Source organism: Cornus florida, unplaced genomic scaffold, assembly GCF_030987335.1.
Source record: "Cornus florida cultivar Cherokee Brave unplaced genomic scaffold, ASM3098733v1 CherokeeBrave_3.0.0_Hap2_Chr06, whole genome shotgun sequence".
NCBI classification, from domain to species: domain Eukaryota; kingdom Viridiplantae; phylum Streptophyta; class Magnoliopsida; order Cornales; family Cornaceae; genus Cornus; species Cornus florida.
In genome coordinates this window covers 34,578,216-34,650,304 of record NW_026775576.1, presented here as the reverse complement: position 1 = coordinate 34,650,304, position 72,089 = coordinate 34,578,216, and the positions used below count along the sequence as shown (strand labels likewise).

At 37.5% G+C, this 72,089-nt stretch overlaps 1 pseudogene; it reads left to right on the top strand.

Moving 5' to 3' along the window:
- Positions 1-20,731: 20,731 nt before the first annotated feature.
- LOC132313938 (G-type lectin S-receptor-like serine/threonine-protein kinase LECRK2) lies at positions 20,732-67,447 on the top strand (annotated as a pseudogene).
- Positions 67,448-72,089: the final 4,642 nt, after the last annotated feature.

Here is a 72,089-nt window from a genome sequence, read left to right as displayed (position 1 = left end):
TCAACGGTGCAACAAGGTAGAATTTAATTACATCATGATAATTAAATCTCTCAATTCTAAAACAACTCTAAATGGTCCCAAATTAACATATGCTAGTACATAAGTCATAGTTATCACAAATATCAAGTTAAACACTTAATTAGGCCAATGGAATCCTTAATTAGATTTTAATTAATCATTTTAATTAAAATCTCTAGATTTTCATACTTGTCCAAATGCTCTCAAATTAAAGTATGTTAAACAACATTCCAAGACATAATTTAAAAGCAATTTCATGCAAGGTACGACCATGGGATTTAATCTTTCACAAAAGATAAATATTAAATAAAATATGCAATTTTTATTCAATCAATACTAATTTAATATATGTTAACAAACATATTAAAATATGATTTTCTAGTATGCCACAATTCAAATCAAAGTTATATGTCATCATGAATTTTAAATCTTATAAAAAGAAATAAAAATTACCAACTTTCTAAATTTAATACAAGGCATACATATAAGATGTATAATCATGAGAAACACTCAATACAACACATATAAATCCTAAAACATTTCCTACCTCAATTTGAGATGAAAATCTCAAAAGCCATCAAAATGGGAACGGCTCCAAATCTGACGAAACTATTAGGTTTTGTCGGGGACAACGCCGTGAACATAACCCCCATGAAAGCCCCATCAAAATCATAACTTGACCTCAAAACCAAACTCAAGAAATGGTCAAAACTGAATTCTAATAAGGCGGAAAGGTAAAGCACGGCGAGGGGAATAACAAACGTTAAGGTCGAAGACTTTCCATCAAGGAAAAGTGAACCAAAAGAGGAGAGAGAAGATGGCAGCACCCCTTGGGCTGCCATGAGAGCTCCAGGTCGTCCATGAAGAGGGGAGAAGATGAAAAATGAAATATCTCACCCCCATTTTATAGAAATCTCAAAAAGTGCCCTGAACGGGCCCCGCCGGGTCCGTAAAAGTAAAATTTGAATAGACACGCTCAAATGGCAAAACTTTATGAATGAAAAAGATTTAAAATGATAAAATATGAATAACGGAAGAAACGGCGTCAAAAACTGAGTTCCGAGCAGAAAGTTATGCCCAAAACAAGTTTGGCACAAATTGGGGCCAGAAACCCTGAAACTGGAAAACATCGACCAGGAGGAAATTCCAACAGTACACAACTCGACGAACTATGAAAATGAATCCCGTACGAGGATTCAGGCTCAAAACAAGACATTTTGCGATAACTTTCATTAATTGCACAATGGCCTCTCCAAAAAGTGAAAACTGCACTTATGGGCCAAAATGAAAATATCTTCCAAAAATATTTTCTTAAAAACCCCTAAAATAAAATATCTTCAAAAGATATTTACGAAAACACCCCAAGAAAAGAAAATAATTTCAAAAAACTTTGCATCCATGCCCCTATGGACATTGGGAGCAACCAGAGTTCTTTCTTGCAAAAGTAAAGATGCATATTTCGTGGAAACCACTCAAGATGGAGATACATGAAGTCAAAAACCAACTCCAAACACAAGAAGTGTGGTTACGCCAACAAAGTGTCAAACGGGGAAAAGACAAAATAGGGAAAAGGACGAAATAGGGAAAATGACGAAAAGTGAATAGTGTCGAAAAATGAAAAATGCGAAAACGACTCGGTCCTCAAAGGAAGTTGTCAATCCACAGAAAAGAGTCTCGAAAATCACTCCAGAGCACTCGAGATGACACTAAGCCAAGAGGAAGTGAACTCAGAAAGGAAAGACAACGAAAAATATATATATATATCAGTGAAAATCTAGGTCATTACAAAATTAAACATTCTACCACATAAAAATGCATCAATTAATATTGGATGAAATGCAATGAACCCGTATTAAAATCCCCGTGCTTAACGACTCCAGTAACGGGTCCCACCTAGGACCTCCCGGCCCAAAAAAATGAAAAAATGCCAAAATAGCAACCAATGCATTTCCAAGAGTCCTAAACTCAAGGAAATGCCCCAACCAACTCTCAAGCACACCCGGCACACCCCACAGTGTCTGGCACACAAAACGAGACAAGATGGAAATCACTCCGAAAAATCAAAAAATCCTAGAAAATGGAAAATGAAAAAAATAGAAAAAATTTGAGATCATTACATTCTACCTTCCTTAACGAGATTTCATCCTCGAAATTACCCTCCTTAACGAAAAGGGCCCACAGCCACACACCTTTCCGAGAAACACGTCACAAAACTGCAAAACTAAGAGCTCAACAACCTTATTGCTTTTGACACCGGACGTCAATAGGCAATCACACACCACTACCACTAAAACATAATGCTCATCACCCTATGATGATACTCATCACTCACACAATCATAACACAAGACAGGTTAGTATGCCCTACACTATACCCGACTCAAAACGGACGTCGGTCCACTCTACACTACTACGCAAGACTTCGAAGCCCGAAAGGAAATCGGTCACTAGACCCCTGAACATGACAACATCCGATCTCCACTCATCCTTTAAAGGACACATAAAACCCTATACAAGGAATCCCGTCCATCACACCACCACGCTTAAACTCAAATCTACACATCTCTATCCGACCAACACTCGCCACTTAGCACACAGCTACACAACCACATATCGGCACAAGCGACCACCAATCACACCATTCGGCAATCACTATACTAATTAACCTCAAGATGACTAAACAACAAATCTTCCAACAACTATACAATCACGAGTCACCAAATCGATAAAATGAATTATCATGTGCCTAAAACCCAAATCCTCAAAATAAGATCTGCAATAATCAATGATCGAACCGCAACCCTTTATCAGACACCTGGTCCTACCTAACACACTTTGTCGCCCAAAACAAATCATCTGAATCCATATTGTCATACCGACACAACATGCAGTACCATTCTCCCACTATTCGTGACAACCCGAAACAATCATTGACCTTTGACCCAATATCATGCTAAAGAGGGATTGATTCAGTAGAAATGGTTGGCCAGGCCATTCTCATCCTCGATCCGGTCTCAACACAGATGTCGTTCCTATCCTCAGACCCAAACCTCAAACACAGTCTCACATAGTCCACAAAACAATCATGAAATCCATTCACTATCCATCCATCGCTACACGTAACCTCAATAACTATACAGTCACATACCTACTCTAAAAGTCCCAATCATTCCTCAATCATACAACTTGTAACAAGCAAAAAAATAACACGACACCAAACGTCACAATCATCGATCAACATAAAAGTTCTCTAATTTCCTCATAACACCCATACCAGGTAAACAACTCATAACATTACTCGAATCAATTCTTACCTCATTAAAACACACAATATGATCTTCTTATGCCTGAAATCTCAAAACCAAAGCCAATCATCTCCATTATTCCTTAATGGAATCCCACATTCACTTTCTAGCTGCTTAACATAGAAACAAAACCAATACTCGTCCTCAAGACACTGCTCAAATCAAATATCAATGAAAACACCCGAGTACATGACTCACATCACATCACCTAACTATCCTCAAGCTTATAATTCACGACACACCCCTAGCCATCACCGATAGAACCAGACACCAAAAACGCAATCCCTATTCGGTAACTCGTGCCTTACATACCACCGGTCAAAAACCCTCTTAGATAAGCACCACCAAGACCAAATACCCCACCTCCCTACGTGTTAATGAGTCGACCTAAACAACCAAACCTAAACTGGTGAACTCTAACAGCGTAACAAACCACACATAGGTCCATCCATCCGTGGACGCTCATAACTCCTAAATGGAGAATAAGACTTATGACAAACGATGTCCTTGTCAGGACTAGAACAAATGGAAAGGGTAACGAATCCCACTCTCACAAGAAACTAACAACTCGCACATGAATGCACCTGACACCTTGTCACACGCCACACAACAATCGTCCAACCATGGACACCCAATCTCACCTGAGACGAACAAAACTCCTCACATACAAGGAGTAGAACCAACTAGAAACATATACGGGACTTCGAACACAAATCTAGGCGACCTTGCCACTAACGGACCGTTATACACTATGAACACCAGAACCTCATATACGCTACATCGCGATACCCCTGCTAACTAAAACCAATCAAATAAGAGCACCAATTACTCACAACATACCAACACTAAAAATAGTCACAGCCCTTCGGACACCCATCTCGTTCTACCTAGAACTCGTCACTCCCAAATGACAACCTCTATGCCATAAAATGACACTTTACCACCCATTCCATCTCTACCTCCCCAGGCGATACTACCTCGATCACCATACATACAAAACTCATGACCTTAGTCACAATAACCCACTGACTCTTTGATAAGCACCGAATATTGCATATTCAAGCGCCCTAAATTGCATTAGTTAAGTCCATTATTTGATTTTATTATGCAGATTATCTTCATTTGTGCATTTTTGTTTATTTTCAGGTTCATTGTCTTAAAAGAAGCAAGAATGATGTTTTTGTTGAAATTTTGAATGCAAAGTGCTCAATCCTGAAGCTTGGCAGCAGTGGAACCTGACTTTTGTCACAATTTTTTACCTAGCAAACTCAAGAACTGGACTTCTATCATAACATGAAAGATTTAGAGCTCTGAATCAGCTTTCCAAATCTTCAAGCAGTTCATCATTAGGAGTTCAGAGCAGAGAGTTATGATCTTCTTATTAGAGGTGCTCAGAACTGCCTGGCAGCAATGAGTTTCTGCCTTGATCTTCAATTTCGACCAACCAGACTTGAGAATTGGATCTCCACCAAAACATAAAGTTTTTATAGCTCTAAATCAGCCTTCTAAATCTTCAAACGGTTTGTCATTCGGAGTTCAGAGCACAAAGTTATAGCCATTTTACCAAAGTAGGTCCGAGCGAAGCAAAGCAAGCATGGAGCAATCTGCTCCATTTTCGAGTGCTCGAGGCCCTATTTCGAGCACTCGAAATTCAGACAGAATGCAGCTCGGGACTCCTCATTTTCAGCCACTTGCTTCATTGGTTTCCTCAATTTGAATCTCCCTCTTTTATGAAGTGGTTGGGAATGTTTTTGGAGGAGAGAGAGGGCTTTGTTGGAGGAGAGAAGGCAACCAAAGGCCACATATATCCTATCCTTCATTTTTAGAAAGAGGGTGGAGAGAGAAGAGAGCAAAGAGGGTGGTGTTCTTGAGTGCTATAGTAGGAGCTCGAAAATGGAGATGGAGGCTTCTTCTTCTTCTTCTTCTTCATTCTTTGTAGTCATGGGTAACTAAACCACACCTAGGGAGGTGATGAAGCCTCCCCTTGTTGTTCATGTTTTATATTAGGCTATGTTGGGGATTATGATGTATACTTTTGGCATTTTCATAGTTAGAGCATATCATCCCATGTAATGAACTCTAACACTTTTAAATGATTAATGTGAGTTTCTTTTGCTTGTCTTAATGATCTTTGTATTAATCTTATTGCTTGCATTCTCATAGTGACAATGGGAATCAAACTATGATTTGTTTTCAAGGCATGTTGTTAGAAAAATGGATAGTCCATTGCTTAGGAATTTCCTTTGATGGGTTATGCTAGTTTCCTACCCCATGTGCTTTATCATTTGGTTATAAACTTGATAGTTCTTGCTTGAGTGAATATGTTGAGGGCTACACTTTAGTTTAGGTAGCTCAAATGTATGAGTTTTTGAGGGATTATTCTTGTTTAATGATTTAATGAACTTTTCCAAGAGTTTATGGTAACATAGTGTTGCTATATATTCCATGACCATTTTATACATTGTACCTCCCCAATTTAACCTTAGTGTAGCATGTACTTAGGATGTAGTGTGGATTCATCTTCCTAGTATTTTCTACTTGTATCTCACCTCCTTTAATTTAATTGCAATTTATTGTTTTATGCATTTCAATTTCTTAGTTTAGTGACAAACACACAAACCTTTTATAAACATCCCTCATCATTCTAGAATGATTCTAGACATTTAGGTTGTATTAGACTAGCGCAGTCCCAGTGGTTTGACTTACCCGACCAATAGCCCTATTTTATAATGATTCGTTGATCGGTTGATCAACTATACATCAACCTTCGCAATAGCACGAATCATTGTAAAATAGGGCTATTGGTCGGGTAAGTCGAACCACTGGGACTGCGCTAGTCTATGGCAACCTAAGTGTCTAGAATTGTTCTTAGAATGATAAGGGGTTTATAGAGGGTTTTGGTTGTTTGTCACTTAAACTTAGAACTTAGAATGCATAAAATAGAACTTGCAAGAATTTAAAAGAGATAAAATGTCGGTAAAAGAGACTAGGGAAGTAACTTCACCACCTACAATATAAACATGCTAGAATATGATTCATTCGGGGAAAAACAACATAAATATGTGGCTATGATAAGTAGTTACTCATGGTTACTACATTACCTTCAAAGGATTCATGGAATCAATAGGCAAGAACAATTTATCAAAGATTTTACATGCTCAATTACCTAAACTAAAGTGTAATTTAAGACATGTTCACTAAGCTAGAAATTGTCAAACCATCAATCACATGATAAGAGCACATGAAGTTAAGAATTAAGAATAAGCCATCAAAGGAAGAACCTAAGCTATGGCCTATCAAATCTCTGAACAACATGCCATTAAAACCATTCCAAAAATCTCATCTTCATTGTCACCATGAAAATGTAAACCATACAACCATGAAAACATACATTCTAAGACAAGAAAGTAGGTCCAACATGATCATTAAATCAAAATCAATTCATTACATCAAGTAAGAGTTCTAGATTATGGAATCACCACAAAAATACATTATTTTTCCCAAACTAGAATCAAAAGTAAAGCATGCTTACAATGAGGGGTTCCATTACCTCCCTAGAGGAGGAGTTAGTTACACATGGGAGCCTTAGAATGAATAAGAACCATGGATCCTCCTTCCATTTTCGAGCTCCCCTTTCTTGCTCCAAGAACTCCTTCCTTTGCTCTCTTCTATCTCCTCTAATCTTGTAGAATCAAGCTCCCTTCATTGTGTGGCTCTTATCCCTCTTATCTACCACCCAAAATGCCACCAACCAACATCTCCAACCACTTCATTAAAGAGGAAAGCAAAATGAAGAAACCAAGGTGCAAGTGGGCTGAAATGAGCCATTTCCGAAGGGCATTCTGCCCAAAATTCGAGCACTCTAAGCAAGGCCTCGACACTCGAATTTAGTGTAAAAATGCCCATGCTTCACTTGCTCCGCCCAGACCTACTTTGGTTAAACAGCCATAACTTTGCGCTCCGAACTCTGAATAATGAACCGTTTGAAGATTTAGAAAGCTAATTCAGAGCTCTAAATATTTCATGTTTTAGTGGAGATCCAATTCTCAAGGATGGTTGGTCGAAAATGAAGATCAAGGCAGAATTTCATTGCTGCCAGGCAGTCCTGCGTACCTCTGGTAACAAGGCCATAACTCTCTGCTCCGAGCTCCGAATGACAAACCGTTTGAAGATTTAGAAAGCTAATTCAGAGCTCTAAATCTTTCATGTTATGAGGGAAGTCCAGTTCTCGAGTTTGGAAGGTCAAAATGGCAAGCAAAGTCCAGGTTCTACTGCTGCCAGAATTCAGCATTGGCACCTTTTGTTGCTCAAGATTCCACAAGGCCTTATTCTTGTTCCATTTTGGCCAATGAACCTGAAAATGCATAAAAACATAGAAATGAAGATAATCTACATAAATTAACATACAACGGACTTTACTAATGCAATTTAGGGCGCTTGAATATATAATATTCGGCGCTTATCATTCGTGCTATTGCGAAGGTTAATGTTAATTGACCAACCGATCACTCTTCAAAAGAAAGAGATACCTATATGGCAACACCGCTCTCACTGGCTCTAAAGATTAAACTACCCACCATCACCTCGACTGATGCACAACCCCCATCACTTTTCTGATAACATACAACAAACAACTCATAATCCCCAAACCACATTCCGATAATACCTCAAATTGTTCCACTCATCAGCACTAAACATCACACCATTCCACTTTCACTGTCATTCATTCTAAACAGTAGTTCAAACCTATTATCGCACCGGACCATCAAGCCACTACTAATTGATTCTTCCTCAAACATCCTTAAGATAACACCATCATAACAAGAGAACAAGCATCACTCTCAATTCTCCTCACAATAACCACTACTTACTACCAGAAAAGGACCTCTATACGGAAATGCCATGCTGACAAATCCCAAAGGAAAAATGAGCACAAAATCCAAAATGCTCAACATCCAAATGTCTCCTCTAACCATCTACAACACAATCAGTCATTAATGCTTAATCGGCTACTTCAACCATTCTTCCCAAGACAATTTACGTGCCTAAGCAAGAAAACTTCACACCCTTGGTTCAACATCATTACCTCCCCTCTTCACCATTCCTCAAAATACTCTTGGCCCTGAAAAAGTCAAATGAGGCTACCAGCTAAGCCTACGGAATCACCCTCGTCCCAATCATTTCAAATTTGATAGTCTATCTCTTGCATCCTCAAACACCCAGTACTGTCACCTGATACTCCAAACACACCCAGAATACAACTCCAGCCCACAACTTCTAATTTCCAAAACACAATCTATTTAGTACACAATACCTATCATCTATCATTCCATCCGCAAATGACCAAGCACTTCCTTACTACCTACCTTATCATGCAATCCTGCACCACACAAGTAAAACTGACCACTATACACCACCTCGAGACTCTCTCGACAACCATGCCAACCCATAACCCCGCTCATCCACCGAGCCATGCAATCGACTCACTAAGAGTCAATTACCCGCAATACACTCCTATAGCTCTCTGAAATGGGGATCACACTTCAACTAACCAGTCTCTAAAACAAACTCTTACCACCCATGAACTGAATCACATCAAACAATCGATCACCCGGCACTGGCATGACTCTAGTCAATGCCTATACTATCCTGGACTTAAAGAGCTCAACATGTCCCCTTAGCAGACGTAACCAACACACTTCCTCGGACCATGCCAGAATACTCGAAATACACGTCTACAACCCATAGACTGCACTCATGACTCTAGCAACCTCTATCACACCCACCACAAATCGGTTCGAAGAGAACCCCTATACCAAACCGCGACCTAAGTCACAAACACTAACTTCTAAAAGTCATACATACCTCATGAAAACCTTACGTCGTAGACCTGACCTCCATGAACACAAGAACCCACGCGCTAACATATGAAACTCATACGTCTCACCCTGGACATCGCACTGTGTCATAGCAATCGTTCGAAGGTCGTGCCCCAAGCACTACACCCTAAAAATAACAAGAAAATTGAAGCAACCATGCACTAAATAGCTCAATCCACAAGCTAAAGACCTATGCCATTCGTTCGATAAGAACCAGCACCCAAACAACCTTGGAGCAACCTAGCTCCTCGCCTACTCAAGTCAAAACTTACACAACCATCCATGCCGTGACAAGTACTCTACCTATTAGCTACCATCCCAATGCTCAACCACATAAACGCATAAAAATATAGATATATATAAATATACGAAATGAATGAAACCTACAATACCATACGAAACATGCTTGTATATATTATGATCATTACTAGTCACATTATTATAAAAGAAAATTGTACCAACCGTGCCTACTACTTGCTATCATCATACATCTCATACTTTCCACCTTATCATATATAACATGCTTTCAATCATCGTCATGTTAACAATGTACATTATTTTAAACATATAAACAAATAGACAGATAAGCAAGCAAGCATGACTTTCAAATAATTAAACACATTAACACATAAGCACATAGTTATGCAATTCAACCATTCCATGCAATCCTAGGTAGGCCTCTACCTGTCATTCTAATGGTATTCAAACCATTGCTCTGATACCAAGTTAGTAACGACCTGGACCCGAGGGTCCAAATTACTAACCAGGTCCTTAGCCGAACCCGAGGTCAACTAAGGACACTACCGTCCTTTCCTATGTCAATCCATAATATACGTGTCATCTCGAGGTTTAAAAAAATAAATAATAATAATAATAATAGAATGAGATTATAGCTACAAAATATGTCGAAATAGTATACAAACCCATCAAAATTTGTGGAGTGTGTCGTCCACCACTTCCTTTTCGTATCCTGAAAAAAATGTTAAAATAATGGGGTGAGCATAAAGCTCAGTAGGAAGTGCCTAAGACACACCTCTTATGACCCCATGAATCCAAACAATGAATAGGAACAAGGTAAACAGGGTCATACCATGCCAAGGAGAACTTAGCAACGAAATCAACAACCACGGATTAAAGTCATAATGAACCACGCTATGCAATGAGATGTAATGTCATGCAATGTCGCTTCCCATTTCCAAAACATTCTCGTCATCATTTCCAAACCGTTAGTGAAACCCGTCCTATGGCGGCACGAGAGGAGGATTGACTAACTGTCCCTAACCTATGGCAACTCCATGGCGTCATTTGGGGCCAAGTAACTCAACCACGCTAAGACAATCCCTAGTCCCCTCTATGTCGCACTAACGCCACGAACCCTACGTAACTCCTAGGCGACCGGGTTTTTCACAAACCTTTCATTTCAAAATCCTTTCCCAAAATCATTTTCCATTGCTTTATAAAACAACTTTTTCCCACTCCATGCCCAATGATAAATGCATGAAATGTCACATGTTATCCAATGTCAATGTATAATTATACGCATTTCATTAACATCATGCTCGCAAGTTTAAAATAAATTCTCACACCAAGTCATATTTTCATTCTCATCAAATATAACTTTATAAATAAATGGAGCATGTAGATAATTCAACTAAACATTTATATTTCATCACAATTCATTTAAACATACAACTTATCATATAAAACACATAAAAAAAATAATAAAAAAATAAAAAATAAACCTCATCATGCTTCATTTACACATAGATTTCAAATAACCAAAATAATATTCATAATTTAGTGAACAATTCAATAATTTCTATAAAGAAAATTCACAAAGGGCAAAGAAATTGTAGCTTAGAAACCCCTACCTCCAAAAAATGCAAAAACTCCAATTTTATGCCTTAATTTCAAAAATACAATGTTGACCAAAAGTGTGATTTGCTCCCATCAAAATGTAGATCTCAACAAGCTCTCCAATTTTCCGCAAACGGCACCAACAAATTCCCCACGGTTGGAAAGAAATCAAAGCTTATAATAGTGGAGAAAATAAAAAGAAAAAGAAAACTAGTGGGAGAGAAAGGAAAGTGACAAGCTGAGAGATGAGATTGTGATTATGTAATGACTTAAAGTCATTTGATAATTGATGTAATAATGGTGGGTCCCCCTCACTTTAAAAAATATATTTTAGTATTATAACATATATATATATATATATATATATATATATATATATATATATATATATATATAAAAGAGCTAATCACATTACAACCACTAAATTAAACATGCTACCACATAAAAATGGATCGATTAATAATGGATGAAATGCAATGAACCCGTATTAAAATCCCCGTGCTCAACGACTCCGGTAACGGGTCCCACCTAGGACCTCCCGGCCCAAAAAAATGGAAATATGCCAAAATGGCAACCAATGCATTTCCAAGAGTCCTGAATTCAAGGAAATACCCTAACCAACTCTCAAACACACCCGACACACCCCACGGTGTCAGGCACTTAAATGAGACAAGATGGAAATCACTTCAAAAAATCAGAAATCCTAGAAAATGGAAAACGAAAAAAATAGAAAAAAAATTGAGATCATTACAAAGATGAAAATGGGAAGAAAAAAAAACTATGATTACATGATAACTTATACGAATTAGGATTTTATGATTTGTGTCCAATCACATTAAATTCCCCCATTAGTCGATTTAAAGGTCGAGTTTACTTAATTTTCACGTTTATCATTATGCTTTGTCATAGAGTAGTGCTACTCAGGTCCAAGAGAAAAGCAATATTTCTTGATTGAATACTTTTGATTGGTCAATTATGCAAAATATAAGGAAGTGGAAAGAACAAAAAAAAAAAAAAAAAAAAAAAAAAAAAAGAAAAAAAAAAAAGAAAAAGAAAAACCCACGAGGGTGCATACGTAAAAAAATAAAAATGTCAAGTTCTGTATTCCACCTCTCATCCACAATAAAAGTACTCTTCCACTCAAGAAAATTGATATCAAAGCAAAATTAAATTTCCTGCAATTTCCATGCTTCTATCACTCCTAGAATAATTCTAGTTTTGAATGATTCTAAATTTGCTCTTCTTTTTCCATAGATTCAAAATTGTCTTCATTTCCTATACATCTTAAAAGATATATATAGTGTCAGATATTATTTTGTAATTGGCAATTATCAAAAACAAAATGAGTCCTAGTCGAGTTGTAATTTCAAGTTACTATATCGGGATCAATAACGACTGCGGAATTGGAAAGTTGTTCAAAGTTACCACGACTAAGATCATTCAAAGAAAAAGGTAAAAATACACATTAGGAAGGATTCCAAAAAGGTTAGGACACATTCTATACTTGGTTATTTTTCAAACTTACCAAATACAGTGTTTTCAGCCTTATTGAACCAAATATTTCAAGTTTGCTAGACTTGAACCGGTTCAGCATCATTGAAATGGTTCAAGGCTTCAAGATTGGCCTTTGAATTTTATTTGCCAATCTTGAACCAGTTCAGCCCCCTTGAATTGGTTCAAGAAGTCCTGACTGCATGTTGATTTCAGTTTCTTATTTCAGAATTCATTTCTATTCGGTTTAGGTTTGTATCAAGTCCTATGCACAAAATTTTCTATATTTTCAAAGGGATTAGGACATTCTAAACTCTATATAAACCTTGTTAGTTATCTAGGTTTATTGGTGTCTTTTCCACTATCAAGTCATTATTTATAAAAGCCTTAGGAAGATTATTTTTGCTGAAAAACCAAGAGATTTATCTGTCAGTCTTTCTAGAACATACACATAAACACATAGTGAGTTTAGAGTTGTGTTGCTTAAATCCTAATTGTGATCATACAGTTATATCTACATCGATCAAAGAAAAGCATATCTACTTATACATCGAATTCAGATTTTAAAGAACAGAAGTAAAAGTGATCACACTTTGAAAGGGTCAAAACATTCGTAGAGTGTTGTTTGATCTACCTGCTACTCTTCTACAAAGATCAAGCGTAAGCCCGAGGTCAAGTTGCTGTTGGACGGGACGTTGTAAAGCTAGAAGATTGTCAGCTATTAGTGTTTAGTAGAACAATAAGGTATGAGTCAGAGTCAAAATTCAGTGTACTTTGTTTCAAACATAGTGAATCGGTTTACTTTGGACTACATAGTCCACGAGGTTTTTCTCGTAAACAGTTGAAGTATTTTATCAACTGGGGTTTCCTTGCTAAAAATCCTAGTGTCATCTCTAACTCTTTATTTTGCTTTATTTTATCTTGTATAAGATTAATTATTTAATTGCTAAAATAAGTAAATTTGGAAAGACACAAGATCTGTTTCTAAAAATACAAAACTTTCTAAATATTCCGCTGCGTACAACTCACAAATTGGTATCAGAGCCAACATTTATACATTGAGTTGATCCTTATGAAAGTTTTTGTTTTTGGAAAAATAAAAATATTTTTGTTTTTGAAAAAAAAAATTATTTTTGTTTTTCAAAAATTTATGTTGGAAAATCCTATGAATAAGGGTAAATTGGATTTTGCATGTGATGATGAAATAACTCTCATGTCTAAAAGTCTAAGTAGGGTCCTTAAAAATAGCAAGGATTTTAAGGACCAATCTAAGAAGTTGAGAGAAGTAGAAAAGAAAGGAGATGCCTTGAAGATGGAAAATGATTCCTTGAAGAAGGAGGATGAGCAAAAACAGAAATTACTTGAGGAAAACAAATCTAAAATTCAAAATCTTCATGACAAGGTAAAATTCCTTCATAGTGAGGTAAGTCAAGCTAATTCTGCTAGAGAATCTTTTATTGCCAATTTTAATTTTCTTGAAATTGAATTGAAAAAATCTCAAGAGAAATTAATTATTTTTACTTCTGGGCAGATTAAGCTTGATAAGATGATTAGTGTTGGTAAGTATGTAAGTGAAACTAGATTAGGTTTTAATAAGGCTTCATCTAGTAAAGAGGGTAAAACTATTTTTGTTAAACCCATGAACTTAAATGTGTCTATTGTTAAGCCTAAACTTTTTGTTAAGCCTATGCATGCTAAGAATGTGTCCAAGCTGCTTTATTGTTCTTATTGTGGTAGAACTGGACATAGTCAATACTATTGTTATAAAAAGAAAAAGGATAAATCTTGTTTTGATTCTCATGTTTTTAATTCCTTTGCACAAAATAGGTTTCATGCTAGAAAGCAAAATTGGAATAAACCTAGAAATTTTCATGCTAAAAGGAATACACACTAGAAAAAGAAAGATTTTTCTAAAATTCATTCTCATGATGTTCATGCCAAGAATAAGGTGAATTCTAAGAAGAAAAAGAATTTTGTGCCACCTAAGTCTTCTAGAGTTGAAAATTTACCTAAGAAAGAGGTAACTTATAAAATATACTTCCAAGAAGTGAGATTGAAAAAGGTGTGGATTAGAAAAGAAGATCTGATCAACTATGTGCCTGTTGAGTCCATGGAATTAAGTTCCAAAAGGACTTTATCTTCAAACTGTGTCCTAAGATTGTTAGTGATCATGGTTTGTGCTTTAATGAATATGTTGTTTCCATTAGATCACTTGTTAGGGTTTGGTTTAGGGTTGAGTTTCTGATCATATTCTTCATGATATACATGTGAAAATTCTTTCGATAAATTTATGATCTATATTTGAATACAAATTGAGACACATGATAATTTGATAAAAATAGATTCTTGGTTTGTAATCTATAAAATGAAAGATGATTTGAATTGATTAAGGGATTTTTAGATTTGAATCTCTTAAGTTCATAGACTTTTGTGCACTAGTCCATCTATGAAAATTTTGATTGAAAATCTTTTGATCTGTTGACTAGGGTTTATTGATCACAAAAGCTATAAAGGTTATTGTCTCAAATATTTATAAAAAAAAAAAAAAAATAGGAGCTTAAAAAAAATTTGAAAGAAAAATTCAGCTTGAAAAGAAAAAAGAAAATTTTGAAAAATTGCTGAATACTTTGCTAAGGAAAAGGCCACCTATTGAGATTTGATTGAAAGCTCCATTAGACTTTGAAGTGGAGCTAATTGAGTAAAAAAAAAGGTGGTGACAAGTTAAATTGAGGAATTGATGACTGCTCTTTAGACTGAAAACCACATTGCTTAGAAAAATTGCTCAAAACAATTTTATCTTGATGTTTTTCGATCAATAAGGTTTAGACAATGATTTGTTGAAAAAGAATTGAAGATTGATTAGATTGGATTTCACACACTCACATGAACTTGCTAGATTATTTTCTAAATTTTTTAGTAAAATTTGCAAGTTTGATTTCATGTTGTGATTACTTTCTGATATTTGAATTATTTGAAAAGTGTGTGGAGTTAAAAATTTTGTTCTCTAAGATACTTTTAAATTTCTCATTTTAAAGAAAATTTGAAAAATTCAAAAAGATTTTTGACGTTGAAGTTTTTAGATTTTTCTTTGTTGATTTTTTTAGTCACTGATGTGTTAAAACAATTTTCGGATTTAAAAAAAAAAAAAAAAAAAAAAGACGAAGTTTTTTTTTTAAAAAATTTGCACCATGTTTCAAGATTGCAAGTCTTGAACCGGTTTCACAGGGTTGAACCGGTTCACGGCCGTGGGTTTTGGGTATTAAGCCTGCTTGTTGCTTCATTCTTTTTGCAATTCTTTCTCTCTCTATTTGATATATTGTCATTTTCATTACATATTTCATTACATATATATATAAACATATACATCATCTATATATATCATATCATATCTTGTTCAGCACCTCATGGAATATAAATGGATCATTAAATGATAATTTTGAAGATTGAAGACAAGATTTGAAGAGAATTTGAAGAAGTTGAAGATTGAAAATTGCAAAAATGGGTTTGAATGAAATTGGATTTTGGGATTGAACAACTTAGTGGATTGATTAAGAATTTGAATTCTTGGGTTGTTGAAACTTCAATTGGTGCTTGGAAGCATATGCACTTGCATTATTTGTTGATTTTTGTGGAAATTGAAGATCAAAACAAGCTTCTTTATAAACACTTTTTGGGTTGCACACCAAGTGTTTGATAGAATTCCTAATAGAAGTTGAAGGCTTTAAAGTGAAAAATTTTGTGAAGCAAATGACACCTAAATTATCTAAGGAAGCTAAAGGCAAAGGTGTTGCATAACCAAAGCCTCCCAAAAGGACCCGAACTGGCGTAGTCATCCGAGAACCTCAAAGTGGTTCTAATGATTCAAGAGACACTCCGATTGATTATCCATCTGTTTCAAGCACCAGAAGAATTGAATTTGAAGAATCAAACTTCTACAATGAGCTTGTATGGCAAGCTTATGTCATTGTCTACAAGGATGGTCCTATCATGTGATGACCGTGTCATCTTTGTCCTTTTTTTTGGTATTCATTATTTTATTATTTTATTTTATTTATTTAATTATTCAATTATTTAATTCTTTTTCACGTTGCCTTAGGGTTTTGTTGAACCCGAGGTAGGGTTCGGTGTCCGAAACCAATTTTTGACACCACGCACATTGCATTATTTTATCTTTTACAGTCAATGCATGATTTAATTTCATTAAAAAACACGGCTCATTTAATTTTAAATTCTAGGGGTATGGATGCATAGTTTCCTCGGAAACATTTTCATTTTTTGGGGTTATTTGTGTAATTAAGTTTTTGAGATATTTTTGCTTAAGGACCTTTTTGTAATTATTTTTGCTAGATATTTAGAGGAAGTACCTTTTTGAAATTTTAGGAAAGTGTGACAAGTGTCACACTTCCATTGGATCACTTGTTGACTTTCCATTGGAACACTTGTTAGCCTAGGATTTTGACAAGTCTAAGGCTTAGATTAAGCCTTGTGAGGAGGCCTAGGATGGTGACAAGTGGAGGGTGGATGTGTGCATGTGTGAGAGAGGTAATGTTAGTGCAGTGTATTTGACTAACAAATGCATTTAGGTTAGTGGAAAAAGTGTAATACCCCTAATTTTAAGAGAATAGTCTCGGTATTTTATTAATTATTTTAATTGATTCTTGGCTTTTTGTTTAAATTGTTTATATGAATTATTGGATTATGTGTTTATTTGAAATACTTTTGAGTTGAATTATGTGTTAGTTAATGTGTATTTGTGTTCTTAAATGTTAGTTGCTTTCTTGTAATAAAATGGTTAGGAATTAAATGTCTAAAATGGTTGTTTTATTTTATTTTATTTCATTTTTAATTTTTATGCTTATGGATAATAGTCATGGGCCAACCAATTAGGTTTCATGGACTACTTGGATAAGGGGTTTCATGGGTACGGATAATTACCCATGGATAGTGTATATGTATATATATATATAATTAAATAATATATGTATATATTTAAGGAAAGTCCTTTGGAGATATTCTAATATATTTATTTTATTTAGATAAAAATAATATACATAGATTATACGTAACTTATATTCTTTAGTTACCATTTTACTGTTTTAATTTTATTTATTTTTTATTAATTGGATGTGGATTGGGAAAAGGAATAGGGTTAATATGTAGCTTATAAATATATAACTATAGGGTTGAAAAAAGGGGCTGGAATTATATCACATATAGTTTAGAGAGAGAGAGAAAGAAGGAGGAAAAGGAAGAAGGAGAAGGAGGCTAGGGTTTTATCAAATCCTAAAGGCAAGTTCTTTGTTATACACTTCTCTCTTAGATCTGCAATCTATATATCGCTATTATAACTTTAAGTATGTTTAAAGGATAATTAAAATTTGGAATTCATGTTTTAATTGATCTAGAACTAGATTTTATAAATTATATTTTTTTTCCATGGTTGTTCTTATGTATAGTTGATAAGTTTATGATTTCAATGGATTATATTATATTTTGTTACATGTTGTATGTAATGTTTTCATATCTGTATATTGATGGAGCGTAGAAACATGACTAGAATTTCTGAAACAAATAAAGAATGATTGCACAGTGAAATTCTGGGCTGATTCGCGTAACAGTGTTCGGACCACTGTTACAGTGCTCGAACCTTGGGGGCAGAGCTCGAGCCTTGGGATGAAAAACTCAAGCCTGTAGGGAAAAGCTCGAGCAATTGGATGTAAAGCTCGAGCCTAAGAAGGAAAGCTCGAGCAATTGGGATAAAAAACTCGAGCCTGAAGAAGGATGCTCGACCCTTGGACAGGGTGCTCGAGCAATTGGGACAAAAGCGCGAGCCTTACCTGGTGAAGTCTCGGAAACAGCGTTGTACTATTTTTATATTGGATTTGAGGAGTCCTAAACACCAAATATGGACTAGTAATAATTTAAATAAATTTTAAACAAATATATCAATGCGTGCTATTCAAATTCTTTGCGGAATGAATGGACTTAGTTTTTAATTTGTTGTAACAATTAAGATTAAATTTATGGCATGAATGGTATGGAGAATGCTTAAGTGATTGTATAGTAAAATATCAATCTGTTTAAGATTCAGTATATAGAGGATATGTGATATTGGAAGCTTAAATAAATTATAAGTTGTTCCTATTTTGTATTAGCATGATATAATATTATTATGTTTAACTTTGGATTATTTGATGTATTTCTGAAATTGTTACATCTATTGTTGGATTGTTTAGATTTGGTGCACCAGTATGGGATGGTGGAACTCTAGTGATGGATTAACTTATCAGTTAAGTCCTATATATTCTATAAGGGAACGGATTAACTAAAATGTTAAGTCCTACTTATATTTGTGTCAGGTCAACTGAATAAGTTGGATGATACACAGTGGATTAATTTAGTTTGGATATAAATATACAGACATATGCCATGATATGAGCTTGAGTCTCAGGATTAGTGGATAGGGGGCGTATATTGCCAGGGATGTGTAACTGGATATAGTGTAGTTGTTTCCTTGGTAGGTCTAGGTATTCGTGCCCACTATATGTGCGTTTGCATGTTGCCTACTATTCAGGCTAAGACAACCTTATAGTCTAGTGAGGTTCCTTTAATGTGTATATATATATATGGATTACTTAGTTATTGCATGAGTTAGCTAGAGATATATAGTTTCTCCGGTCTCTGTTGGGTTGTCGTAGAAACAACTTGTTCGTGGGCCTGACCCACTATTATACTTTTTAGGTGCTCGTCAGTTCCAGACATAGAGTCTGTTCGTGCTGAGCAGAGACAGCCCACATCATTCTTCCGGTTCTATGTAGGACTCTCTTTATATTTTCGATTTGGATTATGTTTATTTTTTGGTTGTTTCAGTTGGATTATCATTAAGGGTCCACTAGATGGATTCCCAAGTTGTAATGATATTAAAGGTTTTGGATATTTCATTTGGAGGATTATTTTTTAAGTTAAGGATTTAGTATTTAGTTTTTTTTTCAGCAGTATTATTTATTTCTTTTTTTTTTTTTATTTTTTTTTATTTTTTTTTTGTATAATGTGTTCATTTTCATACAGTTGGTATCAGAGCACTCCAGGTTCAAGTGTCTCTAAGGATCTATCATTTTAAGACTTCCGCGTAGCATATTCTTTTATTTAGAGCTAAAGTTTAGGATTCGTTGTATTCCTTTACGGTCCATTTTAATCGTGCTGATGCCTGTCTTTCTATGTTAATAGCATGGTTAACACTAGAAGACGATGGGACAATCAAAGAAACAAGCAGCAAAGAGGAGTGGCACGTAGGCAACAAGATTTCCAACGGCGTCAGCAAATAGAGGAAGAGCAACAACTGCCTGGGTTTCAAGAGGAAGAGGGTTTAGTACACATTGAGCAAAAGGAAGTCCAACAGACTCAGGAGTCTCAGGATCAGGGCTACAATCAGGGCGGGGATCCAAAATCTCCTCCCCATATAAATAACCTCATTGCTCAGGCTATAGAAGCAGGAGTAACAGCTGCACTTCGGAATCAGCCACAGGTTCAGCAGGCATCTATATCAGTACCAATGGTTTCGACTAATCCTTAGGAAAAGGCTAGGAGTTCTTTCATAAAGGGGAGCCCACCTGAGTGTATAGGCTCCACCGATGCGAAAGCAACTCACCAGTGGAAAAAGGATATCGAGCGACATCTTCGCATGGTTTAGTGCACAGAGGTTCAGAAGTAAAGGCTTGCTACCTTTAAACTTGTTAGAGATGCACTCCAGTGGTGGGAGTCAATTACTTCCGCAAAGGAAAGGACTTCATTGACCTCTGAGTAGTTCAGTACTCACTTCAACAAGAAGTACTTTCCATATGCAGTCAGGACAGCTATGAAGACAGAGTTCTTTAATCTGGAGCAGGGGAACATGACAGTGGCAGAGTATGAGCAGCAGTTCATGCGCTTATCTCTTTTTGCTCCAGAGGAGGTGGATACAAAGGAGAAGAAATGTAATAGTTTTGTTAAGGGACTTATATGGTCTATTAAGAGATCTATTACAGGTAGTCCGGCCTACACTACTTATACTCAGGTGGTAGATGCTACTTTACAGCAGTATCAGTTGCTGTGGACTTCAAATAGGTTAGGGGTGAGAAACGGGGTGACAGAGACTCTGCTAATCAGCCAACTGAGAAAGGGAACGGTAATGGACACTGACACAATGATAAGGGCAAATTCTAGGGATAGTAGTCTTGGAAGAAGCACAAGGGTGGTTCGGATGCTCACAAAGATGAGGCACCTATTCAGAGGCAGTAGAATGGGAGACCACAAGCAGGACAGGGTCAGCCACAGGCTAACCAACAGAGGAGGAAATTTAGCACTTTCTAGGGGAGTTGCTACACTTATGGAGAGTTTGGTCATACTTCCAGGCAGTGTCCTTAAGCAAAATAGGGACAGGGACAGTATGTGTAGCAGGGACAGAGGGCACCGTTACCTTTACCCTGTCCACAGATTCCATGGATTCAGGGACAGATGTATCCGGCATTACCAGCACCGCCACAGCCTCAGGGACAGACACTGCAGCAGTTACATTATGGCAGGGTGTATGACCTCATGCCACGGGATGTTCAGGCGCCCCAGGCTGTTGAGGGTATATTTCCTATTCATGGTAGATATGGTTATGTTTTATTTAACATGGGTGCTACACATTCATTCGTATCTAGTATTTTTGTTGCATTATCTGGGATGACGACTCAAATGTGTAATAGACCTCATAGTATTTCTACACCTATGGGTGATACAGCTATTTTACATAAGAGTGATGGGCCTGTGACACTAGATATTGGTAGACTTAAATTTCTAGCCAATCTATTGGTCCTAGACATGCACACTTATGAGTGATACTCGGGATGAATTGGTTATCTCATTACCATGCCCAAGTTAATTGTTATGATAGGTCTATTATTTTTACCATACCTGGTCAGGATATGTATGTCATTGCTATGCCACGTTCCAACGAGGTTTCTAGCACTTATTTGTTTCATATGGAGAAGGAGACCGAGGAGGAGATTATTGTGTCACTGGATAGCATACCAGTTGTACAGGAATTTCCAGATGTTTTTCAAGAGATTCCAGGGTTGACACCTAGTTAAGAGATAAAATTTGTTATTGATTTAGCTCCAGGCACTACGCCTATTGCTAGGGCACCATACAAGATGGCACCAGTGGAGATACGTGAACTGAGAGATCAGATTCAGTAATTGCTCAGTCAGGGTTTTATTCGTTGGAGTACTTCACCTTGGGGAGCGCTAGTTTTGTTTGTGAAGAAGAATGATGGTTCATTTCGCCTGTGTATAGATTATAGGGAGTTGAATAAGGTTATTATTCGTAACAAGTATCCTTTGCCCAGGATCGATGATCTTTTTGATCAGCTGAAGGGAGCTACATACTTCTCTAAAATTGATCTGCGTTCTGGATATCATTAACTTCGGGTTAGGGAGCAGGATGTTCCTAGGACAGCATTTCTCACTACATATGGTTCTTATGAGTTTCGTGTTATACCTTTCAGATTGACTAACGCACCAGTAGTCTTCATGGATCTAATGAACAGAGTCTTCAGGCCTTACTTAGATGAGTTTGTCATCATGTTCATTGATGATATTTTGGTCTATTCTAAGACAGAGGAAGATCATGCTAGACATCTTTGTACAGTATTGCAGACACTTCGTGAATACCAGTTATATGCCAAGTTCGAGAAGTGTGAAGTTTGGCAGCAGAATGTGAAGTTTTTGGGTCACGTGGTGTCAGAAAGGGGAATAGCGGTAGATCCAGCCAAGGTTTCAGCAATGGTAGAATGGGGACAACCTACTTCACCTTCGGAGATTCAGAGTTTCCTAGGATTGGCAGGATACTATCGTCGATTCATTCACGGGTTCTCGAAGATAGTGGGACTACTCACTCATTTGACTAAGAAGGGTGTACGGTTCGTATGGGATGAACACTGTCAGAAAGCTTTTGATGAGCTAAAGAATAAGTTAACTTCTGCACCGGTTTTGTCTACTCCATAGAGTGGGATAAAGTATCTTTTCTACACAGATGCTTCTCTACAAGGTCTTGGTTGTGTTCTGATGTAGGAGAAGCGACCAATTTTGTATGGATCTCGTAAGCTTAAGCCTCATGAGCTTAATTATCCAACACATGATTTGGAGTTGGCAGCTGTGGTCTTCGCCTTATGCATTTGGAGGCATTATTTGTTGGGAGAATCTTTTAGATTATTTAGTGATCACAAGAGTCTGCAGTATTTGTTCACTCAGCGGGAGCTGAATATGAGACAGCGCAGATGGTTAGAGTTTGTGAAAGACTATCATTTCTCTATACAGTACCATCCAGGGAAAGCGAATGTGGTGGCAGATGCACTCAGTCGCCGACCTTCTGGGAGTCTTTCTGCATTGTTCGCTACTGAATGGAATGCTTTGAAGTCAGTTAATGAGTTGTCTGATGCTTTTCTGGCTTGTATGGTAGTTACGCCTTCTATCATTCATAAGGTATTGAAGGCACAAATCACAGATCAACAATGCGTTAATAAGGTTGCAGAGATAGCTTTTGGGAATGTTCCATTCTATCATGTTGGAACTGATGGAGGCTTGAGGTACAAGGGTAGGTTGATAGTACCTTATACTGATGAGTTGAGGAAGGATGTGATGACTGAGACTCACCGTTTTGAGTTTTATGTTCATCTAGGAGGAGACAAAATGTGTCAGGATATGAAATGGCAATTTTGGTGGGCAGGTATGAAAAAGGACATTACTATTTTTGTCTCTCAGTGTAGTACTTGCTAGATAGTCAAGATTTATCATCAGAGCTCGCCGGGTTCTTTACAGCCACTACCTATACCAGAGTGGAAATAGGAGAGCATTTCTATGGATTTTTTGGACAGATTGCCTAATTCATTTAAGGATCACAATTCTATTTGGGTCATCGTTGATAGGTTGACCAAATTAGCTACTATTATTTATTATATCGAATAGGGATTCGAGCTTTGTATCTAGATTCTGGAAGAGTTTTCAGTAGGCTTTAGGTACCGAATTGCATCTTAGTACTGCTTACCATCCTCAGACTGATGGACAGACCGAGAGGGTTAATCAAATCATGGAGGATATGCTTCATTCTTGTGTCCTTAATTTTAAGGGTCGCTGGGAGGACTATTTGCCACTTATGGAGTTTGCATATAACAATAGCTTTCAGAAGACTATTGGTATGGCACCGTTTGAGGCTTTATATGACCAACCTTGTAGATCTCCTATTTGTTGGATGGAGGTTAGTGAGAGCAGATTTTTGGATCCTGAGTTCATTAAGGATACCTCTGAAAAGATTACTCTTATTAGGGATCATATGCGCACTGCCCAGAGTGGGCAGAAGAGTTATGCAGATCATCGTACACGAGCATTGGAGTTTCAAGTGGGAGATCAGGTTTTACTCAAGGTGTCTCCTATGAAAGGGGTAATGCGCTTTGGGAAGAAAGAGAAGTTGTCACCACGTTTTGTTGGTCCTTTTATGATTACGGATCGTATTGGAGCGGTGGCTTATCGTGTAACACTTCCAAAGCATTTAGATCGTGTCCACAATGTGTTCCATGTTAAGTAAATTTCTTCGCGATGAAGATCGTTATCAGCATATTGATGTTGGGAAGATTGAGTTGCAGCCGGATGCAACTTATGTGGAACCACCGTGTCGTATTGTTGACCGTAGGGATTAGATTCTTCACAATAAGGTCATTCTTGTGGTACGTGTCCAGTGGAGTCATCACAATGAGGCTGAATCCACTCGGGAACGAGAGGACGTCATTCGCTCAACCTTTCCAGCCATAATGCATGAAGGTAAGAATGAATTCCGAGGACGAAATTCCTTTTGTTAGGAAGGAAAAATGTAATACCCCTAATTTTAAAAGGATAGTCTCGATATTTTAATAATTGTTTTAATTGATTTCTTAGCTTTTTGTTTAAATTGTTTATATGAATTATTGGATTATGGGTTTATTTGAAATACTTGTATAGTTGAATTATGTGTTAGTTAATGTGTATTTCTGTTCTTAAATGTTAGTTGTTTTCTTGTAATAAAATGGTTAGGAATTAAATGTCTTAAATGGTTGTTTTATTTTATTTTATTTCATTTTCTATTTTTATGGTTATAGCTAGTAGTCATGGGCTAACCAATTGGGTTCCATTGACTACTTGGATAAGGGGTTTAATGGGTACGGATAAGTACCCATGGATAGTGTATATGTATATGTATATATAATTAAATAATCTATGTATATATTTAAAGAAAGTCCTTTGGAGATATTCTAATATATTTATTTTATTTAGATAAAAATAATATACATAGATTATACATAACTTATATTTTCTAGTTACCTTTTTAGTGTTTTAATTTTATTTTCTTTTTATTAATAGAATGTGGATTGGGAAAAGGAATAGGGTTAATATGTAGCCTATAAATATATAACTATGGGGTTGGAAAAAGGGGCAAGAATTATATCACGTATATTTTAGAGAGAGAGAGAAAGAAGGAGGAAGGAGGAAGAGGAAGAAGAAGGAGGAAGGAGGAAGAGGAAGAAGAAGAAGGAGGCCAGGGTTTTATCAAATCCTAAAGGCAAGTTCTTTGTTCTACACTTCTCTCTTATATCTGTAATCTATATATCTCTAGTATAACTTTAGGGATGTTTAAAGGATAATTAAAAGTTGGAATTCATGTTTTAATTGATCTAGAACTAGATTTTATAAATTATATTTTTTTTCCATGGTTGTTCTTGTGTATAAATTGATAAGTTTATGATTTGGTTGGATTATATTATGTTTTGTTACATGTTGTATGTAATGTTTTCATATTTGTATATTGATGGAACGTAGAAACATGACTAGGATTCCTGAAACAAATAAAGAATGATTGCACAGTGAAATTTTGGGTTGATTCGTGTAATAGTGTTCAGACCACTATTACAGTGCTCAAGCATTGGGGGCAAAGCTCGAGCCTTGGGATGAATAGCTCGAGCTTGAAGGGAAAAGCTCGAGCATTTGGATGTAAAGCTCGAGCTTGAGAAGGAAAGCTCGAGCAATTGGGATAAAAAAAACTCGAGCCTAAAGTAGGATGCTCGAGCCTTGGACAGGGTGCTCGAGTAATTGGGACAAAAGCTCAAGCCTTACCTGGTGAAGTCTCGAAAACAGCGTTGTATTGTTTTTTTATTGGATTTAAGGAGTCTTAAACACCAAATATGGACTAGTAATGGTTTAAATAAATTTTAAACAAATATATCAATGCGTGCTATTCAAATTCTTTGCGGAATGAATGGACTTAGTCTTTAATTTGTTGTAACAATTAAGGTTAAATTTATGGCATGAATGGTATGAAGAATACTTAAGTGATTGTATAGTAAAATATCAATCTGTTTAAGATTCAGTATGTATAGGATATGTGATATTGGAAGCTTAAATAAATTATAAGTTGTTCCTATTTTGTGTTAGCATGATATAATAATATTATGTTTAACTTTGGATTATTTGATGTATTTCTGAAATTGTTACATCAATTGTTGGATTGTGTAGATTTGGTGCACCAGTATGGGATGGTGGCACTCTAGGGATGGATTAACTTATCAGTTAAGTCCTACCTATTCTATAAGGGAATGGATTAACTAAAATGTTAAGTCCAACTTATATTTGTGTCAGGTCAACTGAACAAGTTGGATGATACACAATGGATTAATTTAGTTTGGATATATATATATAGACATATGCCATGATACGAGCTTGAGTCTCAGGTTCAGTGGGCGTATATTACCAGAGATGTGTAGCTAGATATAGTGTAGTTGTTTCCCTGGTAGGTCTAGGTATTCGTGCCCACTATATGTGCATTTACATGTTGCCTACTATTCAGGTTGAGACAACCTTATAGTCTAGTGTGGTTCCTTTAGTGTGTGTGTATATATATATATACGGATTACTTAGCTATTACATGAGTTAGCTATAGATATATAGTTTCTCCGGTCTCTATTGGGTTATCGTAGAAAGAACTTGTTCATGTGCCTGACCCACTATTATATTTTTCAGGTGCTCGTCAGTTTCAGACATAGAGTTTGTTCGTGCTGAGCAGAGATAGTCCACATCATTCTTCTGATTCTATGTAGGACTCTCTTTATATTTTAGATTCGGATTATGTTTATTTTTCGGTTGTTTCAGTTGGATTATCATTAGGGGTCCACTAAATGGATTCCCGAGTTGTAATGATGTTAAAGGTTTTGGATATTTCATTTGGAGGATTAATTTTTAAGTTAAGGATTTAATATTTAGTTTCTTTTCAGCGGTATTATTTATTTCTTATTTTTTTTTGTATTTTGTGTTCATTTACATACTTAATTGTTTGGTATCCCTCGGATCTGTGCTCGGACTTGACCACCCGTGGCTCTAGAATTGAGGGGTATCACAAAAAGTTAGAGATTGTTGTCTTCCTCAGCTAAAGCCACCATTGTTAACTTAAAACCCTAGCCTCCATTACTCACTTTCAAGCCTCTTCCCTTAAGATTTTGGTCTTCCACCTTGAAGACAAAAGCTTCCTCACATCCATCTCTACCACACATTTTCTTCGTTTCCCCTTTTGCTTCCATTTCCTTGAGGATTTTTAGAGATTCAATTCTCTAGTGAGTTAGGAATGCTTTATGTTTATACCCTTAGTGATTTAATATGTTCTTGAGGTTAATTTACATTGTATATATGTTTTTTGAATTCTAGGGTTAGATATAGATGTATATTACATGAAATCAACTTAGGGATTTATATTATTTAAGGCTTGTGGATAATCTTTAACTTGTAGTAATCTTATCTCATTTGGTGATGATTTGAAATCTAGATTTTTTTTTTTTTTTTTTTTTTTTTTTTTTTTTTTTTTTGTACCTATTGAAATTCAATATTAATCTTGCCAATGATTTAATTGTGTATTTGGTATTGTATTGATGTTTAAATCATGGATTTGAAACTCTTTGTATACTTGTATGAATGGATTTCATATGTTGACAATTTAGTAGTAGCTTGATTTGATTCACATTGTGAACTAGTTGTTGAAAATGCCATTGTAGTTGAGGACTTAGGGCATGATTTGTGTGGTTTACAAAATTGGTTGTGCATGGAAGGTGGTAAAGTGCATTGTATACTTAGTATATGTTGTGTATAAGTTGTTGATTTTGGATTCTTGGGGCGTCATTGTCATAACATGGCTAGAGTACGGCTCTAGTACGGAAGATACGAGATCTCCCCAATTTAGTGTGCACTTAGGGAAGTTACCCACGGGCTAGTAACTCAAAAGTAGCCAATTACATTGGTTTTATCTAGCGAGATGTCTAAGTATATCTATATTGTTCGATTTCGCATTTCGATTCAAGTTAATAACATTAAGTAGTTGTAACTTGTTTTGTATTGATTATTCCAATGTTGTTTAACTGTATCACTTATAGTGGATTGTGTTTAAGATGTTCTAAGGTAGCTTTAGGATGATCCCTTAGCTCCACACTGAACTTAGACACTACACTAGGTGTATCCATTTATATTAACTTCCAAAACCTTTAAAACTTTAAGTTATACACATACACATTATCCAACGGAGTAACTCGTTTACTCACCCAAGTTGGTTGCTGTTGTGTTTTAGGAAAGGAAAGTCCCTTTTTGGATGCTCAACATCCCTAGCTTGGCTTTTGAAGCATTTGGATATCATTTGTGTATTTTTGACATGTAAGTGTTGGCATGATTTGGCTATCTTTTTTATGTTGTTAATGTATCACTTGTTTAGAAGCATGTTCTGTTTCCTTTTTGATATGTAATATGAACCTAGGTACTTTATTTTGATGCTACTTTAACATGTATGTAATGAGGCCAAGGGTCAAACTCTTTTGATGTATGGAATGTATGGCAATTTTCAGCATGTTTTTTTTCTCTACGGCATAGTTTTATCTTAGGGGCATTTTGGTCATTTTTCATTGAATTTCATATTTGGTTTAGAACATGGTCGATTAGAGGACTCATTTTTAGGGGGGGGGGGGGAGGGGGGGTTTACTTAACAAAATTTATCCAAAAAGTCTCTTTTTAGCCCTGAAAATCAAGCGTTTATAAAAAATGCCTGCTCGTAGCAAATTGTTTTTTCTTCTTGACATACCTTACACTCGAAGGCATTTTTGTCATTTAACATTGCATTTTATTTTTGGTTTGGAACATGATTTATCAAAGGACTCATATTTAGGGGGGTTTCTTCATAAACGTTTTCCAAAAATCCCCGTTTTAGCCTTGAAAATCACGTGTTTTCGAAAATAAAACTGCTCGCAGCATATCGATCTTATCGGGCACATTTTGGTAACCTTTTGGTAAAACTTCATAAATTCATATCTTTTTCATTCTAACTCCAAATCAGGTTATTTTTGAGTCAAAGTTTATTAAATATTTGTTTTCTATCCGATAGTATGCACGGTAGCATCCATTTATATTTGGAATGACCAATTTACCCCTAGTTCATTGCCTTATCTGTTTCAAACCTTAGCTTCCACATTTATTTCCTTTTGAGTCTCGTGACTTCTCGGGAAGTCACTTTGTCGTCTTAGAGGTGGTGTTCATCTCTAGAGACTTCTTCTCTTTTATTGCTTCCTCATCTGGGATCTGTTATCAGGTCAGTTTTTGGGTTACTCGCTGGTGCACCGGGTTCAGAGAATTCGGGCCATCACAAGTGGTATTAGAGCTTGAGGTTTGAAAGCCTTAGGACAACGGGTTTGGGTTCATTTCATGCTTCTTGTTGACATGCTTTGATGTGTTCACATGTTTACGTGCTTACGTGCTTAAGTGTTTAGAAACATCTTTTATACAACATGTATGCTTATGTGCTAAATTGTTTGGCATTTTTACTATATGACTTAACATGATTGGAGTACTTACGTGTTTAAAGCATTGATTATATGGTATCATATGATCTAGGAGTCCTTGTGTGTATTTCCGTATTTCATTTATACTTTCATGAGATGAGTTGCATGTTGTCACGAGTGCTTAGAAGTGATTGATTATCCTTTCTTGCCACTCATTGTGTCTTTGACTTAAACGATTAATAGGATGTTTGAAGAACAAGGAGTTTCTCATTTTGAGTTTCATGCATTGTTAGGCGCGCATATTTTCTTTGGAGCATGCTAGTTGTTATGTTTACGTATATGCTATGTGATAAGTATGAGTATGTTCAGCTTGATATGATACCTTCTGATAAAGCACTTAGGACATTAAGTTGCTATTTATACGAGTATGCTATTTGGTAACTTAACGGTTGCATGTTATGTGTTTATGCCTTATGATGTATGTTAATTACTGAGCATGATTAAGTGTTAAGTGTTATGCTGACCTTATGTTGGGTTAAGAGTATTTAGTCACTACTTGAGTTATTTGTTTTGATTTATATCTGCTTGTTTTATGACAGAGCATGTTATATGTGGATTATTAGCTACTTGTATAAATATTTGGTCATCTTGCCATTTTGTAAGCTGAATGTTCAGTGTGCTTATATGTACAAATGAATGTATTCTACGTGTCTAACCTATTTATAGTGACAACATGAGATATAATTTAGTAAAGTGTTTTATCATAAGATTTTTCTATGTGATGCGTAAGACCTTAGTGGCTTTATGTTTACCTTGTATCTTGTTTTGACCTTGTGCATTGTTCATGCTCAATTGGGTGAGATTAATGTTAGGGCATTGTCTCTTGGAGTCCATAGTATTCTTAGACACGTCCTTGTCATATAGGACTTCTTCCTTGAGTAGAAGGGATTCATATTGTAAGCTCTCCACTATGGGATTATTTTTGTCTATTTTGATAGTTTAGGAGTTTTGAGATTTTGGGTTCACGGTTGAATTAAGTGAGGCTCATGCAAGCATAAGGTTATAGTATTTGTTTGACGAGATGAGGCATGGGCCATGGAGGCACCGTTTCATCTCATTTTCTTTTGTAACTTCATGACATGGTCGTGATTGTGTTTGGCGTGTTGGTATTATCTCTTGGGCCTTGTGGTGGCCTTGATGTGATGACATCATTGGGGTTTCGTTTCTAGTGTCATGGGATAGTGAGTCAGGATCGACTTGGGTTCTTCTTTGAGGGATAAGAGATTGTTTTTGTGGGCCTCAATGGTGAGGTTCTCATGTATTGTCTTCTTAGAGTGATGGTTTAAGGACTTGATAGGTATGTTGACCGAGGACCCTTCTAGAGGTTGCTTTGGACAGCTCTAGTGAGCTACGGTTGGGATGTGTGTTTTTGAGTAATTAATTGCATTTAATTGCATTTGTGCAATTAATTACCTTCCCTTGTCATTAGAGACTTAGGGGCTGTGTGTTAGGGTTCTGATAGAATCCTATAGAGTTCCCATCAGACTCATTGACATCTTGAGATGTGTCCTTCTTGTGGATGTCATGTGGTGGTTAGTGTCGGAACTATCCATTACATTGTTGTTTTGTTGCTTAGTAGTCATTTTGGGAGATGATTCATTTCATTATAGTGGGAGATTGGACTCATCCATGTTTTCGGATACGCTTTCTATGAGATTGTCCTTTTGAGAGGCATTTCATTTTGCTTATGATTTTGTGTCATTGTTATATGTAGTCACTATTGCATATTTATATGCCTTAATGTTTTCGAGCATGCCTTAGAAACACGTTTAGGATATATAACTATGTGTTAGTTTATGTGACGATAGAAATGATGCATTTCTCACATGTTGTAGTTATGTCATCTTAATATCGTTGGTGATATCGTTGTGGATATTTGTGCACATATGTATTTATGTATTTTTTAAGGTATTTGATTGGATGTCTACTTGAGTAGTTGGACATTTCTATTGCATTGAGTACATTGGGTGCGTAGTAAGTCATTCATAATATGTTTATATATCATTTGATAAGTAGATGCTATCCATGGGATGCGGAAGGGCATTCATTTGTCGCGGGTGCAAACTTTGATTCCGGTGATTCCAACACATTATTTGTCATAGGTGCGGAATTTGACTTTAATGATTCCAACACATCATTGTTGTGGGTGCGAAATGAGATTCTGGCGATTCCAGCACATCATTATTGCATGGCTGATGAATAGATGATATCCATAGGGTGCGAAGGGGGCACTCATTTGTTGCAAGTGCGGGATAGGATTCCGGTGATTCCAGCATAGTTTTGTTGCCGATGCGAAATGTTGTCCTAGTGATTCCAGTGCATTATCATTGCAGGTGCGGGATAGGATTCCGATGATTCCAGCACAGTTTTGTTGCCGATGCGAAATGTTGTCCTAGTGATTCCAGTGCATTATCATTGCAGGTGCGGGATAGGATTCCGATGATTCCAGCATAGTTTTGTTGCCGATACGAAATGTTGTCCTGGTGATTCCAGCACATTGTCATCATTTTGTGTCATGTCATTCATATGTGTGTGTGTTATGTCATGGTTGAGTTTATATGTGGTGTTGATTTTATAATTCTTGGAGTTGTGTGAGTTATATGATATACTTATAGGTATTATTTGGGTCATGTGTTCTGTTTTATAAGTATATGCTACTTGAATCTCGAGTACATACATTGGTGCATTGTAGTCGTTTATTTCAGGATTTGTGATATAGTCACTATATTTGTGGTTGTTTTATGATGAGAGACATGGTCCTAATTTGACATTTTTATGTTAGCATTTTGTTTCGATGTTTCATTGATGGGTTTCATCATGACATATGGATTTGTGACCATAGTTGTCGGGATTGTGATATCTGAGCTATGTGGTGGACTTGTGTTTTGAGGATTGGTTGTCCATGATAGGGATTTTGATCTAGTGTTGTGATTTTGGTGTGTTGTCTTTTGGTGGATCCGTTTCAAGATAGAGTCTTGCACGGTTTTGTGATCATTGATGGCTTTTTTAGAGAGTTTGGCTTTTGAGCTATTTTGGGAGATTTGTCGACACTTAGGTTTTTTGATTTGTTCAGGGCTTATCACATTGGCGATAGGCGACTATTTTGTGGTGACTTCTCTCTTTGATTCTCTTATGGAGAGATTTTGTTTAGATGATAGGTTCAAGATGTGATACTCGATTTGGAGACTTATTGTATTAAGGAAACCTTGTGTGTGGGATTTTTAGTGTATTGTCTTGTGGTAAGGATTATTGTGACTTGGGAGATATTGTTGCTTTTATAATGTTGTGGAGTTCGATCCATTGTTGCTTGAGGGCACAGACTTGTCAGGCTCTGGATTCGTGTTTGAGAGTTATTTGATAGTGGTGTTTTGAGGAGTCCTTGATTTGTTAGAGTGACTATATTTAGAGAATCTATGATTTTAAGTTATTAGTTTTCCTTGTATTGAGGATTTGGGGCCTTAAGCGTGACTATGCCTAGGATATTGTTGTCTGAGTTTTGGGATTGGCAAGATGGTCCGGCCGGACATCTTTGGACCATACCCCAACTCTCACAGGATGTCTGGTTTCCGTAATGCTTTTTGGCAATGATAGTTTTGTGGCATTGATGTCACTTGTATTGAGAGATTTCACGGGTAGACTTAGTGGGGGCATGTTATGAATTAGACTACATACTGTCATGCTACCGTACGAAATTGTGTGTTGTGGACGGGTGCTAGTTACCGGCAATGCTACCTTACTGACGAGTAAGTGTGGGTGGGCTCTAGACACTATCACGCTACCATATATTTAAGTACATTGTGGGCGGGTTCTGGTCGCTATTCATTCTGCCATGTTGCCTTTAGCTAGGTACCTTGATTTGATGTGTTATTGTCTCAGAGTTCTTTTGGTGAGTGTCATTGGATTGCGTGTTGATTCGTTTAGAGACGTGTTTCATGGTTTTGTAGTTCCCTATTCCTTTGTTTGATTTTAAAGTTTTAAGCCGGAGTTGTCCCTTAGAACTTGATGATGTGTTTCTAGATGTGACCTTGTGTTGGTCCTTGATTTGTTCTCCATAGGATGGGTCTGATTTCGAGGACGAAATCTCTTTAGGAGGATAGGTTGTGATGAATGTGTCATCTTTGTCCTTTTTTTGGTAGTCATTTTTTTATTATTTTATTTTATTTATTTAATTGTTTAATTCTTTTTTGCGTTGCCTTAGGGTTTTGTTGAACCCGAGGTAGGGTTTGGTGTTCAAACCGATTTCCAATACCATGCGCATTGCATTATTTTATCTTTTATAATCAATGCATGATTTAATTTCATTAAAAAGCATGCTCGTTTAATTTTAAATTCTGGGATATGAATGCATAATTTCTTCAGAAACGTTTTCATTTTTCAGGGTTACTTGTGTAATTAAGTTTTTGAGAAATTTTTGCTAAAGGACCTTTTTACAATTATTTTTGCTAGATATTTAGAGGAAGGACCTTTTTTGTAATTTTGGAAAAGTGTGGCAAGTGTCACACTTCCATTGGATCACTTGTTGACTTTCTATTGGAACATTTGTTAGCCTAGAATTTTGACAAGTGTAAGACTTAGATTAAGCCTTGTGAGGAGGCCTAGGATGGTGACAAGTGGAAGGTGGAAGAGTGTGTGTGTGAGAGAGAGAGATAATGTTAGTGTAGTGTATTTGACTTACAAATGCATTTAGGTTAGTGAAAAAGTTAGAGATTGTTGTCTTCCTCACCTAAAGCCACCATTGTTAACTTAAAACCTTAGCCCCCATTGCTCACTTTCAAGCCTCTTCCCTTAAGCTTCTGGTATTCCACCTTGAAGACAAAAGCTTTGTAATGACCCAAAAAGATAACAAAATAATAATAATAAAATATATAAAATTTTGGCATGACCTCTGCAGAAAAAATCCCTCTATAACCTGTTAAAATACATAAAAATGCAATGGCCTCACTAGGCCTTAAAACTAACCTATCCTATCCGAACGCATAATACAATTGTTACATCACATTCCCAAAATGATTACATTTACAAAATATTAGAGTTGTATTACAAAATATAGCAAAAATAAAATATGTCTCCAATCTCGTCTAAACTTGTGGTGGGTCGTCGTCCGCCACTTCCCTTCCGTATCCTGAAAAATGTTAATAATAAAGGGGTGAGCATAAGCTCAATGGCAAGTGTCTAAGACACACTTCTTATGACCCCGTGAATCCACGTATAGAATAGAAAACAAAAGAACGGGATCATACTATACTGGGAATGTATACCATAACCACAACATCCAATATAAACACATAGACTATCAAAGTTACAATCACGCCATGTATGCCAATGAAATGCAATGCCATGCTCATGTCGCTCCCCATTTCCGAAACATATCCATTTCAACATCCAAACCGTTAGTATAATCCGACCCAAGACAACTCTAAGGCGTCATGAGGGAGGGGTTGGCTAGTTTTTTCCCGACCACATGGCACTTCCATGGCACCGTCTGGGTAGCTCAACCACACTAGAGTCTCTCTCTAATCCCCCTCTAGATCACACTAAGACCACAGACCACTAGACGCCTCCTAGGCGTCCAAGTTTTCGCAAACGCTTTTAGAAAACATTTTCCCAAAATTTAATTTCCTTTGTTTTGAAAACACTTTTCCCATTTCTCTTCCCAATGGATACAAGAATGCTCCATGTCTCAAATCATCAATTCAACAATAAAATTTTCACACATACAATCCAATATAATTTATTCATTTATTTATTTTTATTTTTTTCAAAACACATAACTCATGCTTTCAATCAACATTAATTTAACATGGTAAGCATTTAAAACACGAATTTAACTTCACATAAGTATATATATAATCACTACACAACAAGTAACAAGTAGTCATGTGTTCCATAACCGATATTTAAACTAGTTTTGCAAGAGATTATACAAATTGAGCATGCTTAACATCAAGTTAAACAAGAAAACTCACAAAAGCACAAGAATTTATGTATTAGAACACCCCTACCTCAAATTGTAGAAAAACCCTCAAAATGGGTCTCAAAACTCGAAATCCTAGGATGCACAAATGCTGAAATTGCTTACACCCGCTTGTAGATGTCACCGCGCTCTCCGTTTTGCCACAAACAGCACCCAAAAATACCAAGTATTGAAGGAGTAATCAAGAACTGAAGATTAGAAGCCAAAAGAAAAAGAAAAATCTAGAATAAGGGGGCAGAGAGAGACCAGCGGGAGGGGAAGAAAAGAAGAAAAAAATGGAGACCAAGATGTGGTCTCATGACCACTTAAAAAGGGGCTGTGAGTCCCACCAATTTTCTTTTATTTTTCCTTTTTCTTTTGTTTTCATTTTACACCACATATATATATATATATATATACACACACACACACATTTAACAATTTCACAACCTTGTATAACACATTAAATAAAATGCATGTGATGCTAATGGACCCAAATAAAATCCCCATATGTAAGAATTCCTGTAACGAGTCCCACACGGGACCGTCCGGCCTGAAAAACTAAAAAATGCAAAAATGATCACCTTTGCATTTCAAAGAGTTCTAGACTCAATGAAATGTCCCAATCAACTCACCGACACACCCGGCACACTCCACAGTGTCCGGTACAAAAAAAGGGCAAAAGACGAAAATGCCTTTACAAAAACAGAAAATTCCAAAAATTAGAAAATGGAAAATTTTGGAAACATTACAATTTACCCTCCTTAAAGAGATTTCATCCTCGAAATCTACCCTCCTTAAGAAGAAGGCCCACAGCCACACACTTTCCCGAGAAAACCTCATAAAACCCCGAGACCATGAACTCACCGACATTATTACCTTTGACACCGGACATCACCAGGCAACCACGCACTATTGCCACAGAAACCCAATGCGGTTACCTATCTCTCACTTCATCATAACATAAGACCAACTAGACCATACGCCTGACTCATAACGGACATCGATCCACTCTACACTACCACGAAAGGCTCCAAAGCCCGAAAGAAAATTGGTCACCAAACCACCAATTAAGACAACATCTAACCACAACTCATCATTCAAAGGACACCCTAAATCCCAATTCTATACGTCTCTGTCAAACTAAGCACTCGCTATCAACACGGAACTACACCATCACATAACCGCGCCAATGACTACCAATCGCGCTACACGATGGTCAATATACTTATCAACCTCAAAATGACCAAATAACAATTCTCTCAACAACTGCATAAACATTTGTCACCAAATCAGTAAAGCGCACTATCCTGTACCTATGACACAAATCCTTAAAATAAGATCTTCAATAATTAATGATCGTACCACAAACCTTTTATCGGACACTTAATCCTACCTAACACACCTCGTTACTCGTGACAACCACCTGAATCCACATTGTCACACTGACACAATCCGCAATTTCGTGCTCTCACTGGTTCTGACAAACTAAAACAATCATGGACCTTTGACCCGACATCATGCTAAAAATGGACTGACTCAGGAGAAATAGTTAGCCAGGCTATTCTCATCATCGATCCAATCTCAACATAGACGTCGTTCCTATCCTAAAGTCTAAACCTCAAACACAATCCCACATAGTTCTCCAAGCAACCGCGAGATCCACTTTCTAATCAATCCGTCGCTCTATATAACCTCAATAACTATACAATCACATACCAACTCTAAAAACCCTAATCATGCCTCAATCATAACAAACTAAAGTAACACAATGCCAATATCATAATCATCAATCAACCTAAAAGTTTTTCAGTCACCTCATATTACCTACAACAGGTAATCAACATCATAACATCATTTGGTTTGATTCTTATTTCTTCAAAATACACAATACGACTGACTCATTTCTGAAACCTCAAAACTAATGTCAATCGTCCCTATTATTCCTCAATGAAATCACACAATTACTCTCTAGCCGCTTAGCACTCACACAATACCAACACTTGTCCTCAAGACACTGCTCAAATCAGACATCAATATAAGACACCCAAGTACATGACTCGCATTACATCACCTAACCATCCTCAAGCTTGTGACTCATGACACACCCCTAGCCATCTCTAATAGCACCTTACACCGAAAACAAAATCCCTATTCGGCAACCTGTGACTCACATTCCACCAATCAAAACCATTCTCAGAACAAGCACTACAAAACCCAAGACTCCACCTCCCCCCGTGGAAGTGAGTCAATGTATACAACCAAACCTTACTAGTGAACTCTAACAACATAACAAACCTCACACAAGTCCATCCACCCACGGACGCGCACAACTCCTAAATGGAGAACAAGAATTATGACAAACGACGTCCTTGCCAGGACTAGAACAACGGAAAAGTTAACAGACTCCACTCTCACAAAAGACTGAAAACTCATACCCGAATGCACCTTACACCCTATCACATGTTATTCACCAATTGTCTAACCGTAGACACCCAATCTTATCTGAGATAGAATGAGTTTCCTACACTCAAGGAAAAAAACCAACTAGAAACACATATGGGGCTACAATCTCGATTCTAGGTGACCTCGCCACCAATGGACCATCACACATTATCAACACAGAAACCTCGCATACAACACACCGCGATACTCCTGCTAACCAAAACTAATTCGGTAGGAGCATGGACGCTCACAGCACACTAGAAACAATCATAACCCTTCGGATACTGCATCCCGTTCTACCTAGAACCATTCACTCCCAACCGATAACCTCTACGCCATAAAACGACACTTTACCATCCACTTCATCTCCACCTACCTAGGTGACGCTACCTCAATCACCGTGCGCACAAGACCCGTGACCTCAATCTCAGCAACCCACTGATTCTTCAAAAGAAAAAGATGCCTACATGGCAATACCTCTCTCTAGTTCTAAAGACTAAGCTGACCACAATTGCCTCAATTGGCGCACAATTCCATCACTAACCTGATAACATACAACAACACTTACAATCCTAAACCACATTTGGATCATGCCTCAAATTGTTCCACTCATCAGCATTAATCATCACACCATAACACCTTTACTAACATTCTTACCGAAAGATAACTCGGACCTCTCATCTCACCAGATCATCAAGTCACCACCAAGTGATTCTTCCTCAAACGTCCTTAAGACAACACCATCGTAACAAGAAAATGACCATTACTTTCAATACTTCCCACAACGACCACTATTTATCACTAGAAAAGAACATCCATAAGGCAGTGCCATGCCAACAAATCCTTAAAACAAAATGAGCACAAATCTCATAATGCTCAACACCCATTTGTCTCCTTAAAATCATTAACGAGGCAATCAATTACAAACGATTAACCGACTACTTAAACCATTCATCTTAAAACAATCAGCACGCCTAAACAAGAGAACTTCATAATCTAGGTTCAACACCATTACCTCCCTTCTTCAACGTTCCTCAGAACACCCTTAGCCCCAATAAAAGTCAAATGGGGCTAACAACTAAACCCATAAAATCAACCTCGTCCCAATCGTTCTTATCATCAATCTACCTTTCCGGATCCTCAAACACCAAACACAATCTCCTGATACCTCAAACATAACATAAAATCTAACTCCAATCCACAACTTTAAGTTTCCAATACCTAGTCCATTTGGTAACACAGTACTTACCATCAGTCACTCCATATGCAACAACCGACCACTTCAATGGCCTCATACAACCTGCCTTATAGTACAATCCTACTTTACACAACTAAGACTAATCACTATACACCACCTCAAGACTCTTTAGACAGCCGTACCAACCTAGAACTCTGCTCATCGACCGAGCCATACAATCAACTCACTGAGAGTCAATTACCCTTGGCACACTCTTGTAACCCTCCGAAACGGGAATCACCCCTCGACAAACTAGTCTCTAAAACATACTATTACTGCCCACAAACTGAATCATATCACACCGTCAATCACTGATTGACGGTCGAAATCAATTATAAATCAACCCTCTTCGCAATAGCACGAATCATTGTAAAATAGGGCTATTGGACGGGTAAGTCAAACCACTGGGACTGCGCTAGTCTTAAGGCAACCTAAGTATCTAAAGTCATTTTAGAGTGATGAGGGGTTTATAAAGGGTTTGTGTGTTTGTCACTAAACTAAGAAATTAAAATGCATAAAACAATAGATTGCAATGAAATTGAAGAAGTGAGATACAAGTAGAAAAGACTAGGGAGATGAATTCACTCCAACCCAATACACATGCTAGATTAAGATTAAATTGGGGAAAAACAACACAAATGATGGTCATGATACATGGCAACACTTGGTTGCTATAGTATTTTCAAGAAGTTCATTAAATCAACAACAAGAATAATCCATCAAAGGTTCACATACTCAAGCCACCTAAACTAGGGTGTAGCCTTCACATGCTCCCTAAGCCCAAGATTATCAAGTCCTTAATGGAATGATGAAAGCACATGAAATTAGGAATTAAGCATAGACCATCAAAGAGGGATCCTAAGCAATAGACTATCTAAGTTCTCCAACTTCATGTCAATAAAACCATTTCATGATCTAACTTCCATTGTCACTATGAAAGTGTAAGCATTATGATTAAGAGAAGCAATCATCTAAGACAAGAGGAATAACTCAAAATAATCATGTATAGACATTAAAGTTCATTACAACAAATATAATGCTCTAGATCATAAAATAACCAAAACTATACATTGTTCTCCCCAGAATAAAATCTACACTAGCACATGCTTACAAGGAAGGAGCTTCATCACCTCCCTAGATGGAGGTTTAGCTCTCCATTGATACAAAAATGGAAGAAGAAGAAGAAGGATCCATCTCCATTTTCGAGCTCCTACAATAGCACTCAAGAACACCCTCTTCCTTGCTCTCTTCTCTCTCCTCTAATCTTGTAAGAATGAATGATAACATCTATGTGGTCCTCCCTCTCTCTTATCAAGCTCAAGTCAAGGCTCTCTCTCCTTCAAGGAACACCTCCAACCACTTCATAAAGAAGGAAGATGGCATTGAGGAAACCAATGTGCAAGTGGCTGAAATTGAGCCATTTCCGAGTGTAATCTGCAAGAATTTCGAGCACTTGAAGGGTGGTCTCGAGCACTCGAAATTAGTGTAATGAGCAACATGCAATTCTTGCCCATCTCTGACCCACTGTGGAAGAATGACCATAACTTTGTACTCCAAACTTTGAATGATGATCTGTTTGAAGATTTGGAGAGCTGATTCAGAGGTTTAAAAACTTCATGTTTTGATGAAGACCCAATTATCAAGTCTGTTTGGTCGAAAATGGGGAGAAAGGCAGCACTTCAGTGCTGCCAGGCAGTTCTGCGCACCTCTGGTAAGAAGATCATAACTCTCTGCTCCGAACTCCGAATGATGAACCGCTTGAAGATTTGGAAAGAGGATTCAGAGTTCTAAATCTTTCATGTTATGATGGAAGTCCAGTTCTTGAGTTTTCTAGGTAGAAAATGGCGACAAAATTCAGGTTCTACTGCTGCCAGAATTTCAGAATTGGCACCCTTTTTGTTCAAAATTCCACAAGGCATCATTTTTGCTTCCTTTTTGCAATTTAACCTGAAAATATACAAAAACATGCAAATGGAGATAATCTACATAAAATAATCAATTAATGGACTTTGTTAATGTAATTTAGGGCGCTTGAATATACAGTATTCGGCGCTTATCACACCCCCAAACTTACATTTTTCTAGTCCCTTAGCAAAACCAAAATGTAAAGCTCAATGGAATGAAAAACATGGGAATGCTATTACAAAAATATCCACCATGGCAAAAATAAACATAAACATAGCTCAAATACAACTTGAAACAGATAAAGAGCTGGAGACGGGATCATTGGGAAGACTACCTTGCATATATGAAGCATTGATACAAAAATTGGCAAAAACCATTTCAACATGCATGCATCAACATCATAGTCCATATAAATAATTCAATTGTCATCTCTTAAATGGAAATAACTCAAACTCCAGTGAAAGTAAATTGAATTCTCAACATGCGGCTTTTACTTTCTTTTCCAATTCCAAGGCACAAGTTTTCAAATCAATGAATTCCCCTTTACATGAAGTTCCTAAGGCATGATTTTATTTTCAAGACAACTTTTGTTGCCTGTTAAGAATTTATTATAACTCAAAAGTGAAACATAAAATGGTTGTGCAGTGTTGAAATCCTTTAAACTTTCTAACCAACCTATGTAGCAACCGTTAGGCCAACAACTCCCAAACCAGATGGCTTTAGGGTGCTAAGTGTAAAGACACTCCTAGGGCTTAATAGCTCAAGTTGGAAAGGCTACGAATTCCAACAAACCATGTTTATTACACACATTTTTTTGAATGACCGTGCAATGTTTAAGTCCTTTAAGCTTTCTAACCAACCCATGTAGCAAGCATTAGGCCAACAACTCCCAAACCAGACGACTTTAGGGTGTTAAGTGTAGAGACACTCCATAGGGCTTAATAGCTCAAGTTGGAAAGGTTACGAACTTCAACTGGTCATTATTTTCTTTTTTTCTCATCTTCATTTTTTTTTTTTTTGACAACTTATATCATGCCAAAGATATTCATCTATCAGGTTCATCAAATCAGATTAACTAGGCCAAGGTCAAGGTCAAGGTCAATCAAGTTGCATGCCTCACAGTTAAGTTTCAAATGTGCATCTGTGCATTGTGAAGCTTATAAGAGTGTAAATCCAGCAAGAATCTAATTGAGGCATTTATACAGACTACATTGTATTTTGCATGATTACTTCAAATTCAAATTCAAATTTATTTATTTTCAAAAATTCTCAATTGCTTCTATACACAAGGTATTAAACATATGCTTTGTCTCCGACAAGTTTCAAGCTATACTATCATTGCTTTCCAAAATAGTGACCAAAATTATGCCAAAAATGCAATATTGCACCCCCAAACTTAAACTACATAGTGTCCTCAATGTGGACATGGGTTGAAGTTAAAGACAAAAAATGACAGAAAAATAAAAAGGAACAAAAATACACAGGGAGAGGAAAAGGCATGGGGAGAAGAACCCCCAAACTTGAATTGGACTTCGCAACCTAAATAGCATCATGAAAAACAAAAAGAGACAACTATAAAAAGCATTAATAGCACAAGCATAAATACAGAAAAATAATGTACATAAAGTTAACAGAAAAGAGAGAATTTACATTTCAAAAAGAGTTTACATGATTACAAAAAGAGCTATACAGGGATCATGTCTACTAGAGCAACCTATACATAGCAAATTCTTACAGTGCAAAAGTAAAACAACAGATACAAGAGAAATATGTACATATGAAACAAAAAGATAAGGTCCAACACTCGCAGCAGTTATGGTCCAGATGGAAGACGGGCGAGGATGGAATGGAGGAGAGACTGAGTCTTACGCCGGTCGGCCTGAGCCAAACGACGTTCCTCAGCTGCGACACGGCGGTCTTCAGCAGCAAGACGACGATCTTCTTCGGCACGTGAAAAAGTCGCACACATAGTCCGAGTGTATGCGGACAAGGTATTCTCAAAATGATCCATCCGCTCATGAATACCAGCAATGCTAGCCCAGATGAAAGCCTGGTCCTGCTGAGAGTCGATCGGAGGCTCTACCCTTGCAGCGGCTGCTGCCGTGGAAGCATCCTCAGAAAGAGGAGGAGGTGGAGCTTGGATGAACAGGGGGGCAGCAGGCTGAGGGGTACTAGAATGGCTAAGAACATTGATCCACCGGCGCTTGGTAAAATTTTTAATCTTTTCGCCTTTTGGTTCATGGGGAGGAACAATGAAGCCTTTGTGCTTTAGGAGCCGAGTGATGAAAAACGGCAAAGGCAATTTCCGATTTTCAACTCGCGGAGCCCGTGTATTATGAGCGTCATGCCAAAACTTCATAAATGTGGTCCAAATGAGCTCCGGGATGGAGAACCATTGGCCTTGGTCCATGGCATATAAGGCTTGCAAAAGGAGGCCCCTACGCTCGGTGCTATGCACCAAAGGGCAGACATTGTGCTTGAAAATAGTGTCAATGAACCAGAGGCGTTCCGAAAGATTGGTTTTGCGGATAAAAGACCGGGGCCTATGAGGGTCATCCATGTTGCAAATGGCAGCGACAACCTGCTCCACAGTTAATGTATCCGGCTCCTCATATAAAGGGAGATTCTCACGATTGACAATGTCATCAGGGCACTCAATGGGGCAACCAGAAACCTTAATGATGTCGGTCATAGTGAAAGCATAGGTGGTGCCATCAATGGATGTAGTGAGAGAAATGGGTAGCTCTTCAGGGCATTGGAGATTCTGGTAGAAGAGGCGCACTACACGGGGGTAGGCAACCCTGGCAAGGGGCGCGCAAATGTGCTGCAGACGCCAGTTAGTCAATTCGGCTACAGCCCACGAAGTAGTGGGTAGAATGTCAAAGGCATCCGTGAGCGGAAAAGAAAGCTCGTAGTTGAGTTGTTTGCAATCCCAAGGATCACGTGGTCGCTCACGATTGATAGCACGGGCACCCACAGAGGGTCTAGGAGGGCGAGAAGGACCGGCACGAGACATTTAGAGAGGTGGACTTGGTTGAGGACTTTCAGCGAGCACCTGGCGTGCACCATAAAAGAGAGAATGTGAAGATGAGTGGGAGGGATAAAGAAAACCAAAAAATTTGACAACCAAACCAAGCTCTAGCATAGAGCAATCATCAACCACATACAACACAACCTCCACAATGCATTCCCATCCTCCTTATAAAGGAAATAAAGATAAGGAATTGAGAAGAATATGAAGCTCACATACCTTGAGAAGAAGAAGAAGAATGAAGGCACATGGATTGAATGCATGCATGCATTAGAATGAAAACTGGGAAGGTGGGGTAGAAGTGAGAGAAGGTGGTATGTGGTGAGAGATGGTTGACTGAGATGGTTGGTTTGGGTGTGGTGGTGTCGGGTGATGAAGGTTGGGGTGGTGTGTGGTGGTGTATGGCCGAAGGTGAGGGGTTAGAGAGAGAGATTAAAGAGAGAGAAAAGGTGGTGGGTGGTGTTGGTGGAGGTGTTGATTCAGTGGAAGAAGAAGGATGAGGTTGGGTGGTGGTGAGTGGTGTTGGGTTGATGAGGTAGGAGGTTGGTTGTTGGGTGCCGAGGGGAAGTGAAGTGGAGTGACTTCGGGGTTTTTAAAAGAGAGGGGGGTAAGCTTGGTTCGAGCACTCGAAGTTAGACTTCGAATGCTCGAAATAAAGGCAGAGAGTTGGGAGCCGAGGGGTGAGAGAGGTGGAGTGCTCGGGTGGTGAGTGAGAGAGCTTGGGCAATGGCGAGCACTCGAAGCTTAGCTTCGAGTGCTCTAGAAACCTGCAGAGATGGTTTGGTTTGGGTTGGTATGGATGAGTTGCATGCAAGGTGGTGTTGGATGGTGGAGATGAGGGAAGATGGTTGGATAGGGTTGTGAGAGGTATGGTTGGCTGCGGTGTGTTTGTGTTGAGGTGAGGGGTGGCATGGAGTGGGGTGGATGAAGGAGCTTGAAATTGCCGAGAGAGAGAGAGAAGGTGAGGTTGGTTTGGTTGGTATGGTTGGTGCATGGTTGGTGAGTGGGTTGGTATGGTGGTATGCATGCAAAGGGTGTGTTGAAGTGTGTATTGCAGGCATGGTGTGGAGAAGGTTTGTGAGTGGATGGTGAACCAAGGTAAATGAGGTGGTGGGTTGCTTGTGTTGGGAAGTTGGCTTGTGTTGGGGTTGGCTTGTATTTAGAAGTGGAGATGCCGAGATAAGATTGAGGTTGGGTTGGTGAGGAGGTGGATTTGCATGGATGGGTTAGTTTATGCTGGGTTTATGGTTGACAAGAGAGTGAGGAAACAGATTCGAGTGCTCGAACTGAGCCTGCGAGCACTCGAATTGAAGGCAGTGGGCTTGGCATGGTAGTGCAGGAAATTCGAGCACTCTAACAGGAATTGAGAGTGCTCGAAAATGAGGCAGTGGCTGCAAATGAAGGGCTGAAAATTTAGAGCACTCCAAATGGAAATTGGATTGCTCTAAATTGAGGCAGTGAGCTAGGATTGATGCTTAGGCACTCGGAATGGGGTTGGGATTGCTCGAGAGTATGGCAGTGAGCTTGCAAGGAGTGAGAGAGATGAAGGCGTTTGATGGATTGGCATGGCTGGTGCAATGCCTGTGAGTTGCAGCCAACTTGAATGCAAGGAGCTTGCATGAGGATTTAAGCAACATTGACTGAGCTTGTGCACTCCAAAAATGAGGATTTAAGCAACATTGACACCTATGCATGCAAGGTGTCAATGTTGGAAAGCAGAATTTCAGTGGCTTCGAGTGCAAGGTGGCAATGCATGCAATGCAGCAAGTTGTGAAGGCATGCAAGGATGCTGATGCCTTATGCCACGGTTTCAAAATGTTTCCATGCATGCAAATGTAATGCCATACAATATTGAAGTGGGATCACGTGATGAAAGTTGAATGCATGAACTCATGAAAGAATGCATGAATGCAATGCAGGCATGCATGCATGCAACATTGTAACCTATAGATTGATCATTCTTATGCATGCATGATAAAATAAATAAAAAAAAGAATAAATAAATAAATAAAATAAAATAAAATAAAAGTAAAAATAAAAATAATAACAAAATAAAGTAAGATAAAATAAAATTAAATATTTCAATGAATGAAATCCCCCTTTTTTTTTCTTTTTTTTTTTTGACAATGCAACCACTCTCTACTGCATGAATGCATTTAAGAAACTTTTCAACTTTTTGCAACTTCAATGCAATGTATGGATGATTTTGAGGAATCATGATCCAACAATGGAGGAAGAGAAGAGGCTACGCATGTGAGTGCCATGTCGAAAGTCCGAGAAAATTGCCTGATAGAGTCGGAAACTTCCGGGAGTGAAAACAAGAGCTGAGAAGGTCTAAGAAGCCAGTCTAAAATTGTGGAACACAGCTGAAGAGCTATTCAGAAAAATCAAATTTTTGGCTTTCGAGACCATTTCCTAGAAAATTCAAGGCTCCGGCAATTTTGGAGAGGGGGGGAAAGCTTGGAAATTGGAAGAATTGCTTCCCTTGCTTTGCTAAATTTAATGTCGATAGCTAGACGAAGTTAGAGGTGGCACTAATCCTCATAAATTGGGTCCGTCAAGAGGAATTCCTCAACTTTTTGGGTTGGGATTGTGCCATCAATGCAAGGCTTAAGCCGTTGGCCATTAACCTTGAAGAGTGATCCACTTGCAGGATCATGAAGTTTGATTACTCTATGAGGAACGACAGTAGTGACAATGTATGGACCATCCCATCTTGACCAGAGTTTACTGGGAAAGAGTTTCAAGCGGGAATTGAAAAGCCAAAACTTTTGTCCCAGGGCAAAAGACTTCTTGACGATGTGTTTGTCATGAAAAGCTTTAGTTTTTGCCTTGTAGATTTTTGCACTTTCATACGCGTCATTACGCAATTCCTCAAGTTCATTTAATTGCAACGCACGATTAGAGCCGGCTTGTTTGAGATCAAAATTGAACCTTTTTATGGCCCAATAAGCACGGTGCTCTAATTCTACCGGGAGATGACATGCTTTGCCAAAGACAAGTTGATATAGCGACATGCCAATGGGTGTCTTATAAGCTGTTCGGTAAGCCCAAAGCGCATCGTTTAGCCTTAATAACCAATCTTTGCGGTCTGGTCTAACCGTTTTTTCCAAAATGTGCTTAATTTCCCGGTTAGAAATCTCTACTTGACCACTCGTTTGAGGATGGTAAGGTGTAGCAACCTTATGAATGACGGAATACTTAACAAAGACGGATTTGAGATAACGATTTCGGAAATGAGATCCGCCATCACTAATGATTGCTCGGGGCGTACCAAAATGACTAAAGATGTGAGACTAAATGAATTGGATCACGACTTTATGATCATCGGTTTTGGTAGCCTCGGCTTCAACCCATTTAGACACATAATCCACCGCTACAAGGATGTACTCATAGCCATAAGAAGATGGAAATGGTCCCATGAAGTCAATCCCCCACACATCAAAAATTTCAACAATTAAAATGTTGGTGAGGGGCATCATGTCTCTTCGGGACATGGATCCAAGTTTTTGACATCGTTTCACACGATTTGCAAAAATTGTATGCATCCCGAAACAAGGTAGGCCAAAAGAATCTGCTTTGAAGAATTTTGTCAGCGGTCTTTCTAGCACTAAAATGGCCTCCACAAGCGAGAGTATGACAAAAATTTAGAATGCTTGTGGTCTCGGTTTCAGGAATGCATTGCCGAATGATTTGGTCCGGGCAATACTTGAATAATTCCGGATCATCCGAAAAGAAGTGCTTGACTTGGGAGAAAAACCGGTCCTTCTCTTGTTTGGACCAATGAGTTGGAATTTTGCCAACCGCAAGATAGTTGACAATATCCGCAAACCATGGAAGATTGGAATGTAAAACTTGAAAAAGTTGCTCATCTGGAAAAGAATCACGGATGGCTGCGAATTTGGAAGATTTTTCAATAAGCAAGCGAGAGAGATGATCGGCGACAACATTGTTGGTCCCTTTTTTATCTCGGATGTCAATGTCAAACTCTTGAAGTAAGAGGATCCATCGAATTAAATGGGGTTTTGTCTCTTTTTTCGCTAACAAATGCTTAAGAGCGGCATGATCTGAAAAGACGATGACCTTGTAACCAAGAAGATAAGAGCAAAATTTATCCAAGGCGTACACCACAACTAGCAATTCTTTTTCAGTGGTGGTGTAGTTCAATTGGGCATCGTAGAGAGTCTTGCGGGCATAATAAATGACATGCGGAAGTTTATCCACACGTTGGCCCAAAACCGCCCCTAATGCATAGTCGGATGCATCACACATGATCTCAAAGGGAAGAGACCAATTAGGCGGTTTCATGATTAGGGTGGATGAGAGGAGAGTGCGAAGTTTGATGAAAGCTTCCATGCAAGCGTCATCAAAATTGAACGGAACATCCTTGGCTAAGAGATTACACAAGGGCCGTGAGATTTTGCTAAAATCTTTGATGAAGCGACGATAGAATCCGGCATGGCCAAGAAAAGAACGAATTTGACAGACGGAATTCGGTGGAGGAAGATTAGAGATCAACTCAACTTTTGCCTTGTCTACCTCGATTCCCCGTTTAGAAATGACATGTCCTAAAACAATGCCTTCTTGGACCATGAAGTGGCTTTTCTCCCAACTTAGAATGAGATTCGTCTCTTTGCATCTTTGGAGCACAAGAGATAGATTTTTGAGACACGAGTCAAAGGAAGAGCCAAATACAGAAAAATCGTCCATGAAAACTTCCAAGAACTTTTCAACCATATCCGAGAATATGGACATCATGCACCTTTGGAACGTCGCCGGCGCATTGCAAAGCCCAAACGGCATGCGTCGATAGGCAAAAGTACCAAAGGGACATGTAAATGTTGTTTTCTTTTGATCTTGGGGGGCGATTGCCACTTGGTTATAGCCGGAATAACCATCAGGAAAATAATAAAAGCTTTGGCCGGCTAACCTTTCTAGGATTTGATCAATGAATGGAAGTTAAAAATGATCCTTCCTAGTTGACGAATTGAGTTTCCGGTAATTAATGCACACACGCCACCCGGTGGTAGTCCGTTGTGGCACGAGCTCACCCGCTGAATTTTTAACAACGGTGAGACCGGATTTCTTGGGCACAACTTGTGTGGTGCTCACCCACTTGCTATTAGAGATAGGGTAGATGATTCCCGCATCTAGTAATTTGATCACCTCTTTCATGACCACTTCCTTCATATTTGGATTTAACCGGCGCTGGACCTCTCTAGTAGGCTTTGCGTCATCCTCCATATGAATCCGGTGCATACAAATGGAGGGGTCAATTCCTTTCAAATCTGCCACTATCTAACCAATAGCTTCTTTATGCTCTTAGAGCACCGTTAAAAGGTTGGTCTCTTGGTCTTTTTGAAGGTCCGAGGCAATAATGACCGGAAGGGTTTGCTTCGGACCAAGGAACACATACTTGAGATGGGCCGGGAGCGGCTTAAGCTCACGTTGTGGCGGAGATAGCAATGATGGGACTGGAGGAGTAGTGGAAAGTTGGGGAAGTGGTTCTTTTGGAATTTTCCAAGGAGGTACATCCATGATAGCATTAATATCAAGCAAGGAATTGACTTTTTGAATGGCTTGATCAACATCAAAGTTTGAGAAGTTAAAATGGGACATGCAAGTTTCAAGAGGATCTTTGCTTAGAATGAATGGGAGAGATTCTTCGACCACTTCATCAATGACATCCACAAGAAAACAATCATCCTCATTGGAGGGATGTTGAGTTGCATGAAAGATGTGGAGTTTGACTTGCATGTTTCCAAAAGCAATGTCCATCACCCCGGTTCGGCAATTAATTGATGCATTAGCCATGGCTAAAAATGGCCTACCAAGGATCACGGGAATGTGCTTTTTTGGGTCATGGACCGGTTCCGTATCAAGAACCACAAAGTCTACTGGGAAGTAGAATTTATCCACTTTGATGATAACATCCTCAAGAATGCCTCGTGGATGCTTGACCGATCTATCGGCAAGTTGCAAAACCACGGAAGTCGGCTTAGATCTCCCAAACCAAGTTGTAGGTAGACTGAATATGGAATTAAATTCACACTAGCTCCTAAGTCTAGGAGGGCCCTCTCGATTTTTCTATCACCAATGACGGAAGAGATTGTGGGGGCACCCGAATCCTTATACTTCGGAGGAGTGCTGTGCTGAATGATAGCACTAACATTTTCAGTCAACCTCACCTTTTTTGGCAAATGATTTTTAGAAGTGCGCTTTTGAGTGCACAAATCTTCGAGAAATTTTGCATAGGGAGGGATTTGCTTGTTAGCATCCAAGAGGGGCAAGTTAATCTTCACTTGCTTGAAAACTTCCCACATGTCTTGAATTTTACAATTCTTGTTCCCAAAATGTGTCGACTCTTGAAGACGTTGAGGAAACGGAGCTTTTGGTTCATAAGTAGTTTCCACATTTGGGGTGACATGTGTGGGATTTCCGTGAATGGTATTTGGACAAGAATTTGGATTGGAAGAGCTTGGATTTGGATTTTTTAAAGGAGGGTTTTTCTCACTTGTGTCTCCATCAACCTTGTTGTCAACCACTCTACCACTCCGAAGGGTGGTGATAGCTTGAACTTGTTCATGAGTCGGCCCACTCAGAGGAGGGGTTTCATCAATCACATGCATTCCTCTAGGATTTTCAAAAGGTTGAGCGTGAAGCTTACCCTTGTCCTTTTGGAGGAATTGGTTTACCGAATTAGCTATTTGGCCCACTTAATTTTCGAGCTTAGCTATGCATTGAGTATGGGAGTGAACCATTTGGAGAGTAGGCTGCAAAGATGTCAAGAGTTGCTTATTGGAATCCATGATTTGCCTGTTCAATGATTCCATCATTTGCTTGTTTGCAGCTACTATCTCGTCAGTTGGACACACAGGAGGTTGATTGAAAACATTTGGATTGTAAGGAGGACGGTAGCTTAAAGAGGCTTGGAAAGGTCTACCTTGATATTGAGAAGAGGGCTGATTTTGAGGCCCTTGATTTTGAAATTGGGAATTTTGTGGGGCTTGTTGTCTCCACGAAAAATTCGGATGGTCCCTCCAACCCGGATTATATGTATTGGAATACGGGTTATGCCCGGGCCTTGAGAACATGGCATTAGCTTGCTCTTGGTTGGGATTGGGAAATTGCTCCGGTGTGGGGCAATCTTCCGAGAGATGGAATGGACTAGTACATGAAGTATAAACTGAACTTGCCAAATTTTGAGACAATGAAGGAGGAAGATGTGGTGCCATCAATTGGTAGAATTTATGAGCGATGGCATCCACTTGAGATGATTCCTCCCTTATTGATTTTGGTTGACAAGGGTTGGTGTTCTTTGCAATGGTTGAGGTCGGAGCCCTACGAGAATTATGTTGAAGTGAATTTTCACTTAAATTCTCAAGTAGGGTCCAAGCCTCATCCGCATTCTTGGACATGAACATCCCACCACAAGAAGAATCAACGATGAATCTATGGGTTTCGGTCAAGCCGGCATAGAAAGCTTGCACTAATTGCCATTTTGGGATCAAATGATGAGGACATTTCCGAAGAAGATCTTGTAGCCTTTCCGAAGTCTCATGGAGTTGTTCTCCATCAATTTGAGAAAAGCTTAGAATGGAACGCCTCATTTGGTTGGTTTTACTCACCGGATAATACTTCTTAAGAAATTCTTGTTGCAATTGAGCCCAAGAAGTAATAGAGTTGGGAGCGAGGGAGTTCAACCAATATTTTGCCCTATCCTTTAGGGAGAATGGGAAAAGATAGAGATGGAGTGCATTGTCTGGAAAACCTCTCAACTGGATGGTCGAACAGATTTCAAGGAACTCATCAGGATGCTTATATGGATCTTCATTATCAAAGCCATGAAATGATGGAAGCATTTGGATGGTGATTGATTTGATCTCATATTGAGCTGCATCGATGTTTGGCATTACTATATAAGAAGGAAAAGCATAGGTGGTAGGGATGAAATGATCTCTAAGAGTCATTGGCTCGATATTAGGAATTCCAGCCCTTTCATTCCCCGGATTTCCTATATTATCTCCTATTGTATTGAATTCAGTTTCAAGATCCCTTGTAAGAGTAGATTCCCTAAGGTTTCTTCTAAGAGTTCTTTCAAGAGAATTGATATCAATGGGCAAATCGATTGTGGGCAGAGAGAGTGACCTACGACCGAACATCAACAGCACAACATATAATCAACAAAGCAATTTATTATCCACAACTCCACATATGATGTTCCCTTTCTCCTCAATTATCAAGACAGAAAATAAATGGCCATGACAAGGACCGATGCTTGAACACGAAATTAAAACAATAATATAGCCTCAACAAGGGCTTGCAAATAAATTAACTACTTCTAAGCTTAACACATGCACAATATATAACAATGCGAAACTAAAAGGTCAAGAAGCTTACCTAGGGTCCTCTAGACTTACACTTTGCTAGCGTTCCCACGGCGAGAGTCGAGTCCCTAGAATCTTACAACACGAAAATAGTTAAACCACACGAAAACAATGCACAAAACACAATATGCACAATCAAACTAAATTTAACCCTAAACTTTGGTTGCTAAACCGTTTGCAAATCCCCGGCAACGGCGCCAAAAATTGATCGATGGTCGAAATCAATTATAAATCAACCCTCTTCGCAATAGCACGAATCATTGCAAAATAGGGCTATTGGATGGGTAAGTCGAACCACTGGGACTGCGCTAGTCTTAAGGCAACCTAAGTATCTAAAGTCATTTTAGAGTGATGAGGGGTTTATAAAGGGTTTGTGTGTTTGTCACTAAACTACGAAATTAAAATGCATAAAACAATAGATTGCAATGAAATTGAAGAAGTGAGATACAAGTAGAAAAGACTAGGGAGATGAAGTCACTCCAACCCTATACACATGCTAGATTAAGATTAAATTGGGGAAAAACAACACAAATGATGGTCATGATACATGGCAACACTTGGTTGCTATAGTATTTTCAAGAAGTTCATTAAATCAACAACAAGAATAATCCATCAAAGGTTCACATACTCAAACCACCTAAACTAGGGTGTAGCCTTCACATGCTCCCTAAGCCCAAGATTATCAAGTCCTTAATGGAATGATGAAAGCACATGAAATTAGGAATTAAGCATAGACCATCAAAGAGGGACCCTAAGCAATAGACTATCTAAGCTCTCCAACTTCATGTCAATAAAACCATTTCATGATCTAACTTCCATTGTCACTATGAAAGTGTAAGCATTATGATTAAGAGAAGCAATCATCTAAGACAAGAGGAATAACTCAAAATAATCATGTATAGACATTAAAGTTCATTACAACAAATATGATGCTCTAGATCATAAAATAACCAAAAACTATACATTGTTCTCCCCAAAATAAAATCTACACTAGCACATGCTTACAAGGAAGGAGCTTCATCACCTCCCTAGATGGAGGTTTAGCTCTCAATTGATACAAAAATGGAAGAAGAAGAAGAAGGATCCATCTCCATTTTCGAGCTCCTACTGTAGCACTCAAGAACACCCTCTTCCTTGCTCTCTTCTCTCTCCTCTAATATTGTAAGAATGAATGATAACATCTATGTGGTCCTCCCTCTCTCTTATCAAGCTCAAGTCAAGGCTCTCTCTCCTCCAAGGAACACCTCCAACTACTTCATAAAGAAGGAAGATGGCATTGAGGAAACCAATGTGCAAGTGGCTGAAATTGAGCCATTTTCGAGGGCAATCTGCCAGAATTTTGAGCACTCGAAGGGTGGTCTCGAGCACTCGAAATTAGTGTAATGAGCAACATGCAATTCTTGCCCATCTCTGACCCACTGTGGAAGAATGACCATAACTTTGTGCTCCGAACTCCGAATGATGATCTGTTTGAAGATTTGGAGAGCTGATTCAGAGCTTTAAAAAATTTATGTTTTGATGAAGACCCAATTCTCAAGTCTGGTTGGTCGAAAATGGGGAGAAAAGCAGCACTTCAGTGCTGCCAGGCAGTTCTGCGCACCTCTGGTAAGAAGATCATAACTCTCTGCTCCGAACTCTGAATGATGAACCGCTTAAAGATTTGGAAAGCGGATTCAGAGCTCTAAATCTTTGATGTTATGATGGAAGTCCAGTTCTTGAGTTTACTAGGTCGAAAATGGGGACAAAAGTCAGGTTCTACTGCTGCCAGAATTTCAGAATTGGCACCCTTTTTGTTCAAAATTCCACAAGGCATCATTTTTGCTTCCTTTTTGCAATTTAACCTGAAAATATACAAAAACATGCAAATGGAGATAATCTACATAAAATAATCAATTAATGGACTTTGTTAATGTAATTTAGGGCGTTTGACTATACAGTATTCGGCGCTTATCAATCACCCAATACTTGCATGACTCCAGTCAATGCCTACGTCACACTAGACCTACTGAGTCCAACAAGTCCCCTCAACCACCTTAACTAACACGGTTCCTTAGACCATACCAGAGCACCCGCAATACACACTTACAACCCATATACTGCATTCGTGACTCAAACAACCTCTGTCACACCTACTACGACCGGTCCGAAAAGAACCTCCGCACCAAACCGTAACCCAAATCACGAACACTAACCCCCCTAAGGTTATACCTTTCTCCCACGAAAACTCCATCTCACACACTTGACTTCCACAATCACAAGAACCTATACACCAATGCATGAAACTCACACACAACAAGGGCACCTTACCATGAAATATGAATCCGTCCTAAAGTCGTGCTCTAAGCACCACACAAAATGCATCTAAAAAGATCAGGATGACTATATGCCAAATAGCTCAATCCACGAGCTAGAAGCCCACGCCATTAGTTTGATAAGAACCGGCACCCAAACAACCCTAAAACAACCGAGCTTCTCTCCTACTCAAGTTAAAACTTACATAACTCTTAATGCCGTGACATGTACCCCACCGTACTAGCAACCATCCCAATGCTTAACCGTATAACCACATAAGAATAAAGCCATATACGTATACAAAATGAATGAAACCCATAATACTTCACGAAACACGTTGGCATATACCATGCTCATTACTTGTCACATTAGCATTTAAATTAGAACTGCACACACCATGCGTACCACTTCTCGTCACCATATTCCTCATACACAATGAACATGCTTTTTTTTTCTTTCACATTTCATTTACACAGTTAGATCATCTAACTATTTCTCGTACGTGGCCATGTAACATTAATTTTAGCATTTAAACACGTAAACATTTAGCAATTAGGCATGCCATCAAAACTGTACAAATATAAGCATGTGATCACGTAAGCAAATAAACAGGTAAGTAAGTAAATAAGTAGGCATGCCTCTCAAACATTTAAACACTTTAACATGTAGCACATAATCATGTAATTTAACTTTTCCATGCAATCCCAAGTAGGCCTCTACCCGTCGTCCTAATGGTATTCGAACTATTGCTCTAATACCAAATTTGTAATGACCCAAAAAGATACCAAAATAATAATAAAAAAAATATATAAAATTTCAGTATGACCTCCGCAGAAAAAGTCCCTCTACAACATGTTGAAATACATAAAAATGCAATGGCCTCACTAGGCCTTAAAACTAACCTATCATGTCCCAACACACAATACAATTATTACATCACATTCCCAAAATGATTACATTCATAAAATATTAGAGTTGTATTACAAAATATAGCAAAAATAAAATAGGTCTCCAATCTCGTCTAAACTTGTGGTGGATTGTCGTCCGTCACTTCCCTTCCGTGTCCTGATAAATGTTAATAATAAAGGGGTGACCATAAGCTTAGTAGGAAGTGTCTAAGACACACTTTTTATGACCCCGTGAATCCACGTATAAAATAGAAAATAAGAGAACGGGATTATACTATACCGGGAATGTATATCATAACCACAACATTCAATATAAACACATATACCATCAAAGTCACAATCACGCCATGTATGCCAATGAAATGCAATTCCATGCTCATGTCGCTCCCCATTTCTGAAACATTTTCGTTTCAACATCCAAACTGTTAGTGTAAACCGACCCAAGGCACCTCCAAGGCGTCATGAGGGAGGGGTTGGCTAGTTTTTCCCCGACCACATGGCACCTCCACTGCGTCATCTGGGTAGCTCAACCACACTAGAGTCTCTCTCTAATTCCCCTCTAGATCACACTAACACCACGGACCACTAGGCACCTCCTAGGCGTCCGGGTTTTCGCAAACGCTTTTAGAAAACATTTTCCCAAAATTTAATTTCCTTAGTTTAGAAAACACTTTTCCCATTTCTCTTCCCAAGGATGCAAGAATGCTCCATGTCTCAAATCATCAATTCAACAATAAAATTTTCACACATACAATCCAACATAATTTTATTTTTTATTTATTATTATTTTTTTTCAAAACACATAACTCATGCTTTCAATCAGCATCAATTTAACATGGTAAGCATTTAAAACACAAATTTAACTTCACATAAGTATATATATAATCACTACACAACAAGTAACAAGTAATCATGTGTTCCATAACCGACATTTAAACTAGTTTTGCAAAAGATTATACAAATTGAGCATACTTAACATCAAATTAAACAAAAAAAAAACTCACAAAAGTACAAGAATTTATGTATTAGAATACCCCTACCTCAAATTATAGAAAAAACCCTCAAAATAGGTCTCAAAACTTGAAATCCTAGGATGCACAAATGCTGAAATTGCTTATACCCGCTTGTAGATCTCGCCGCGCTCTCCGTTTTACCGCAAACGGCACCCAAAAATACCAAGTATTGAAGGAGTAATCAAGAATTGAAGATTGGAAGCCAAAAGAAAAAAAGAAAAGTCTAGAATGAGGGGGCAGAGAGAGACCAGCGAGAGCGGAAGAAAAGAAGAAAAAAAATGGAGACTAAGATGTGGTCTCATGACCACTTAAAAAGGGGTTGTGGGTCCCACCAATTTTCTTTTATTTTTTCTTTTTATTTTATTTTCATTTTACACCACATATATATATATATATACACATTTAACAATTTCACAACCTTATATAACATATTAAATAAAATGCATGTGATGCTAATAGACCCAAATAAAATCCCCATATGCAACAATTCCAGTGACCGTCCGGCCCGAAAAATTAAAAAATGCAAAAAATGATCACCTTTGCATTTCAAAGAGTTCTGAACTCAATGAAATGTCCCAATCAACTTACCGACACACCCGGCACACTCCACAGTGTCCGGAACGAAAAAGGGCAAAAGACGAAAATGCCCTTGCAAAAACAGAAAATTCCAGAAATTGGAAAATGGAAAAATTTGGAAACATTACAAGCTACCTCACATCCATCTCTACCACACCTTTACTTGGTTTCTCCTTTTGCATACATTTCCATGAGGATTCTAGACATTCAATTCTTTAGTGAGGTAGGGAATACTTTATGTTTATACCTTTAGTGATTTAATGTGTTCTTGAGGTTAATATACATTGTATGCATGTTTTTCAAATTCTAGGATTGGATATAAATGTATATTGCATGAAATCAACTTAAGGCTTTATATTGTTTAAGGCTTGTGGATGATCTTTAATTTGTATTAATCTTATCTCATTTGCTGATGATTTGAAATCTTGAGATTTTTATTTGTGTAACTATAGAAATTCTATATTAATCTTGCTAATTATTTGATATTGTATTGATGTTTAAATCATGGATTTGAAACTCTTTGTGTACTTGTATGAATGGATTTCATATGTTGACAATTTAGTAGTAGCTTCATTTGATTCACATTGTGAACTTGTTGTTAAAAATGCCATTGTAGTTGAGGACTTAGGGTATGATTTGTGTGGTTTACAAAATTGGTTGTGCATGGAAGGTGGTAAAGTGCATTTTATACTTGGTATACGTTGTGTATAATTTGTTGATTCTAGATTCTTGGGGCGTCGTAATTGTGACATGGTTAGAGTACGGCTTTAGTACAGGAGATACGAGTTCTCCCCAATTTAGTGCGCACTTAGGGAAGTTATCCACAAGCTAGTAACCCAAAATTAACTAATTGTGTTGGTTTTATCGGGCAAGATTTCCATGTATATCCATATTGTTTGATTTCGCATTTCGTTTCAAGTTCATAACATTAAGTAGTTATAACTTGCTTTATATTGGTTATTCTAATGTTGTTTAATTCTATCACTTATGATGGATTGTGTTTAAAATGTTCCAAGGTAGCTTTAGGATGATCCCTTAGCTCTACACTAAACTTAGACGTTAGGTGGTATGATCCACGTGTATCCGTTTATATTCACTTGCAAAACCGTTAAAACTTTAGGTTATACACATACACTTTATCCTACGGAGTAACTCGTTTACTCACCCTAGTCGGTTGTTGTTTTTTAGGAAATGAAACTCTCTTTTTGGATGCTCAACATCCCTAGCTTGGCTTATGTATCATTTGGATATCTTTTTTGTGTTTTTGACATGCAAGTGTTGGCATGATTTGGCTATCTTTTTTATGTTGTTAATGTACCACTTATTTAGAAGCATGTTTTACTTCCTTTTTGATATGTAATATGAACCTAGGTACTTTATTTTGATCCTACTTTAACATGTATGTAATGAGCCCAAAAGCCAAACTCTTTTGATGTATGGAATGTATGGTAATTTTCGGCACATTTTTATCTCTACGACATAGCTTTATCTTGGGGGCATTTTGGTCATTTTTTATTACATTTCATATTTGGTTTTTACCATGGTTTATTAGAGGACTCAATTTTAGGGGGGGTTACTTCACAAACTTTTTCCAAAAAGTCCCGTTTTAGCCCTTAAAATCAGGCGTTTTTAAAAAATGCCTGCTTGCAACAAATTGCTTTTTCTTCTTGACATACCTTGCACTCAAGGGCATTTTGGTCATTTTACGTTGCATTTTATTTTTGGTTTGGACCTTGGTTGATCAGAGGACTCATATTTAGGGGGTTTTTTTCACAAACTTTTTCCAAAAAACCTCGTTTTAGCCTTGAAAATCACATGTTTTCGAAAATAAAACTGCTCGCAGCATATCGATCTTATTGGGCACATTTTGGCAACCTTTTTGTAAAACTTCATAAATTCATATATTCTTCGTTCTAACTCCAATTCAGGTAATTTTTGAGTCAAAGTTTATTAAATTTTCTTTGTCTATCCAATGGTATCCACGGTAGCATCCATTTTTGTTTGGAATGACTAATTTACCCCTAGTTCATTGCCTTATCTGTTTCAAACCTTAGTTTCCGCATTTGTTTCCTTTTGAGTCTCGTGACTTCTCGGGAAGTCACTTTGTCATCTCAGAGGTGTTTTAAATCTCTAGAGACTTCTTCTCTTTCATTGCTTCCGAATTTGGGATCTATTATCGGGTCAGTTTTCGGGTTACTCGCTAGCGCACTAGGTTCAGAGACTTCGGGCCATCACATATCAAGACTGAAAGGAATGTTAATCTTCAAAAGCTTCAAGACACAGTCAGACAGAAGCTACTAACTTACATAAAGTCATAAAACAATGATGGTAGTACTTTATGTTTGTGTTAGATAATGATGCTGACATTTTTGTGTTATTATTCATGCAACATGACATCATACTGTTTTGTTAACATGTTCATTACTTTTGGATATTATCTTATATGCTTTAATGACATGTTTAACTATTAAATCTGTTTATATTATTTCTCTCTAGTCTGATTTTAAATGCTTGATCAATTTGTTTCAAAAAGGGGGAGAACAATGTGATCATAAGGGGGAGAAATTTACATATTTTTGGATATTTACTTAAGGGAGAGTTTTTATAATTTCTTTATTAAACTTCACCAGTAGTTTTACTTGATATTGTGCAAGAAATCAGGTTAAGTTGTTTATCCAAGAAATTGTTATTCCAATTTACTAAATTGTTTTTAGGATTTTCTCATAAAATTGCCAAAGGGCGAGATTGTGAGATATTATTTTGTAATTAACAATTATTGAAAACAAAACGAGTCTTAGTTGAGTATAATTTCAAGTTACTATATCGAGATCAACAGTGACTGTGGAATTGGAAAGTTGTTCAAAGTTACCATTACTAAGATCATTCAAAGAAAAAGGTAAGAACAACACATTAGGAAGTATTCCAAAAAGGTTAGGACACATTCTATACTTGGTTATTTTTCAAACTTACCAAATACAGTGTTTTCAGCCTTATTGAACCAAAAATTTCAAGTCTGCTAGACTTGAACCGGTTCAAGGCTTCAGATTGGCCTTTGAATTTTATCTGCCAATCTTGAACTGATTCAGCCCCCTTGAACCGGTTCAAGAAGTCTTGACTGCATGCTGATTTCAATTTCCTTTTTCAGAATTCTTTCCTATTCGGTTTAGGTTTGTACCAAGTCCTATGCATGAAATTTTTCATATTTTCAAAGGGATTAGGACATTCTAAACTCTATATAAACCTTGTTAGTCATCTAGGTTTATTGGTGGTTTTTACACTATTAAGTTATTATTCATAAAAGCCTTAGGAAGATTATTTTTGCAGAAAATCCAAGAGATTTATCTGTCGGTCTTTCTAGAACATACACATAAACACATAGTGAGTTTATACTTGTGTTGTTCAAATCCTGATCGTGATCATACATTTGCACCTACATCGATCAGAGAAAGGCAGATCTACTTCTACATCGAATTCAAATACTAAAGAACAGAAGTAAAAGCGATCATGAACACTTTAAAAAGGTCAAAGCATTCATGGAGTGTTGTTTGATCTACCTGATACTCTTCTATAAAGATCAAGCATAAGCCTGAGGTTAAGTTGCTGTTGGATGGGACGTCGCAAATCTAGAAAATTGTCAGCTATTGGTATTTAGTAGAATGATAGGGTATGAGCCAGAGTCAAATTTCAATATATTTTGTTTCAAACATAGTGGATCAGTCTACTTTAGACTGCACAGTTCACGAGGTTTTCCCGTAAACAGCTGACGTATTTTTTCAACTGGGGTTTCCTTGCTAAAAATCCTGGTGTCATTTCTAACTCTTTACTTTACTTTATTTTATCTTGCATAAGATTAATTGTTTAATTGCTAAAATAAGTAAAGTTAGAAAGACACCGGATCTATTTCTAAAAATACAAAACTTTCTAAATGTTCTGCAGCGTACAACTCACATATAGGCCATTACTTAGTGGCCTAGTTGGTTAAGTGCTCAACTCCTGAGCGAGTGTGCCCATGTTCGTGTCCTTCCTCCCCCTTGTTTGCCAAGAAAATAAATAAATAAATAAATAAAAGACATAGATAAACCTCCTCTCTAGAAGGTCAACAATTACACTCAAATATTGACCAAGTTAATGTTGATTTAGTACCATAATGTTTCCTCAACCTGCAATTGAAAGCTTCACAGGAGAATAAAATCTTCTATATGGTCATAAGATAAATAACAACGGTCATGGAACCCAAAAATTAGTCCAATTAATCAAAGTGTTTAAATATTCAGTTTAATGAAGAAATAAACTTCATGCAAAATTCAGTTTATTCTTTTTATTTATTTATTTATTCATGAAATAAAAAGAATAGCCTAGAATGTTTGTGTTGCTTCTTTTTTTTTTTCCTTTCTTTTCTTTTCTTTTCTTCTTTTTTTTCTAATGTGAACTTGTTTGTACCTTGTACTATTCAACTGGGATGCATAATTACACGCTCTCAGTCTCACAATAAGAACATTCGATCAAGATAGACTTCGTTACCCAATAAATGACTCTAGGGGAAGGGTAAATAGAGTCTTTGGCAAGCAATGGCTAATTTTTCGAATTATAGAATTTAAGCTGCAATATCAATATAAAGTATGCTAAGAGAAATATATGAATATAATCAAAACAAGCACAATTTAAACAAAGTAAGGGAAAAGAGATTCAAACGCAATTGACATGCCGATTTAGCGAGGTTCGGAACTCTTACTCCTCGGCTGAAGATCCCTCTTAAAAATTCTCCAAATTCATTATGGCTTCTCCTTTAGGGTGGAAAGCAAACCTTAATAAGAAATACACTTACATCTCCTTCCTTCTTGCTCAGAGAACAACCTTCTCTTAAACATCTTTTGGGTCAAACCAACCCTTTAGGCTACACCAACACTTACAATTGTTCGGTACAAAGTTTGAAGTACAATAAATATCTCTCAAAAATAGTTGATCAAATCTAATCTCACAAGATTAGAGTATTGATGATTCTCAATTTGAAGCTCAAGTCTATGAAGTAAAATGAATGAAAGAATGTGAAATGTATTGAATGCTCAAATGATAGCTCTTAAAGGCTGATGAATGTTTCTCACTTTTTGTATAGACAATAAATATCTCTCAGAGATAGTTGATCAAATCTAAGCTCACAAGATTAAAGTAATATTGATGATTCTCAAGTCTACGAAGTAAAATGAATGAGAGAATGTGAAATGTATTGAATGCTCAAATGATAGCTCTTAAAGGCTCATGAATGTTTCTCACTTCTTGTATATGCATACATAAATGCATAGCTCTTTCTATAGAAGTTTGGAGCCAAAAAATAGTTGTTGGAGGTAGTTGGGATAGCATTTAATGCAAAACTATCCATTTGAATTCAAACCCATCATGAATTAGTCAGTTAATACGGTATTAGTAGGCTGAGAACCCACTTTCCTTAAGCTTATTTAGTTATGTCCAAAATAATCGCCTGATAGAGTTTAACCAATCGGCTGATTGAACCTGGACTTTGAATTTAGACCCTATTGAAGGTGTCTTTGGCCTTGGAGTTCATTTAGGTCATTGTATGATAATCAATGATGTTCATAACCAATTCTAGGTTGCATAAGGATCCAAATATGAAATATGAGTGTATATTAGGGCTGCAACTTGGGCAGGCTAACCCCACACCCTAGAAAATTTGAAATTTGGGCTTTACAAATCGGGCTCATAGTCAGGTTGGGTTTTGTCAAAACCCAGACATATTTGAGTTGGGCTCGGGCTCAACCCAAACCCAACCCAAAACCCAAAAATATATACATATATATATATTTTCTCTCTCCTCTCTCCTCTCTCTTCTTTCTCTTTCTCTCTCTTCTTTATCTTTCTCTCTCTATCGCCATCCCCTCTGCTACCGCCACCGCCGTCACTTCCAAAAATTAAAACAAAACCCATACATACAAGTTAGCAGTTGCAGAAAGAGAGGGGGGTAAGCTTGAGAGTTAAGAGATAGCGGCTGAAACTTGCGAACGGTGAACCCGAACTGGAACAGCGGACTATGGAAACTGAAAGATATAGGTTTTGATTTTTTTGAACAATCTAAAATGATATGCCGATATGTTGGGTACAATTCGAGCTGGCCCAACCCAACCCGATTTGGGTTGGGCGAGCCCAACTTGCAGCCCTAGTGTATATGCATGATCCAGCCCAACTTGTAGCCTTAGTGTATGTGCATGATCCTATAGAAATGTGCTTCAAATAAGAATTCAAAAATATTTTGCCAATAAATCCTAAACACTTACCAACCTATCTACCCCATTCTTCTTCGAGGTTTGGCTTTGATCTTTGAGCTTTGAAGCTTCTTCCTTGATCATTAAGTTGCATTCTTGACCTTTAAGTTGAATTCTTGATTGTTGAGGTCTTAGAAAACTTTGAATGCTTTTAGCTAGACCTTTTGCTTCTTTCAAGTCATTTACATGTTCATTGATGTTTTCTATATTAGAATGCTTGGAATTGCTCTTAGCTTATCTTTGCTTCATTGTGTTGACACCCTTTTCGGTAAATTTTGTATTAATGACATGGCAACCAATTTGGGTATAAATTGACACGTGGAAAAGGTTACAGAAGCTACATTTAGAGGCAAAGGAGATTGAAGCATTTGAATTATTTAATGGATAGGGATTATAATTTTAGTATTTATTTTTTAGTTGATATAAGTTAAATATTTATATTTATCTTTAAGATTAGTTTATTTTATACTTATAGTTAGTTGGGTTAGTTTATTTTGAATTTATAGTTAGTTGTGATAGATTTGTACTGCAAGTAAAATACTTGCATATAGGAGTTTGTTTCTATGTTTTATTCTATAAATAATCAAAGAGGCATGCTGAGATAGTGATCCAGCACCCTCAGAATCATTATATTTATTTGTTTGCTTTCTCAAGCTCTTTCCTAAGAATGGCTTCCTTGCTATTTCTTTTCTATCTCTATCTCTCTCAATATCTCGCTCTATCTATTTCTCTCTCCCTCTCAATCTTTCTGTCCTTATACTTCTTTCTATATCTATTTCTTCCCCTATCTATTCTCTTAACTATTACTATAAATTATTTACTGCAAAGTCCTTTTAACTAAGGCAAGTAGAACTCATTAAGGAGTTTATTTGTTCTCTTTCTCTTATAATCGCCTGAAGTCAACTATCCCTAAGAGACTGCAAGTTGACAATTCACATTTGGACCATATATTTAGTTCTGGAACGCCCACAAATCTTAATTTAAGATCGGCTCTAGCCAGCCGATTTTAGCGTCAACACAATAAGGACCATCTTGAAAGTGTGATCATATCTAACACAATACCCAGTGAAGACATTAGTGCCTAAACACCATTAATAGTTTGTAACCATTAAAATTAGAGGAATGCTAATTGCAATCGTGCAAGCGACTATCATTTCACAGTCGCTGTTAGAATTGGTTAGTTTTAAATGCATTAATTACTTAAGTTTCTATTTTAATGGGACTCTACAAACATTACGTTTTTAGACAAACATACCCTTTTAAATTATATAACCTTTCTTCTTCTCTCCCCTTTTAATCTATCCATATAGAAATGTGTTTGCGTGTGTGTGTGTATATATATATATATATATAATAACTACTGTTATGTGAATGGATACTAAAAAAGGTAAATATATATATATATATATATAGACCGTATAATCCATTCATAAAAGATGGATGGATTCTGAAAAAAATAAATAAATAAAAGGAAGCAAAAACAAAAAAAAAAAAAAAAAAAAAAAAAAAAAAAAAAAGAGCTAGAAAAAAATCTGAAAATAATAAAAAGGAAGGTAAAAAAAAACGAGAAAAGAATCCACGTCAAAGACGGATTCTGAGATCGATTTTATATTTGTTCTTACAACTATCCTTGAGTGAATGAATTCTTTCCTCTCTCTTTTTACTTTTTCTTTTTCTTTTTTTTTTTGTTTTTCCCTATATATATATATATATATATATATATATATATATATATATGTTTCTTTTTGTTTTTATTTTTTATTTTTACAACTATCCTTATTTAAATGGATTTTAAAAAAATAAATAAATAATTCATTCACCAAAATAGTCGTAAAAAGAAATATATACGTGTGTGTGTGTGTGTGTAACTAATTTTGTTTTTTTTTTAAATCTCAAATCTATCTTGTATATGGATTCTTTTCTCCTTCTCTTTTATTTTTTATTATTATTTTTTTTCCTTTTCGAATTTTGTTCTCACTCTTTTTTTCTTGAGAATGGATTATTCTATCTATAGTTTTTTTTCCTTTTTCAGAATTCATTCACATAGCGGTAGTTATTATATATATATATATATATATATAGGCACACATTTCTATATGGATAGATTAAAAGGGGAGAGAACAAGAAAGGTTAGATAATTTAAAAGGGTATGTTTGTCTAAAAAAGTAATGTTTATAGAGTTCCATTAAAATAGAAACTTAAATAATTAATGCATTTAAAACTAACCAATCTTAACAGCGACTATGAAATGACAGTCGCGCACAATTAGCATTCCTCTTAAAATTATTAGATTGCCCTTAAATCAAAACCCTCGGTCAACAGGCTTCTTGTAATGAAATTCCACGACTCCAAAAGTCTTCAATCAGAAAATTTTTTTTATATCATAAACAATAGAATGGCCTATGACCCAAGGCACTTCTGAATTACAATAGGTGAGAATGAAATATAATTAGAATTTTTTAATTTGTTAACAAAAAGCACAAGTACAAATTGAGACCTAATGTGAAAATTTTAGAATAGACTTTTTGATATTTGTAAGAGCATTTTGGTACTTATTCCATGCATAACACTATTAAGAAAGCTCCCTCATGAGTCATGAGATTTTCATATCTAACCACTAAATTAAATGATTTATTTGATTTTTTACCAATCTCAAAAAACTGTCTCTAAATGTAGAGAACTCATGACTTGTCAAGAGGGAGTTCTCTCCTCATAGCATTACTCCTAATTCCGTATTGCTTGTTTTCTACTATCCTTTTGGATGTACAATCGGTGTAGTTAATGATAATGATTTGAAAATTCTTCCTTAAAATTATTTTTTTTAAAAAAATTAAAAAGTCACTATATTGATTATTCAATGGAAATGATAGAGATTAATTATATGCAACAAATGCTACAACTTCCTCAGTCTATATATGAAGATGAAGTTCAAGTTTCACTGTACCTTGCATTGTTTCTACTATTAACCAGGCACGATAGCTCAGTTCAGTTTGGTGGCTTTAGTTGATGCAAATCTATAAGTTTGCCTTCTTCCAATAGGGATAGTTCTTTATACCATGGCTTTTTCAGTACCATACCTCATCTCTCCCATCCTAGTTTTGTAGTCACATTTCACCATTGCTCAACCTAACAAAAACAAAACTTTGGGCTCATCATTCACTGCCACTAACAAAAACTCTTTGTGGCCATCACCATCCGGTGACTTTGCCTTTGGCTTCCAACGGATTGGAACCAGGGGTTTTTTACTAGCCATCTGGTTCAACAAAGTGCCTGAGAAAACCATAATTTGGTCAGCCAATCGCAATGATCTAGCACAAGAAGGATCCAAAATTCAACTTACAAAGGATGGCAGGTTCATTCTCAGTGCCAGGAGATATGGTCTGCAAATTTAGCCAACACCAGAGCTGCCTATGGAGCAATGCTTGACAATGGAAACTTTGTGCTGTCAGGCAGTGACACTGTCACTTTGCGGCAGAGTTTTGATGAACCAACAGACACAATCTTACCGACTCAGAGACTGAATTTAGGAACCAGACTCATTGGTAGCTTCTCTAAAACAGTTTACTCAAATGGGAGATTCAGATTCATCCTACAAACTGATGGAGATCTCATGCTTTACACCACATATTTCCCTCTGGATTCAAACAATACTGCATATTGGTCAACCAAAACTAGAGGCAGTGGTTTTCAAGTGATCTTCAACCAATCTGGCTACATCTACCTCGCATCAAGAGATGGAAAAATACTCAATTTCATATCTTCAAACACAGCTTCAACGGATCAATTTTATCAGTGTGCAATTCTTGAATTCGATGGAGTTTTCAGGCATTACATCTACCCAAAGTCTGCAGGCTCAAATGGTGAGAGGCCTATGGGACGGTCCATTTTGTCCTTCATACCTTCAGATATATGCACAAGAATTGTGCAAAATTGTAATGGTTGTAATTTATTTATATATGTATAATTGTGTGGTGAAAATAAAAGGAAAAGGAATGAAGAAAAAGAAAATGTTTCTGGTGGTGGGACCCACCACCTCTTTTAAAAGCTAAGAAACCATTTAGGCCTCTCACTTCTCTTCCTTTCCCATAACTATCTCTCTATCTCATTCTCTTTCTAGATTTTTCTTTTTCCTTTTACTTCAAAAATTCAAACCTTGATATCTCCCTCACCATTTGGAGTTTTTAGATGCCGTTTGCGGCAAATTAAAGAGCGCGTCGAGATCTTCGACTTGATTGAAGCAAATGTGGTTTTGGTGCACCCTAAGAATTTCAAATTCTAGGGTTTGGATTCGGCAAATTTGAGGGTTTTCTACAAAATTGAGGTAAGATGTTCTAATCCATAACTTCTTGGATTTTTGTGAAATTCTCTCTTTAATTTGACCTTAAGCATGCTTAATTTTAATTATCTTGTCCATTGCTATTGTGGTTGTATGTCCTCAAAATGAAGAATGTGTTTTACATGCTAATTGGGTTATATACATGGCTATTTACATTATTGTGAAGAAACATGTCTAATTTTGGTATATTGTGTGACTTGTGAATTCCCAATTGCTATGAAAATTGATGTTGTGGTTGTGAAATAATTGTTTTGAATTTTCTATCAAAAAAAATATATATATATATTAATAATAATAAAACGATGATGATGTAGAAGAGCATGTAAAATTTTATTGTTGAATTTGGCATTCGGAAGCATGAAGCATTCATACATTCATTGGGAAAAGTAAAAGGGAAAGGTTCGTTTTAAAAAAAATGAAATTGTTATTGGGAAAAAAGTTTTTTGGAATAGTGTTTGTGAAAACCCGGACGCCTAAGAGGCGCCTAGTGGTCTATGGTATTAGTGTAGTGTAGAGAGGACTAGGGATTGGGCTAACTAGGCCGGATGCAATGCCATGGAGGTGCCTTGTGGTCGTGGATAGTTAGTCAATCCCCCTTTCGTGGTGCCTTGGGTCGGATTACACTAACAGTTTGGAAGTTGAAACGAAATTATTTTGGAAATAGTGAACGACATGGGCATGGCATTGCACTTCATTGGCATATACGGTGTATTTGTGACTTGGATGACATTGTGTTTATATTTGACGTTGTGGATATGGATTGCATCCCTGGTATAGTATGATCATATTCTCTTGATTTTTATTCTATACGTGGATTCACGGGGTCATAAAAGGTGTGTCTTAGACACCTCCTACTGAGCTTAAGCTCACCCCATTATTTTAACATTTTTCAGGTTTGGGAAAGGAAGTGGTGGACGACATTCCTCCACAGGTTTTGATGGGTTAGTGGACTGTTTGACCTATTTTGTAGTTATGATCCATATTATTACTATTATTATTTATAAACCCTGGGATGACACGTATATTATGTATTGCCATAGGAATGAATGGTAACGTCTTTTGTTGACCTCAGGTTCGAGTAAGGACTTGGTTAACTATTCGGACCCTCGGGTTCGGGTCGTTACAAAATTGGTATCAAAACAATGGTTCGAATATCATTAGGATGACGGGTAGAGGCCTACCTAGGATTGCACGAGAAGTTGAATTGCATGTTTATATGGTTATGTGTTAAGGTGCTTAATTGTTGAAAAGTATGTATAACTGATTATTTACTTTATTGCTTTTGTGTTTACGGTTTTAAGAGACATGTTTCCTTGCTAAGTGTTAACATGCTTATATGCTTGAATGTTAAAATATATGTTACATGGCTAGAATGTTTATGTATTAATGATTGAAAGCATGTTATACGTGATTAGATGGCGAGCTGTATGTATGGGTTATGGCATGTAAGTGGTGCATTATAATGTGACAGACAGTTGAGTACGGGTTGTGCAAGTGTGTATTATATGAGATGATGATGAAGATGAACGGAATATTTAATTTCACATAATAATTTAATGGATTCATTGGTTAAACTTATGTGATAGGACACGGTTGTGTCAAGGGTTATGCTTCGATTATTGTGTATATATATAAGTATGTCTTATGTATATTCCTATTTTTTCTTAAGTGTTTATGCGATCAAGCATAGGATGGTTATGTGAGTTTTGACCTGAGTAGGAGATGAGCTCGGTTGCTCCAGGGTTGTTGGGTACTAGTTCTTATCGAACTACAGGTGTTAACTTCTAGGTCATGGATTGAGTTATTGGGTGTGTAGTCATTTTGATCTTCTTGTTGCATTTTGTATGGTGCTTAGAGCACGACTTTAGAATGGGCTCGCATTTTATGGCACGGTGTCTATGTTGTGTGTGAGTTTCATGCATCTGTGCGTGGGTTCTTGTGACCGTGGAGGTCAGGTGTACGAGTGAGGGTTTCGTAGGAGAAATGTATGACCTTAGGGGTTTAGTGTTTGTGACTTAGGTCACGATTTAGTATTGAGGTTCTCTTCAAACCGGTTTGTGGTGAGTGTGATAGAGGTTGTTTGAGTCACGAGTGTAGTCTATGGGTTGTAGACGTGTATTTTGGGTATTTTGGTACGGTCTAAAGAAGCATGTTGGTTTTGATTGTTAAGGGGAGTTGTTGGACTCTATAAGTCTAGGGTGACGTAGGACCGGTTGCGGGATGTGGATCATTTCGTGGTCATGTAAGAGTATGTCTTAGAGACATCATAGTCGAGGGTGATTCCCATTTCGGGAAGTTACAGGAGCGTGTTGGGGGTAATTAACTCTCGGTGAGTTGATTGCATGGCTTGGTGGATGAGCAGGATTATAGGTTGTCACAGTTGTTGAGAGAGTCTCGAGGTGGTGTATAGTGGACAATTTTAGCTGTGTAGTGTAGGATTGCACGATAAGGTAGGTAGTATGGAGTCATTGGAGTACTGGGTCATTTAAGGACTAAGTGAAATAGGATAGGTACGGTGTATCTAATGGATTGTGTTTTTTAAATTGAAAGTTGTGGACTGGAGTTGAATTTTATGTTGTGTCTGGGGTACGGGAAAGTAGTACATGTTGTTTAAGGATCCGAAGAGATAGACAGATGATTAAAATGATTAGAACGAGGGTGATCTTGTAGGTCTAGTTGGTAGCCCCATTTGACTTTTATCGGGGCCAAGAGTGGTCTGAGGAACGGTGAAGAGGGGGAGGTAGTGACGTTGAACCTAGGGTATGAAGTTTTATTGTTTAGGCACGTAGATTGTCTTAGGATGACTGGTTTGAGTAGCTAGATAAGTGTTTGTGATTGATTGCCCCGTTGATGGTTTTGAGGTGACAGTTGAGTGTTGAGCATTTTGAGATTTGTACTCAATTTGTTTTGAGGATTTGTCAGCATGACATTGTCGTATGGAGGTTCATTCCTAGTGGTAAATAGTGGCTATTGTGGAAGGTACCAAGAGTAATGCTTATTCTTTTGTTATGATGGTGTCATCGGTTGAATTGTTTGGTGGTGACTTAGTGATGTGGTGAGATGAGAGGTTTGAGTTGTCATTCAAGGATGATGGTAGTAGAGGCGTTATGGCGTGATGTTTAGTATTGATAAGCATAATGGTTTGGGGTATGATTAGAGGGTGGTTTGGAGATTATGAGTTGTTTGTTGTATGTTTTCAGGTAGGTGATGGGGGTTGTGCATCAGTCGAGGTGATGGTGAGCAGCTTAGTCTTTAGAGCTAGTGAGGACGATGTTGCTAGATAGGCACCCTTTTCTTTTCACGAGTTAGTGGGTTGTTGTGACTGAGGTCACGAGTTAAATATGTATAGTGATCAAGGCAGTATCGTCTGGGAAGGTAGTGATGGAACGGGTGGTAAAGTGTCATTTTATGGCATAGGGGTTGTCAATTGGGAGTGACGGGATGCGATGTCTGATGGGTTGTGATCGTTTCTAGTGTTGGTGTGTTGTGAACATTGATGCTCTTGTCTGATGGTTGTGTTGTGAGTTGTATCTTAGTAATCGATGAATGGGTGGTAGGGATTTGATTGGTTTTGGTTAGCATGGGTGTTACGGGGTATCGTATGCGAAGTTTCTGTGTTGATAGTGTATGATGGTCCGTTAGTGGCGGGGTCGCCTATAATTGAGTTCGTAGTTTCGTGCAGGTATCCATTTGGTTCTTCTCTTTGTGTGTAAGGAGTTTAGTTCATCTCAGGTGAGATTGGGTGTCCATGGTTGGACAGTTGGTGTGTAGCATGTGACAAGGTGTCGGGTGCATTCAGGTGCGAGTCGTCAGTCTCTTGTGAGAGGGGGTTTGTTACCCTTTCCGTTTGTTCTAATCCTGGCAAGGACGTCTTTTGTCATGAGACTTGTACTCCATCTAGGAGTTGGGCTCGTCCGTGGGTAGACGGATTTGTGAGCAATTTGTTACGCTGTTAGAGTTCATCGATTGAGGTCTTGATTGAAGGGGTTGACTCACTCCCACGGGGGGAGGTGAAGTCTTCGGTTTTTGTAGTGTTTGTTTTGAGAGTGGTTTTGACTGGTAGGATGTGAGGCACGGGTTGCTGAATAGGGGTTGTGTTTCCGATATTTAATACTAGCGGTGATGGCTAGGAAATGTGTCGCGAATCACAGCTTGAGGATAATTAGGTGATGTGATGTGACTCATGTATTTGGATGTTTTTAGAGGTGATTGATTCTAGCAGTGTCTTGAGGACAAGTGTTTATATTGTTTGAATGTTTTGCAACTAAAG